The sequence below is a fragment of the Mobula birostris genome, chromosome 23, assembly GCF_030028105.1.
Source record: "Mobula birostris isolate sMobBir1 chromosome 23, sMobBir1.hap1, whole genome shotgun sequence".
Taxonomy (NCBI): domain Eukaryota; kingdom Metazoa; phylum Chordata; class Chondrichthyes; order Myliobatiformes; family Myliobatidae; genus Mobula; species Mobula birostris.
Window position 1 is genome coordinate 54,247,834 of NC_092392.1, and position 72,089 is coordinate 54,319,922.

Consider the following 72,089-nt stretch of genomic DNA (forward strand, 5'->3'; position numbering starts at 1 on the left):
TGGCCAAAAAGCTCAGTTTTAGTTTCATTAGACCTTAGAATTATCTTCCAGCTGACTTCAGAGTCTCCCACAGGCCTTCTGGCAAACTCTGCCGAGATTTCATGTGAGTTTTTTTCAACAGTGGCTTTCTCTTTGCCACTTTCCCATAAAGCTGCGGCTGGTGAGGTAGCTGGACAACAGTTGGTATATGCGTAGTCTCTCCCATCTCAGCCACTGAAGCTTGTAACTCCTCCAGAGCTGTCATAGGTCTCCTTGTGGCCTCCCTCACTCATCCCCTTCTTGCACAGTCACTCAGTTTTTGAAGACAGCCTGCTCTAGGCAGATTTACAGCTGTGTCATATTCTTTCCATTTTTTGATGATTGACTTAATTGTACTCCAAAGGATATTCAGTGACATGCAAATTTTCTGATATCCATCTCCTGACCTGTGCTTTTCAATAAACTTTTCGCGGAGTTGTTTGGAGTGTTCTTTTGTCTTCATGGTGTAGTTTTTGCCAGGATACTGACTCACCAGCAGTTGGACCTTCCAGATACAGGTGTATTTTTACCACAGTCAATTGAAACACCTTGACTGCACAGTGGACTCCAAAAACAGATCTCCACTTAACTAATGATGTGACTTCTAAAACCAATTGGGTGCACCACTGATAATTTAGTGTGTCATACTAAAGGGGGATGAATACTTACGCAATTAATTATTTTTTGTTTTACGTTTGTAATTAATTTAGATCACTTTGTAAAGATCTGTTTTCACTTTGACACAAAAGAGTATTTTTCTGTTGATCAGTGTCAACAAAATCCAAATTAAATCCACTGTGATTCAATGTTGTAAAACAATAAAACATGAAAATTCCCAAGGGGGGATGAATACTCTTTATAGACACTGTAAGATGCAACCACAGCATAATACACTTAAAATTGTCCCATTCAGGCCTAAAGAATTATTCCTGTGGGATAACATCTTTCCTGACGAGGGTGGTTACTCTGCTTGGAAGGTAAGAATTTTGGTTGGGAAACTACCTCAGGCACTGGTGGTTGTTGAAGTTGACTCTGGGACTGCAGGAAATGGTTCTGACAGTACTGGACACCTTTCTTCTCTAACAATGGACTCTGCTCTGGTCAGTGTTGTCGCTAGATGACATAGATAGGTACTTTATTGATCTGAAAAGAAATTACAGAGTCATAGTAGCATTATAAGTGCACAGATATAAATATTAAAAGAGAAGTAGAAAGAATAAAAAATAAGTTACTACAAAAGGTCTATCAGGAGGTGGGGAGGGGGCCTTATCTCTTCCCCAGGTATAGGTTGACTCATTATAGACCCTAATGGCTCAGGGTAAGAATGACCTCATATAGCGCTCTTTGGAGCAGCACAGTTGTCTTAGTCTATTACTAAAAGTGTTCCTCTGTTCAGCCAAGGTGGCATGCAGAAGGTGAGAAACACTGTCCAGAATTGCCAAGATTTTCCATTGGCTCCTTGGTTCTGTCACAGACTCCAGTGTGTCCAGTTTGACTCCTATAATAGAGCCAGCCTTTCTAATCAGACTGGTAGAATGTGTGAAGGAGAGGCCTGCATACTCCAAAGGACCTCAGTCTCCTCAGGAAGTAGAGGTGTCTCTGGCCCATCTTGTACACAGCCTCTGTGTTGGTGCTCCACTCAAGCTCTACATCAGACTCAATCTCCACTGTGTAGGAGATTGGTCCAGTTCTGTCCTTGATCTTTCCAAGTGCCCACGTTTGACCACCTCTGTAGTCGGTCCCTCACCAGGTCCGTTTGTTCAGGAATGAAATATTGAACCTCCTTATTTGAGGAGCCCTCAATTTGTCTCACCTGTTTGTCCTACGTACTTCTTCTGAGATTGGGATTGAGGAGCAACCCAGGAACAACATAGCTGCTTTGTTGAGTTGTAGTTGTGGAGTGTGCTGCACTGTGATGTGCAAAGAGGAAATGGGTGGCCTGATGATTCAGAATCAGTGTAGTGTGTTCTGCTGACATTACTTGCAGTGCATTCTTTGGATACTGGACATACCTTTTCGCCAAATAATTTGTAGCTTGGTAGTACCATGCAGACGTAATATGTTTTATTCCATTCATTTTCAGGAAAGACTGAAGCTGTTCCACAACAACTGTGGTCCACTGTCACTGACTAAGTGTTCTGCAACACCAGTTCAGAAAAGAGGTTTCTCAACATATTAATGGTGTGCGAGGACATGGTGGAGGCTATTTGGAAACCTTCTGGCTACTTTGTAGCTGCATCCACTACTACCAAGCAATTTGTGCCCATGAAAGGTAAGGCAACATCCTCATGAATCCTTAGCTAGGCAATGCAGGTCATTCCCAAGGATGGGGAGGTGCTGCTTTTGGCATCTTCTTGATATGTTGGCATCCAAAACAGTGCACAGAAAACTGTTCAATCTGCTGCTCTATCCCAGGACACCAGATAAAGCCTCAAATCAATGATGTCATTTTGACCACAGCTAGCTGACCAACACTTTACCTCGCAGCTTGGATGGTACAACCACTCTCAAGCCCCAGATTAGACAACGCCCGACAAGGGCAAGTTCATCCTGGCGCTGAAAAAAATGGGGGAATTGGAATTCCTACTGAAAATTCCAACCATTTTAGGTGACTATTTAGACCTGAGACAGTGTGGAGTCTTTCCTAGATTCCCTTTACATCATCTTCGCTGTAATAGGGAGACTTTTGATTTGCATCAGGGAGAATACATCAAGAGGAGTGTTCTCTTTTGTAAATTTTTCAAATATTTCCTTTTTCAAGGGTAAATGGGGCAATCCCTCATAATTTTCATGATTTGTTGCCTTCTTCAATTTGCTCTCGTAATTGTGTGCTCCAAGAATTTTCTCAACGCATTTGTGTAATGCTTGAATGACAATGGTATGAGCACAGTAAGTAATGCTTGTTTTAAAGAATTTACACTTGTTGCTTCGTGCTTTGTGCCCATAATATTCTAACTGTTTTCACACTGTTTTGACATTTTGGAGAAGTTCCTCGTCATCGTCACTGGTAACAACGATGTTATCCAGATAACATAGAGGGCTTGGACAGCTGCACAGCACCTGGTTCGTAGCTTTCGGCCAGAGTGTAGGAGGAAGTGCCACTTCAAAATAAGTATATTATAGCAATAAAGCTGTTTGTGATTAGCTGAGAAACACTTTGGACTCTTCTTCCATTTCCATCTGTAGATAGGTCTCAGCTAAGTCCACTTTGCTGAAATGTTTCTCTCCAGAAAGGTTTGCAAAGATATCCTTTAGGCTGGGCAGAGGGTACTGATCTACTTTCAGTACTGGGTTGATGGTGATCTTAAAATCACCCACAAACCCTGACAGACCCATTCTTCTTGGCTACTGGGACCACTGCGGTTGCCCAGGGGCTCCACTCAACTTTGGAAAGAATTCCTTCAGCCTCCATGTGATCTAACTCACTGGCTAGTTTATCACAGGTGATAAAAGAAACTTATTGCACTTTGTAAAACTTGGGTGTGGTGTTTTCATTTCACACTATTTTACCCTTGATATGTTTGAGTTTTCCAATACAATCCTTGAACGCTGCTGTAGCACCAGCCAGTATCTTTATTAATTTGTTTTCAGTTGACTCTATTGCAGGGAATATGGCATGCAAATTGGGATGGATCTCCAGTTAAATTGTAGTTGTCTCAGCCACTCATGCCTTACAATGCTGGCCCTCCTATTTTTACAACATACAAGCCCAACATGGCTTGTTGGTTATTGCATTTCATTGCTAAAATATCATTCCCACAGGAATTATCTTTCCTCCAGTATAGGTTCTTAGTTGGGTATCTGCAGCCTTTACTTCAGTATCTTTGAAATGCCATTCAAACTCATTTTTGTGGAATGACTGAAACAGCCGAGCCAGTATCCAATTGAATGTCAATTAATTTGCCATTATCTTCTACTGGAAGTCATATTGCCTGTCTCTTGTTAGTTTTCATATTTTAAATATCAAAATATTTTCATATTTTAAATATTCAACATCATATATTAAATACCCAGTCCTGAGACACTCTCATTGTTATCAGATTTTTTATCAACAGCATGCAGAGTAGTGCTCTTTTTGAAATTGCAACTTGAATTTTTATATTTTTCTCTTCCCTGCGCAGTCCATTTATTTTTGTCTGCCTGATATGCTCTTGGACATGTCCTACTTTGTTGCATTTTCTGCAAGTTTCACCTTTAAACCTGCATTGGTCTAGTTTGTGAACCTCTGCCACAATGGAATCACCGTTTGTTTTGCCAGGCAGGTTTCCATTTTGATGTTGCAATTTTGTTCGTACTTACTTTCATTCTTGACTGCAACTCGATTGCATTTCTGGCTGTTTCCATTAACACAGCAATTTCAGCTGCTCTTTTAAATATGAGCTGTGCTTCAGTTAGGAGCCATTTTTGTATGCTTTTTTGTAAGATTCCACAACTAAATTATCCATCAATGCATCATTAAGCCCATCACTGAATTGACAATACATAGACAAGCTCTTCAGTTTAGCCATGTAAACTGAAATGGATTCCCCTTCCTTTTGATTCCATTTATAAAACTTAAAGTGTTCTGCAATCAACAATGGTCTTGATTCTAAATATTCTCGCATTGCTTTTGTGATATCAGCAAGGATCATTTTAGCTGGTTTGGTTGGAGCAATCAAACTTCTAAGCAAAAATGTATGCTCTTCCAGCAATTGCACTCAACAAAATTGGCACTCACTTTGTATTGGCTATTTCGTTTGTTTCAAAATGGTGCTCGATTCATAAAAAGTAAATAATAAATTCATAATAAATTTGATTCATAATAAATAAATAAAGCAGAAATTGGCTACATTGGAATGATAGACATGTTCAAATGCACAACGGTGCATACAATAACCAATGCACCGTCGTGCATTTCAACACGTCTATCATTCCAACGTTGCCAATTTCTGCTTTATTTATTTTTCATTATTATCCAGTACTCACTGTATATGAAGCTATGAATTTATTCCATTTCCTGCATTTTTTAACTCAAATATCTTGGGGCACTTCTGAAGAAAAAAATGTGCTACACTTTTTAAAATCTCAATTATTTCTTTCTTTTACCCTTTGCAAAGAAAAAAAGCGTGCTGCACTTCAACAGTTAAATAGTTATCTCAGATTTATTTTAAAACATACTCATTACCACAGTCAGGTTTTGTAACTCCAAAACATAAAACTAATCAAAAGGAAAACATCGAACCAGGGATAACATGCCTGCTTCGCTCTTACTTTTCGTGAGGCGTGCAGTTACGATGTGGTAATGACATATGTTATTCACATACTTTTATATATAAGCCATAATGAATTATGTAAACAATCCAAGAATGCTTAAACAAACAATATATTTACAATATTACTCAGAAATTACTGAAATATTGTATACATAACACAAATGATCCCCAAACTTTGAGCTGTCATAGTAGGTAGAAGTAAACCAATGTAGCCCCCCTGGCCACCCTCAGGGTCGCTCGGCTCGCTGTCGTCCAGGGAAACATCCTCGGCCCCACCAAACTGGGTAATAGTTTGTTTGGATGCTGTGTGAGGTACCCCACCCCGCCCAAATAACAGACAATACACCAGATGCAATTAAATGATATACAGTTTATAGATATTACTGGAACTATATAATTAAGAGAGAATAAAATATAAAAGGAAAATAAAAGGCGCCACACTTATCAAAGTTCAATCTCTTCGTGCACAAAACAGTTGGAGCTCAAGGACCTTCTTCTTCACCCTGCGACCCCCTCGGACCACCTCGACCGGCCGCCTGGGACCAACAACGGTGGTCAACCAGATGCTCCACACGAGTCCGTCTCCGTCTCCTCGCTGAACGCCCTCCTTGGGGTCCGACCTCATTAGCGGACTCACAGCACCTCGTCCATCCTCTGTCTCGCTCTCCCGCCTTCTGCCCCGAAACCCCGCGCATACAGTATCTTCAAATACACCAAAACCATAACAACTATCCCAATTGGTTAATAGTATCCTCTTATCATCCTCTAAACCAAAACAAGCTGTAATCTTTCAGTTACTCCTGATGAAGGGTCTTGGCCCGAAACGTCGACTGTACCTCTTCCAATAGATGCTACCTGGCCTGCTGCGTTCACCAGCAACTTTTATGTAAGTTGCTTGAAATTCCAGCATCTGCAGATTTCCTCGTGTGAGGTGGTTTGGAAGTTGCGTTAAGGTAAGGGAAGGTAACAGCCAGGCAAGGATAGATTGAAAATAGAATGCAGACAGCGCAGGCAAGATCTTTGGAGTGTTTGGAAAGCATAGCTTCTCTTCATGGAGCAGATTCCCAGAGGCATTTTCATTTACTGGAGATGAGATAAGAATATAACAAAAGAATGCAAAACACACCCCAACTCAGGGACAACTGCTTTACTAAATTCAAGGTATTATCAATTGGCATGAACATTGACTCTCTAACTTCCGCTAATGCCCCACCTCCCCCTCGTACCCATCCGTTATTTATTTTTATACACACATTCTTTCTCTCACTCTCCTTTTTCTCCCCCTGTCCCTCTCACTATACCCCTTGCCCATCTGCTGGGTCCCCCCCCCGTCTTTCTCTCTGGATCTCCTGTCCCATGATCCTCTCATATCCCTTTTGCCAATCACCTGTCCAGCTCTTGGCTCCATCCCTCCCCCTCCTGTCTTCTCCTATCATTTTGGATCTCCCCCTCCCCCTCCAACTTTCAAATCTCTTACTAGCTCTTCCTTCAGTTAGTCCTGACGAAGGGTCTCGGCCCGAAATGTCGACTGTACCTCTTCGTAGAGATGCTGCCTGGCCTGCTGCGTTCAGCAGCAACTTTGATGTGTTGCATCAATTGTTAGCTTGTAGTTTCTATTGACTTTTAACACCTCGATTGTGATTGATGATAAAGCAAGGAAGGAATTCAAATACAATTGTATGCAAAAGTTGGGGCACCCAGGTCAAAAGTTTGGTTACTGTGAATAGCTAAGCGAGTAAAAGATGACCTGATTTCCAAAAGGCATAAAGTTAAAGATGACACATTTCTTCTATATTTTAAGCAAGAAAACTTTTTTATGTCCATCTTTTACAGTTTCAAAATGACAAAAAAGGAAAAGGGCCCGAAACAAAAGTTTGGGCACCCTGCATGGCAGTATTCAGTAACACCCCCTTTAGCAAGTATCACAGCTTGTAAACACTTTTTGTAGCCAGCTAAGAGTCTTTCAATTCTTGTTGGGGGGATTTTCACCCATTCTTCCTTGCAAAAAGCTTCTAGTTCTGTGAGTTCTTGGACCGTCTTGCATGCACTGCTCTTCTGAGGTCTATCCACAGATTCTCGATGATGTTTAGGTCGGGGGACTGTGAGGGCCATGGCAAAACCTTCAGCTTGTGCCTCTTGAGGTAGTCCATTGTGGATTTTGAGGTGTGTTTAGGATCATTATCCTGTTGTAGAAGCCATCCTCTTTTCATCTTCAGCTTTTTTACAGACGGAGTGATGTTTACTTCCAGAATTTGCTGGTATTTAATTAAATTCATTCTTCCCTCTACCAGTGAAATGTTCCCCGTGCCACTGGCTGCAACACAAGCCCAAAGCATGATCGATCCACCCCCGTGCTTAACAGTTGGAGAGGTGTTCTTTTCATGAAATTCTGCACCCTTTTTTCTCCAAACATACCTTTGCTCATTGCGGCCAAAAAGTTCTATTTTAACTCCATCAGTCCACAGGACTTGTTTCCAAAATGCATCAGGCTTGTTTAGATTTTAACTAAGGAAATTTAAAAAAATTAAAAAGTAATCTTGCTTAAAATATTAAAGAAATGTGTCATCCTTAACCTTATGCCTTTTGGAAATCAGGTCATCTTTTACTCGCTTAGCTATTCATAGGAACAGAAATTTTGACCAGGGGTGCCCAAACTTTTGCATGCCACTGTTTAAGCAGTTTACCAAATATCTGTAACTGCGAGTGAATTCTGTATAAAAAGAGCATTTTTCTGTGCTGACTTCACAACAATGTAATAACAGAAGCCTTGCGTTTCTCCTTGTGCTCAAGTATAATGGAGTATGTGAGCTCCAGAGCCCAGTTTATCAGAGGTAACAGTTACTCAGAGCTTTCGCCAAGATGGCCAACCCTTGCCTTCATAACATGAGAGGAAGGAATTCAGCCCCACTGCTGATCAGTCCTAAATCCTGGGCAGCTCATATGTGAGCACGGAAATGGGTCTGCTGCCAGAACACAAATTTCCTTCTGGGTGGATTAATCAAGATATGGCAACAACTTAGCCGCTGACACGGGAAAGCTGCAGCAGAGTGAAGGGTGGTTGCCTGGTCCGGGTCCGATCCTACAGCGGCACAAAAAACAAAAGGTTTGCCTGTACCGCAGGAGTACAGTAAGTGTGTGGTATATATCTAAAAATAATGTAATTCCAAAGTATGTTTGTGTGTGCGAAGCGTAGTGTGAAAGTCCCCGGTTCCAGACCTCTAAAGGACCCTGGTAGAGTGCATGTTGGTACATTACGGACCAGAAAGCATAAAGTATGTTGAGAAGCATACTGTGCGGGTGGAATGGACGCAGTGAGTGTCTGCAGACGTGTTGTTAGCGAATGGAAAATGTGAAAAGACTGTAGGGTGGCCTGTGTTTGCTGAATGTTGATGTGAAACGAAAAATGGTTAGACGGATCCTGGAAAAAAAAAGCTGAGAAAGTGAACAAAAGTGAAAGGAAAAGTCACAGAAAGAACAGGCAAAAGATAATAATAAGTAAAAATTGCTGGTGAGCACAGCAGGTCAGGCATCATCTATAGGAAGAGGTACAGCCGAAGGGCTGAGTATAGTATAGGAAGTATAGGAAGGGCTGAGACCCTTCGTCAGGACAAACGGAAAGAAGGTCTCCTACTATCTCTTCTTTCAGTTAGTTCTGACGAAGGGTCTCGGCCCGAAACGTTGACTGTACCTCTTCCTATAGATGCTGCCTGGCCTGCTGCGTTCACCAGCAACTTTGATGTGTGTTGCTTGAAATTCCAGCATCTGCAGATTTCCTCATATTTGCATTGAAAAGATAATAATGTCTACTTCAGTGTTTGAAAATAAAAAATGGGCACCAGAGTCTGAAGAAGAACTAGATGATTATAACCTACTATACCCCAGCGGTCTCAATAAACGTTATTGTAAATAAGTTAGCTAGGTTAAAGGAAAACATATACTGTTGCTTGTGTAAAATGAGAATAGTTAAGTAAAATTGTGAGTGATGTACGATATTGCCAAAAAAATTAATTACAAAAACAAGGGATTAAAGCTGTTAAGGGGAATGGGGACAATCCAGTAGTTAGAATCACAGTATCTTTTTTTTTTGATACAGCACAGACTATACCCTTCCACCCTTCGAGCTACACTCTCCCAGCAACTCCACAACCCCAATTAAGCCTAACCTAATCATAGGACAATTTACAATGACCAATTAATGTATCCTGTATGTTTTTGGACTGTGAAACAAAACTGGAGCACCTGGGGAAAACACATGCATTCTGTAGGGAGGACATACAGAGACTCCTTACAGAACGGTGCCAGGATTGAATTCCAAACTCCAGGGTGCCCTGAGCTGTAATAGTGTTGCGCTAACCGCTACGCTACACTATAGCACAGAAACAGGCCCTTCATCCCATCTAGTCTGTGCTGAACTATTAATCTGCCGAGTCCTATTGACTGCACCTGGACCACAGAACTCCATATCCCTCCCATCCATGCACATATTTAAATTTCTCTTAAATGTGGAAATTGGCACTGCTTACACCACTTAAGCTGGCAGCTCTTTCCACACTCCACCACCCTCTGTGAAGAAGATCCCCTCATTTTCCCCTTAAGTATTTCATCTTTCACTCTTGACATATGACCTCTACTTGAAGACTCGCCCAAGCTAGTAGAAAAATGTGTAAAAGAAAGGAGGGAGAGAGAAAACGGGCAATTATAGACCAGTTAGTCTGACATCGCGGTTGGGAAGATGCTGGAATCAATTATAAAAGATGAAATAGCGGCATATTTGGATAGCAGTGGCAGGATAGGTCTGAGTCAGCATGGATTTACAGAGGGGAAATCATGCTTGACTAATCATCTGGAATTTTTTGAGGATGTAGCTATGAAAATGGACATGGAAAAGCCAGTGGATGTAGTGTACATGGACTTTCAGAAAGCCTTTGATAAGGTCCCACATAGGAGGTTAGTGTGCAAAATTAGACCAAATGGTATTGGGGGTAGGGTACTGACATGGATAGAAAATTGGTTGGCAGACAGGAAACAAATTATAGGGATTAATGGGTCCTTTTCAGAATGGCAGGCAGTGACTAGTGGGGTACCGCAAGGCTCGGTGCTGGGACCGCAGCTATTTACAATATACATTAATGATTTAGATGAAGGCATTAAAAGATGACACAAAGCTGGGTGGCAGTGTAAGATGTGAGGAGGATATTATGAGAGTGCTGGGTGACTTGGACAGGTTGGGTGAGTGGGCAGATGCATGGCAGATGCAGTTTAATGTGGATAAATGTGAGGTTATCCACTTTGGTGGCAAGAACAGGAAGGCAGATTACTATCTGAATGGTGTCAAGATAGGAAAAGTGGAAGTACAACGAGATCTAGGTGTCCTTGTTCATCAGTCACTGAAAGTAAGCATGCAGGTACAGCAGGCAGTGAAGAAAGCTAATGGCATGTTGGCCTTCATAACAAGGGGAGTTGAGTATAGGAGCAAAGAGGTCTTTCTGCAGTTGTACAAGGCCCTGGCGAGACCACACTTGGAGTATTGTGTACAGTTTTGGTCTCCAAATTTGAGGAAGGACATTCTAGCTATTGAGGGAGTACAGCATAGGTTCACGAGGTTAATTCCCGGGATGGCGGGACTGTCATATATTGAAAGATTGGAGCGACTGGGGTTGTATACACTGGAATTTAGAAGGATGAGAGGGGATCTGATTGAAACATATAAGATTATTAAGTGATTGGACAGGCTAGAGGCAGGAAACACGTTCCCGATGTTGGGGGAGTCCAGAACCAGAGGCCACAGTTTAAGAATAAGGGGTAGACAATTTAGAATGGGTTTGAGGAAAAACTTTTTCACACAGAGGGTTGTGGTTCTGTGGAATACTCTGCCTCAGAAGGCAGTGGAGGCCAATTCTCTGGATTCTTTCAAGAAAGAGTTAGATAGAGCTCTTAAAGATACTGGAGTCAAGGGATATGGGGAGAAGGCAGGAAAAGGGTACTGATTGTGGATGATCAGCCACAATCACAGTGAATGGTGGTGCTGGCTCGAAGGGCTGAATGGCCTACTCCTGCACCTATTGTCTATTGTCTAAAAAGCCTGCTTGCATTTTGTTCATTTTGTGCCGTGTCATAAGATGTAGGTGATCATGGTCTTTCCATGACCATGATTGTTCTAGGCAAGTTTTTCTACAGCAGTGGTTTGCCATTGCCTTCTTCTGAGCATTGTCTTTACAAGGTGGATGACCCCAGCCTTTATCAATACTCTTCAGAGTCTGTCTGCCTGGCATCAGTGGTCACCTAATCAGGACTCTATCTATATTTCTCACCGCCTCAGTCAATCACCCATCATAATCTAAGTCCCTCCCACTCTGGACATTCAGTCTTCTCCCCTCTCCATTGGCAAAAGATAGAAATGCCCAGAAGTACATACCACAAGGCTCAAAGACAATTTCTACCCCATTGTTATAAGACTATTAAATGGTTCCCTAGTGTGATAAAATGGACTCTACCTCATTATGAAATACAGGGCTGGAGAAGGGGGAATCTGACAAAAGAGTACATAAGGCCAAGAAAGAAAGAAAAGGGGGAGGAGCAGCAGATAGGGTTGATGGGCAGGCAAGGAGATAAGCTGAGAGAGGGAAATGAGAATGGGGAATGGTGAAGGAGAGGTGGAGGGCATTACTGTAATTTTCAGAAATCGATGCTCCTGCCATCATGTCAGAGGCTACCCAGATGGAATATAAAATGTTGCTCCAACTTGAGCATGGCCTCATCATGACAGTAGTCATGGAGTGACATGTCGAAATGGGGAAGGAAAGTGTAATTAAAATAGATGGCCACTGGGAGATTCCCACTTTTTCCGGTGGACAGAGTGCAGGTGCTCGGCACAGCCATCTCCCAATCTATGTGGGGTCTCACCGATTTACAGGAGGCTACATCAGAAGTACCGAATACCGTAGATGACACCAACAGATTCCCAGGTGAAGTGTCCCCTCACCTGGAAGGCCTGTTTGGGGTCCTGAATGGTAGTGAAGGAGGAGGTGTAGGGGCAGGTGTAGCACTTGTTCCGCTTGCAAGGTAAGTACCAGGAGGGAGATCGGTAGGAGGGATGAATGGACAAGGGAGTCATGTAGGGAGTGATCCCTGCAAAAAGCAGAAAGTGAGGAAAGGGAATTATGTGCTGGGATCCTGTTGGAGATGGTTGAAGTTACGGAGAATTATGTGCTGGACGTGGAGGCTGGTGAGGCAGAGGGTGAAGACAAGAGGAACTCTGTCTCTGGTGGGGGTGCGGGAGGATGGGTGAGGGCAGGCAAAATGGAAGAGATACGGTTGAGGGCAGCATTGATGGTGGAGAAAGAGAAGCCTCTTTCTTTGAAGAAGGAGTACATCTCCTTAGTTCTGGAATGAAAAACCTCATCCTGAGAGCAGACACTGGGGAGACAGAGGAATTGAGAGAAGGGGATGGCATTTGTACAAGTAAGAGGGTGGGAGGAAGTATAGACCAGGTAACTGTGGGAGTCAGTGGGTTTTTTAATAGACATCAGTAGATAAGCTGTCTCCAAAGAAAGAGGCAGAGAGATCAAGGTGATTTCTGCCTGTCATCATTTTGCATCTTCCATCTTATACAACCACACTCAAACACTTGCTTGAACATTCAGCTTTACACGATTGCTTTTATACTTATATTTATTGTGTTTTTATTATTTGTTAACTGTATTCTTCCGTTATTGCATTTTTATGCTACATCGGGTCAAAGTAACAATTATCTCATTCTCCTTTACGGTACACTGAAGAAAGACAGTAAACTATCTTGAATCTTGAGTGTTGTAGAGTCTGATCTGTTGGGCATCTTGCATAACCTTGCTATGAACAACTGAGCAAACAAACATAATCAGATCCCATCTACTGCTCTAATTCTCCATTTAATATCACTCGACTAGAGAGATTCCCCTTATTCCCTCCATCCTTGCAACTGAAACTAATCTGTTTTCTCTCTTTCCCAGTTCTGACCCAGTCCTGAAATGTTAACTGTTTCTCTATCCACAGATGTTTAACATATCGAGTGTTTCCCATGTTTTCTGGTATTATTAGATTATGGTTTTAATTTACCTTTCCCTTCTGGAAGCATTGTCTCACAAGGTATGGTAATGTGAATATGTTGTTAGACTTGCTTTTCACATTGAGCTAATGTTACAAGCTATGAATCATTTTGTAAATACCAGAAATGTCACTGAATTCACAGTTACCTACACTAATGATATTAAATTGCATCATATAGCCAAGTAGTAAGCTGAAAATTATACCATCATTGACTAAATACAAAGACAGCGCTTCAGTCACCTAATGGAAAAAATCCAGCAAAAGAAGAGAGTGCAGTGACACAGCAAGTCATTAAGCCAAGTTTAAATAGTCACAACTTTTCAGAAGTAAGGTACAGTGCATCTGGAATATTAAAGAAAATTCTGTTAAAATAAAATGAATGGATGAAAATGGATGGAAAGAAATAATGGAAGAGGAAGAATAGGGAACGGAGAAAGATGAAGGGTAGGTTAGCACTGAGAAAGAAAGAGAGGAAAGAGTAGGGAGATTGAGGGAAATAAGGTAAAAAATAAAATATAAACTAGGATGGATAGAGAATGAAAAGGGAGGAATGAGGGAAGATAAATTAGGAAAGGAACTGGTGAATGATTGACCATTTGACCATAAGGCTAGAAGACCAAAGAGCAGAATTAGGCTATTTTGCCCATCAAGTCTGCTGTACCATTTCTTCATGGCTGATATTATTACCTCCATCAACCCATTCTCCTGCCTTCTTCCCTTAACCTTTGACTCCCTTGCTAATCAGGAACCCATCAACCTCCACTTTAAATATACTCAATGACCTGGCCTCCACAGCTATCTGTAGCAATGAATTCCTCAGGTTCACCACCCTCCAGCTAAGTAAATTTCTCCTCATTTCTGCTTTAAAGCGGCGTCCTTCTACTCTGAGGCTGTGCCCTCTGGTCCTAAATTCCCCCACTATAGGAAACATCCTCTCACGTTCACTCTATCCGGGTTGAGCAAGTTGGCTGTACGTTCGCTGGAGTTGTGAAGAATGAGAGAAGATCTCTTTAACCAGCTAATTACAGCCTGTTGAGCCTGACATCAGTAGTAGGTAAATTATTGGAAGGTGTTCTGAGAGATCGGATATACAAGTACTTGGACAGCCAAGGGCTGATTAAGGATAGTCAGCATGGCTTTGTGTGTGTTAGATCGTGTTTAACAAATCTTGTAGAGTTTTTCGAGGAAATTACCAAGAAAGTAGATGAAGGAAAAGCTGTGAATGTTGTCTACATGGACTTTAGTAAGGCCTTTGACAAGGTCCCACGTGGGAGGTTAGTTCAGAAGGTTCAGACACTAGGTATCCATGGAGAGGTTGTAAACTGGATTTGAAATTGGCTGTGTGGGAGAAGACGGAGAGTGGTAGTGGATGATTGCTTCTCAGACTGGAGCCTGTGACTAGTGGTGTACCTCAGGGATCTGTGCTGGGACCATTGTTGTTTGTTGTCTATGTCAATGATCTAGATGATAATGTGGTAAATTGGATCAGCAAGTTTGCTGATGAAACTTAGATTGGAGGTGTTGTGGACAGCGAGGAAGGCTTTCAAAGCTTGCAGAGGGATCTGGACCAATTGGAAAAATGGGCAGAAAATGGCAGATGGAATTTAATGCAGACAAGTGTGAGGTGTTGCATTTTGGAAGGACATATCAAGGTAGGACATACACAGTAAATGGTAGGGCACTGAGGAGTGCAGGGGAACAAAGGGATCTGGGAGTTCAGATACATAATTCCCTGAAAGTGGCATCACAGGCAGACAGGGTTGTAAAGAAGGCTTTTGGCATCCTGGCATTCATAAATCAAAGTATTAAGTATAAGAGTTGGGATGTTATGGGGAGGTTGTATAAGACATTGGTGCGGCTTTGGAGTATTGTGTGCAGTTCTGGTCACCTAATTATATATAGGGAGGATATCAGTAAGATTGAAAGAGTGCAGAGAAGATTTACTAGGATGTTGCCGGGTCTTCAGGAGTTGAGGTACAGGGAAAGATTCAACAGATTAGGACTTTATTCCTTGGAGTGTAGAAGAATGAGGGGAGATTTGATAGAGGTTTACAAAATTATGAGGGATATAGACAGGGTAAATATGAATAGGCTCTTTCCACTTAGATTAGGAGAGATAAATATGAGAGGACATGGCTTTAGGGTGAAAGGGGGAAGTTTTAGGGGGAACATTAGGGGGAACTTCTTCACTCAGAGAGCAGTGGGAGTGTGGAACGAGCTGCCATCTGATGTGGTAAATGTGGGCTCACTCTTTAGTTTTAAGAATAAATTGGATAGATACCTGGATGGGAGAGGACTGGAGGGTTATGGACTGGGCACAGGTCAATGGGACTAGTGGAATAACGTTTTGGCACAGACTAGAAGGGCCGAATGGCCTGTTTCCTGTGCTTTAGTGTTCTTTGGTTCTAAATAGGAAGACTGGCAAGGTGGATGAAGCAAGGAGGTTTCCCCAGAGAAGCAAAAAATAAACTGCTGGGGAAACAACAGCATCTGCGGGAGAGATGTTGGGGTGGGTGGGGGAAGAGAGGAATTATTGATGCTTGGGGTTGAGACCCCTGCTTCAGATCTTCAAGCAGTTTGTTTTTTTTTTGTGCCGGAATCTGGAGTCTCTTGTGTCTCCAATTCCCCCAAAGAAGGTTCACAGGACCAGGAGGACTAAATTCTGCCAAAAAGGTAATCCATTTTGGAGGAAGATAAGGAGGAGTTTCTTTTCTGGGAGGCTCAGTGATTCTGTGGGGGAGCTATGGAGAGGGAGTCATCGAAAATGTTCAAGGCAGAAGCTGGTGATATTTTGTGCAGGATGTTGGTGCTTTAGGGAGGCAATGGTGTTGTAAATATTAGACCAGATGTATCAGAACAGAAGCTGATTGACCAATATAAACAGAAATTCTGTTGAAACTCAGTCAGGCAGCATCTGCAAAGAGGAAGCAGATAATTTTGGAGCCAAAGACACCACTTCACAACATTGATGGTCCAACCTTTAATGAACCAGGGTTGTTTGGAGGTTTAATGCAGCAACACACATCTTTTCTTCCTGCTATGTTCTTCTGACGGCGCCCCAGTGGGGAAAGCAGGTGAACAGGGACACTGCAGCCCATGGACCTCTGGCCTTCTTAGGCTCACAACTACCGCTGGATCTGGAGCAGCAGCTTGTGACTGAGGACAGCTAGGTCCCAGAGAGCACTGGCGGCTCCTGGGCGGTTTGGTTGGTAAGAGAGGCTGAAAGAGAAGTTTTGAGGGTGGGTGACTATAGCTCGGGTGGGGGAGGGGTGACGTGAGAGCCAGTAGTCTCATTTCTTAAAACATAACCCTCAAGTCTTCTTAAGCAGTCCCTGTGGATCAATGGTGATGTGCTCCCATTGAAGTTTAGTAGGTTCTGAAGAGGCCAACGTAAGGACTCCAGACTCTTCCATAGATGGGACAGGTGGTGACTGATGGATAGAATAGAGCTGTAGTCTGGGAGTTGGTGCACACCTCCAGCTGTTTGCAGAGTGTTTCCGTGTGTTCTTGATACATCATTTCAGAGTTATAAATAACATCCTGAAAGCTTCTTGTCCACTGTGGTCATGTGCCACCTCATTACATCAACATATCGAGGTAATACAATGAGAAAGCAATAACAGAATGAAGAATGAAGTTAACAGTTAGAGAGTGCAGTGCAGGCTGACAATAAGGTTCAGGGCCATGACAAGGTAGATTGTGAGGTCAAGAGCCCAACTTATTGTACAAGAGATCCATTCAATCATCTTATAACAATGGAATAGAAGCTGCCCTGGAGCCTGGTGGTACAAGCTTTTAGGCTTTTCTATCTTTTGCCTGATGGAAGAGGAAGAAGAGAGAATATCCGAGGTAGGAAGGATCTTCGATTGTTGGCTGTTTCATCGAGGCAGCAAGAAGTGTAGACCACAATCTGTGGAGTGAAGGTTGGCTTTGATGATGTGCTGAGCTGCGCCTACAACTCTGCCGTTTCTTATGGTTGCCATACTGAGCTGTGAAGACTTGAATACTTGCCTGAGTCTCTTCTAGCAGCAGAACTGGGAAAGAGTATGTTTCAGGGGCTCCTGATAACCCATCTAATGACAAGACTTAGATCTGAAAGATTAACTGTTTTTCTTTCCACAAACATCATTTGACCTTCAGACCTCTTGGGCATCTTCTATTTTTATTTCAATTTCTGGAGCTTAGTGTTTGATGTGTAACTGATAAAGCCTGCCTAATCCCTAATGTAGCTATCTAAGTATAGTTGGACCTCAACACTGTGGACATTGATCTGGAAGAAGAAACTTGTTGGGCTACATATCCATCCTTTGAATTTGGTGGAGTTTACTTAGCTGGAATTCATTGTATTTTTCTCCGAGCCTTGTGTTGCCTGTTGTAGTGCTCAGAAGGATATGATATTTTTACGGCAAACCTGAGGTCTTGATTTTCAAATGCTCTTTTCCTCAATTGGCCAATGACTATACCAGGACACTTAAGATGATGCAATTTTCATCATTGGTATCTGGCCTCACTGAGGATCTTGGTGATGATTTCCCCTGTGAAACCCCTACACAGCTGAATTTGGTTCCATTCTTGAAGCTGATCACAACCGTAACAAGGTTTGATGTCCCCATGTATATCTTCCTCTTCTTTGATGTGGTGTTGAGGTTCTGAGACCATGATAGAAGCTTTTTGTGTATGAGTTTTCCAGTTTTACTAGGGAGATTATATGGTAAAATTGCTTAGTTGGGATGTGGCCGACTTCCTGTCATTCATCCAGAGAAAGCTTCAGTGACAGGAAAGGAAGGGATGTAACCCTTTGTCAAAATGGGATTGGTATGGAAGGAATAGAAAAACTAACTCCTCTTTTGACAGAATGCTTAGTGCATGGCCTCATCATAATGAAGGTGTCATATCAACATCCAAGGCTTAAGCACTTGCGCTGTCAGATTTATAGCAAAAGGATACAAGATGTCCATGTCTATCATGCCATGACATACACGAATGACTGCTAGGCTGGTCACCTCCTAATTCAACCAGTCTCAAACAAACCTGTCAACAGCTGTAATTCGGAAAGGCCAATGTTGAAATTCTCAACGGCCCTTTGAAGGTGGCACTTCTTGACAACTGCCTCACATGCCACCTGTCAACTCCTTAAACCACATTTTATGGGCTGCCTTGAAGTCCATCATAATTCGGTCAGTGGAGAGTTATCAGTACAAAATTTCCCATTATTAACCTGAAAAAGATACGATTCAGCTTATTGTGGTATAACACAATTATATTAGAATAAGCTGAAAATCATCTTTCTTTTTAGACAACAAAGAGACTGCTATAGTCATTTGTCTGATTACTGCATCAACAACTGCACATTCTTGCAATTCCATGAATTGCTTTTAGCCTTCACCTGGGACCAAGTGTATGAAGTGGAGGTGAAGGAAAGCCTCAAAACTATTAACTGATTTCCTTTATCCGCCCTGTTTTTAACCTCATCAGAAAAACTCCACCGCATTTGCCTAACATAACTTACCCCACCTAGAAGTATGTAGGAAAATTGTAGGGTTAGAGTGAGATCTCATTATAAGTGAATATAGTCTGTGGAAAAAAGAATTATAAACCATTCATAAAATATTAAGACACTCAAGTAGAGTAAACGTACTTCTAGGTGGGGTAAGTTATGTTAGGCAAATGCCGTGGAGTTTTTCTGATGAGGTAAAAAAACAGGGCGGATAAAGGAAATCAGTTAATTGTTCTGACGCTTTGAATAAGGTGCCACGTAATAGGCAAATAATCTAGAGTAATGGGGATAATATATTGGGATAGAGAGGTGAGTGGCTTACTAACAACAGAATCATGATCAATAGGGATATTTTCTCCACTGGAAATCAATAGTTTAGCACAAAGCTTTACCTGGGTTCAATTCCCGCTGCTGCCTGTAAGGAGTTTGTACGTTCTCCCAGTGACTGCATGGGTTTCCTCCGGGTGCTCTGGTTTCCCCCCACAGTCCAAAGACGTACAGGTTGGTCATCGTAAGTTGTCTCATGAATAGGCTAGGGTTGCTGGGCAGCATAGCTTGAAAGGTCAGAAGGGCCTATTCCACACTGTATCTCAATAAACTAGTGGAGTGTCACAGAAATTGTGCCTCTGCCTCAAGTATTTAATATCTACATTAATGATTTGAATAAAGTGACTGAGTGCACAAAGGCCGGATTAGCTGATGATATAGACAGATAGCTGAGTAAGTTTTGACAAGGATACAGAGAGCCTGCAAAGAGAAATGGATATGTGTTTACACCACAGACGACAGGTTGTGTTTACACCACAGACGACAGGTTGCTGCAGCTACTGTGTTATACAAAATGCACACCAGCCACAGCCCTGCAGACCTTCGCGCCATGCTGCCTTCATCTTATGAGAGATGGCGCACCACACAATCAAGTTTACCTATGCCTGCTCATGCTGTTTCTATGCCTGATGCGAGAACCTACACATTGGATAGAAGCTTCCTTCACTGTGCTATCAGAATTTGGAACGGCCTTCCAGATGCTGTGGTTGAAAGCATCTGCGACGATGGGGTCCAAGCCTTCAAGAGTCGAGTGCACAAACACCTATCGTCTCTGGGAGGGAAGTCACATGCTTCCTCATAAGCTATCATGAAAGGGACCAGGATGGCAATGCTTGGTTGTTGGTAGGTTAATACCTGACTTTCAAGAGCACTTGTGAGTTATGTTCCGGCTGGACTTAGTCCTTAAACTGCTGGAGAACAGTGTGGAAAGAACAGGTGCTGTTTTCTCCCGGTAGGGATTAGCTTTTAGTTCCAAGTGTTCCTGCCACGTGTTGTCACCCTGCAACCTTATCCTTCAACCTCTTTGAATCATGGAGGACAGCATGTGTATAAATGTCTCTCTCCAGCAGACTTCATCAAGATCATCATGACTCCAGTATTTCTACTATTGTTTAATATTTCTTAATTGTACACATGATTTCTTTTATGTTCTATGGCTGAGCAGCAGTGAACCATCTGATTGGCCTATCAGAGTTCTCTTTGAGAACTCGTTGACTTGATCAGCATTTCTGATCTGGCTATTGTTCACGAGTGCACTTAATAAAAAAATGTGAACTTATTTATTTAGGGGTACAGCACAGTCCCATTACAGCCACGTGACCAAGTAAGCTGCTAACCCAAATGTCTTTGGACTGTGGGAGGAAACTGGAGCACTCGCAGGAGACCCATGCAGTCACAAGGAGAATGTACAAACAGCTTATAGACAATGGTGAGAATTGAACCCAGGGTGCTGGCATGGTAATAGTGTTATGCTAACAGTTGAAATATTAAAGGGAAGAAATGTGGAAGAAAGAAGGAAATAGAAAATTATTATTTGAACTGAACGATTCAACAAAAATCTGTAAATAAAGCTAAGCTATTGTATGTTAAGCAACGCCTTAAAACTTGGGTGTGGCATATCACCAGAAAGATAAATAAAATTGGCCTATGTTGCAAGAGAAATTTTTTTCAAAGTTCAAAGCTCAAATGAATTTTATTATCAAGTCCCTATATGTCATCATATACTACACTGAGCTTCATTCTCTTGTGGGCATCAGAGTAAATACAAAGGGACACAATAAAATCAATGAAAAACTGCACACAAAGACGGAGAAAGAACCAATGTGCAAAAGACAACAAACTGTATAAATAAAAAAATAATTATTATGATTCTAATAATAAATAAGTAATAAATACTGAGAATATGAGTTGTAAAGTCCTTGAAAGTGAGTCCACAGGTTCCCTTTGGTTTCCTCTTCTTGTAGTCAATGATCAGTTCTTTGGTTTTGTTGATGTTGCATCACTCAATCTCCCTCCTATATGCTGATTCCTCACTACCTTTTATTCAGCCAGCAACACCGGCAAACTTAAATATTGCATTGGCACAGTCATAAATATCAAGTGAGTAGAGAATATGGCTAAGCACACAGCCTTGCGGTTTACCTGTGCTCATGGTGACTGTGGAGGAGATGTTGCCAATCCGCACTGACTAGGATCCGCAGGTGAGGAAATCGATTATCCTATTCAACATGGAGGAATTGAAGCCTAGTTCTTGAAGCTCTTTGATTAGCCTTAAGGGGAAGTTAATGTTGAATGCAGAGCTATTGACGATGAAGATCATCCTGATGTATGGATCTTTGCAGTCCAGGGTTGAATGAAGATTCAATGAAATGGCATCTGTAGTTGGTCTGTTGTGCCAGCAGGCAAATTGGAGTGGATCCAAGTCACTTCTCAGGCAGGAGTTAATATGTTTCAGCACCAACCTCACAAAGCACTCTACCACAGTGGGTGTAATAGTCATTGAAACAGGTTAACACCTTCTTCTCGGGCATCAGTTTGATTGAAGTGTGTAAGAGAGCAGTAGAATCCTGGAGAAGTTGGAGGAGTGTTAGAACCTCAGAGGAGTTGAGGGGCTTGTGAAGAATAAGAAACAATGGCATTAATGCAGACAGATATCCATGTAAAAAACAGAATACTGGAGGAACTCAAGGAGCTGAGCAACAGCTGTTGTGGAAAGGAATTAGAACCTAAGACATAAGAGCAGAAATAGGCCAATTGGCCCATCGAGTCTGCTCCTCCAATTGTTGACTACATGGATCAAGATCCTGCATCAGGTCCGAGCGTGGAGGGGGAATATTTCACAGGTATAAATAGGGGCCATTGAAGGGTGAGGTGGGGGAGGGGTCAGTAGGTTGAAGGTGGAGTGAGGAAAGGTGAAGGATTATGGCAGAAGGAGCCAGGTTGTGTACAGGGAGGGGTAGAGCTGGGAGACAGGCAGGTAGGCGATTGCAGGAAACAGACAAGGGGGGAAATGCAGATGGAATCGGGTGAGAGTGGAGAGAGGATGGGGACGGTGGAGACAGAGGCTGAAGGTTGATACGTGACTACAGGTGCTGATAGGTAAGGAAGGCAATAATGAGAACCTTCAGGAGAGAAATGAAAGGCAGATGAAAGAAAGTGGTGGGAATGATTTGGTTGGTGAAATGTGGGGGTAATAGGTGGAAGGCACCAGGAGAGGAAGAGAAACAAAAATTTATGGTGGGGGGGGAGCTATCAGAAAGGAAACAAAAGTGGAAGGACCAGAGGCAAAGGGTCCTACCCTCACAAGGTACCATGGTATAAGAACAAGGAATGATTGGCAGGATAACAGCTTCTTCCCCCATGCTTTGAGACTACTGAACACCTGCTGACCTCTACCTTGCCGAGGCACAGCGACAACTCGCGGATACCTCCTCTTATTTACCCCTCGATCGTGACCCCACTAAGGAGCACCAGGCCATTGTCTTCCACACCATCACCGACTTTATCCGCTCAGGGGATCTCTCATCCACTGCTACCAACCTTATAGTTCCTACACCCCGCACTTCCTGTTTCTACCTCCTACCCAAGATCTACAAACCTGCCTGTCCTGGCCGACCTATTCTTTCAGCTTGCTCCTGCCCCACTGAACTCGTTTCTGCATACCTTGACACGATTTTATCCCCACTTGTTCAATCCCTTCCTATGTTCATGACACTTCTCACGCTTTTAAGCTTTTCGATGATTTTAAGTTCCCTGGCCCCCGCCGCTTTATTTTCATCATGGATGTCCAGTCCCTATATACTTCCATCCCCCACAGGAAGGTCTCAAAGCTCTCCGCTTCTTTTTGGATTCCAGACCGAATCAGTTCCCCTCTACCACCACTCTGCTCCATTTAGCGGAATTAGTCCTTACTCTTAATAATTTCTCGTTTGGCTCCTCCCACATCCTCCAAACTAAAGGTGTAGCTATGGGCACCCGTATGGGTCCTAGCTATTCCTGCTTTTTTGTTGGCTTTGTGGAACAATCTATGTTCCATGCCTATTCTGGTATCTATTCCCCACTTTTTCTTCACTACATCGACGACTGCATTGGCGCTGCTTCCTACACGCATGCTGAGCTCGTTGGCTTTATTAACTTTGCCTCCAACTTTCACCCTGCCCTCAAGTTTACCTGGTCCATTTCTGTCGCCTCCCTCCCCTTTCTATATCTTTCTGTCTCTGTCTCTGGAGACAGCTTATCCACTGATGTCTACTATAAGCCTACTGACTCTCACAGCTATCTGGACTATTCCTCTTCTCACCCTGTCTCTTGCAAAAATGCCATCCCCTTCTCGCAATTCCTCCATTTCCGCCGCATCTGCTCTCAGGATGAGGCTTTTCATTCCAGGACGAGGGAGATGTCCTCCTTTTTTAAAGAAAGGGGCTTCCCTTCCTCCACTATCAACTCTGCTCTCAAACGCATCTCCCCCATTTTACACACATCTGCTCTCACTCCATCCTCCCGCCACCCCACTAGGAATAGGGTTCCCCTGGTCCTCACCTACCACCCCACCAGCCTCCGGGTCCAACATATTATTCTCCGTGACCTCTGCCACCTCCAACAGGATCCCACCACTAAGCACATCTTTCACTCCTGCCCTCTCTGTGCTTTCCGCAGGGATCGCTCCCTACGCGACTCCCTTGTCCATTCGTCCCCCCCATCCCTCCCCACTGATCTCCCTCCTGGCACTTATCCTTGTAAGCGGAACAAGTGCTACACATGCCCTTACACTTCCTCCCTTACCACCATTCAGGGCCCCAGACAGTCCTTCCAGGTGAGGCGACACTTCACCTGTGAGTCGGCTGGGGTGATATACTGCGTCCAGTGCTCCCGATTTGGCCTTCTATATATTGGCTAGACCCGACGCAGACTGGGAGACCGCTTTGCTGAACACCTACGCTCTGTCCGCCAGAGAAAGCAGGATCTCCCAGTGGCCCCACATTTTAATTCCACGTCCCATTCCCATTCTGATATGTCTATCCACGGCCTCCTCTACTGTAAAGGTGAAGCCACACTCAGGTTGGAGGAACAACACCTTATATTCCGACTGGGTAGTCTCCAACCTGATGGCATGAACATCGACTTCTCTAACTTCCGCTAATGCCCCACCTCCCCCTCGTACCCCATCCGTTATTTATTTATATACACACATTCTTTCTCTCACTCTCCTTTTTCTCCCTCTGTCCCTCTGACTATACGCATTGCCCATCCTCTGGGTCCCCCCCACCTTGTCTTTCTCCCAGGACCTCCTGTCCCATGATCCTCTCATATCCCTTTTGCCAATCACCTGTCCAGCTCTTGGCTCCATCCCTCCCCCTCCTGTCTTCTCCTATCATTTTGGATCTCCCCCTCCCCCTCCCACTTTTAAATCTCTTACTAGCTCTTCCTCCAGTTAGTCCTGACGAAGGGTCTCGGCCTGAAACGTCGACTGTACCTCTTCCTAGAGATGCTGCCTGGCCTGCCTGCGTTCACCAGCAACTTTGATGTGTGTTGCTACCAGCCAGTACGTGGCAGCATCAGTAGCAATAAAACAGTCGAAAATTTAACTGTCATACTGTGCAAAGATCTTACGCACACATAACTGGGGTGCCGAAGATTTTTGTCCACTACTGTATTTGTCAACGTGGAGCAGCGAGCGAGTTTGTAAATCTGGCGGTAGCAAAGAATGTTGGAATGGCGAGGGTGGAACGCCGCGTGAGGTGTGTGGGACAGGTTGCAGAGGAGGAGTGCCGGGGGCGGGACACATCCTCCCCTCACACACCAGGCAAAGTTATTTGACGCCAAACAATTGTTTCCCTGGTGCTTCTCTCTCCTATCCCAACCACGATTCCCCTCTCCCACTGCCAGTACACAATAGAGACCCAGATCAGAATCAGGTTTATCACCACTCACATATGTCACGAAATTTGTTTTTTCTCGCGGCTCCAATACATAATAACTTAAGGACTTGATATACCTAAGACACTTACACAATATTGCACATGTTGAATATGCATTTTATGTAAACTTGTACATCAACAAAATATTTTATCTGTTAAGATAATTGCGTTAATATTGTATTTATTATTGGTTAATATTATTTTATATGCTGTATGTGATATATGTAGTGTTTTGCACCGTGGTCCCAGGGGAAGTTAGTTTCGTTTAGTTGTAAGTACGTGTACAATTGAATGACAATAAACTATGAAGGTGACGGAGAGATAGGGTTACACATGGTAAAAGGCAGCTGAAAATGGAAAACAGAACATTTATTACCAACAGGACACACGCAACTAACAATCTGCCGGAAGAAGTCATGCAGAGTCCTGATGGACGGTTTCCAGCCGAAACATTTATTTCCTCCCTCCAGAGCTGTTCGACTCGCTGAGTTCCTTGGGCGGCTGGTGGTGGTTGTCGCTGCGTGTTCGTACCCTCGGGCTGGTGGTTTACCGGGTCGGATGTCAGTCGGTGTTCCGCAAGTTTACACCTAACCTCACCCCCGCAGTGCAGGAGGAAAGGGAGGGGGAGCTGGAGCTGCAGCGGCGAGTCCGGGCGGTGTGGAGAAACTCTGTGACTCGGCTCCGGGACGGGGACGGGGACGGGGACCGCGACGGCGACCAATAGCAGAGTGCTTGCACCACGTGTCGGCGTCTCGGCTGTGGCGCGGCCGGCGCCGGTCGCGGATTTAAAGGCGGCCGAAAACGAAACCCGACCTGTTTGCCGGTCTCCCGTTTGACACCCGCCGAGCAGTCGCTACCCGCCGATCTCCGGCCTTCGCCGCCGCCCCCCTCCCCTCACGTCCACGGCCTGCAGATGAGCTTGGGAAAGCAGCCACGGAGGTCGGATCCGTCGCACCGGCCGCTGAGCCAGTCGCCGCCCCGCAAGAAGCCGCTGAGCGAGCCGGCGCCGGCCGTGGCCTCCCCGGCTGGGAAGCGACACTTCGCCGCCCTGGTGCTGGCCCGGGGAGGCAGCAAGGGGATCCGGCTGAAGAACATCAGGCTGCTGGCCGGCCGGCCGCTCCTGGCTTGGGTGCTGATGGCAGCCCAGCACTCAAGGCAGTTCGACAGGTGAGCGAGACTGGGAGAACGGCGGGGGTGGGTGCGTAAACCGCAGGGGAGGGAAGGATGCTGAAGGGGGGCGGCTTGCTTTTTAATTCCAGGGGTGTTCAGACCTTTACTTATTGGTGTTTGAGAGACTATCAGTGGAGCTGTGTATAAAAGATTGTATTAACTGAACATGAGCTGTTATTGTGGTTTGTCAGGGTGCATTCGAGAGATGTTTCCTTTAGTTGGAATATCCGGAACTGTGGAGTCGGGGTGTGGAGTTTCAGTATAAGGAATTGTCCACTTCCAGCATGAGAACATATTTATTTGAAGGTGGTTAATTTTTTAGGAGAGCTACATAACAATTTTGCAGTTTCAAGAAGCCCCACTTCCTCTTTTGTTCCTGTCCCACAAGCCTCTCAACGCTCCCGTTTCCCTCTCCCTTTCTTTCTCTAGCAGCACTCCATTCCCAGTCCATATACCCTCCATATTTCTGCTCATCTGGTTTCAGCTGCACCTATCGGTTTCTATCACACCCCCCTCCCCTCCTCATTTCTATCTACTCGATACCTTCCCACTCCATTCTGTCCAGTTGCAGGGTCCCAGCCCAAAACATTGACAATTCCTTTGCCTCTGCAAATGCTGTTTGACCCACAGTTCTTTCAGTGGATTATGTTGTTTTTGCTTGGGGCAGTTGTATTATGCTGAGAAGGAAACCCCATTGGGAGTGTTTTCACTGTTCGACAGTCTGTACTCTATGATAGATTTACACACCTGTGCCCATGTACAGGATTGAAACTTGGTGTGGACCTGTGCTACTTCGAGGTTCGATGTGTTGTGGGATGCCCTTCTGCACACGACTGTTGTAATAGTGGATATTTGATTTGCTATCATGGCCTCTCATTAACAAAATGCTTTTGCCCCCAGAGCTGCTGCTCACTGGGTGTTTTTTTTTAAGTTTTGCAGCATTCTCTGTAAGCTCCTGACTATTGTGTGTGTGTGTTTTTTTAAAAAAATAAATGCCAGACAATCGGCTGTTTCTGAGATACTCAAACCAACTTGTCTGGTCTGGTCTGGCACTAACAATCATGGTTAAGATCATTTAGATCACATTTCTTCCCCATTCTGATAATGGGTCTGAACAACAGCTGAACCTCTTGACCATGTCTGCATGCTTTTATGCATTGAGTTGTTGCCAGTTGATTGACTGATTAGATATTTGCATTAACAAGCAGTTGTACATAATAAAGTAGCTGCTGAGTCTACATGAGCAAAAAACAGCTATGATTTTTACTGCACTAATCAGTACTGAATATTTCCTCCCTGCTTGGCTCCCTCTTCCTGATTTCTTTAATGTCTAGATTGGAATTGGTTTATTATTATTACATACTGAGATAGAGTGAAAAGCTTGTCTTGCATACCATTCACACAGATCAGATCATTGCACAGTTAATTGAGGTAGGTCAAGGTAAAACAGCAATGCAGAATGGAGTTTAACAGCTACAGAGAAGGTGTAGTTCGATAATAAAGTGCAAGATCATAACAGGTAGATTGAAGTCAAGAGTCCTTTGACCCAGGGAAGTATTTAATAGCTGGATAGGTTTCTTGAATGTTCACCCAGGACCGAGTTGGAAAGTTGCACCACCCTATGTACAAAGAAATCCTTTGTTTTCTCAGTTTTAAAAGGCTCCGGATCGGGTTCATTATCACTGACATGTTGTGAAATTTGATGTCTTGCAACAGCAGTGCAATGTCAGACATAAAAAAAATCATAAATTACAGTAAGTCATTTATATAGACAGAATTAAGTGAGTTGTGCAAAAAATGGTGAGGTAGTGTTCATGGTTGATTAGGAAATCTGATAGTAGAGGTGAAGACAATACTTCTAAAACATTGAGGGCCGGACTCTGATCTGACATAACTTCTGTAAGAATTTCAGAGGTTCCAATTCCCTCTTCATTGCTCTAAACTCCAGAAAACACAGGCTCAAATTGCTCAGTCTCATCCGATAGCAAGCTTGAATAAATATTTGCCCTTCATTTGTGGCATGTACATCTTGTTAATTACTTTTCTTATTACTGACATCAGAGAGGTGCAGAAGGCACTTGGTTTTCAATGATTTATGTAAGCTCATTTGAGTTCCTGCGGGCATTACCAGTGCAGTCTCTCACAGCAAATTGACGTGGCATTTGAGTAGTTTTTTTAAAAATTTGATTGCTGCTACCAGGAAGAAGGGAAATGTTGCTGTCTTCATCGGATTAAACTTTAGAAGGTGTGTCAATTTTTCAGTAATAGAAGACGTCACATAATTTTAGATGGCGAATGGACTCGCTTAAAGAGAAAACTTCAACTGCTGGTCTGTTCAGTTGTGTGCTTGTAACCAACGGCTGAAAATATATACATGCATGAAAGCAGACTTGTCACTTGGGAGTGAGGCCAGTGATTTGGCTTCCCTACCCAGAATCCAGATGTATGAAATAATTGTGTATACATAGATTCAACTTTATAGTCTAGAGTAGATAAATCCATTTTTAATGTTAGAGCTCTTTGCATTTAATTATGAATCCTCTTATCTTGCCTTACTGCATTAGAAGTGGTGACAAATTAGTGTTTCTTGTAATTCGATACCCTTTATTGGTGAGTTTGCAGAGTGCCGGCAAGTGAACTTCTGGTGAGATAGATAGTGTGTGTGTACGTGAGATACATGCATGCGTATGCCCACATAATGTTGGCTGTTTGTTATTCCTGCAGTTAGGCACTGTTTTGGGCGTGGATGGGAGATTAATTTAGCATATGGTAAGAGAACCACATGCTGCAATTGAGAGGAGAGAAGATGTTCTTTCATAATAAAAAAAAAAGAAATGGATATGCAGAAAGTCAAAGATTTGTTAAATTGGTGGCTTTGAATTGGCATCGTAGAACTTCAGATTTGTCACAAGCATTAACAAAAACATTGTCACATTGCTTTCCAAAGCACTTAATTTGGCAATCTATTGCCAGTATTAGCAATTATTTACAATGTGGAACTTCCAGTTAAGCAGAATTTGATTTTCTGCCTTGGGCTTCTATTTTCTTGTGGTACTAGTCTTTCTCATTGTACCTGTATAATATAAGAAAGTTTATTTACTGTGTATGAAAGAAAAGTGTGAAGTGTATATTTCAAAAAATTAAATATCAACCAAGATACGGCTATGATATTGTAGATTACAAAGCGTGCTAAGAAAACTCATTTTTGTCAAATAGCATATGGGTTTCAACTGACCATGATGAGATTGAAAAAGTGGCAAGAAAGTATGGAGCTCGAGTGCACCGTAGAAGTGCAGAAGTATCAACTGATACTGCAAGTTCTTTAGACACTATCTGCGAATTCCTTAGAAACCACAAAGGTACAGTAATTGTTATTATCACCTAATGATTATGAAAGTCAAAAGGATGGCTCTGAAGGTACAATCAGTTGCCTAATATGTAACTTCAAGGCAGGCTGAGGTGTGGTGTGACGTGTCTGTCTGTTGCAGATCTGAAGCCAGAGAGATGAGTTGCAAGAAATGAACAGCGCAGAATGGGCTCTTTACTCCGGATTCATCCCTATCTTCATCACTCCTCATCGCAACCTACCTTCGGTCTCCTGTCAGCTGAACCTTACAGAATAGCAAATAACAAACCTTGCAAATAATATTTGTTCACCACGGGTTTACCTCCCATTTTCTTTGAAGCCTACTATACTGTTTCGGTGCATCACATATAAAGCTGGAGGAAATCTAGTCAGGCAGTGTCTCTGGAGGGAAATGAACAGGATCATGACCCTACATCTGAGTTCTGCGTTCTCCCTTGCATTGTAAAGGCGCTTCTACTGAATTTCCTATTATACTGGCCTAGATTTGGTTTGCCTGCTACTGGAAATCTCTTTAGACATGCCTCTCGTTTTGTATACTGAGGAGAAAAGAAGTATCCTAGGAAGGATTGCACTAACTGATCTGTAATTAGCTTAAAAATAAACAAGGAAGCTATTAATGTACTCTCCATGTAGCTTGCTGATTATTTAAAGCATGAGTGTGATAGGGATATATTGGTCTCATTCATTTTGCTTTCAGTTCTAATGAAGGCGACCACTCTGACATGTCATATCGTTATTATTACTTTAAAGATCTTGAACAGATCAAAGGTCTCAAAACTAATGTATTGGCTATCAACAAAGTAATCTGACAGCCCCTGTAGCAAACATGTTCAGTAAATATTAGGCACATTAGATAACAAAAGCAAAAGATCCTTATTTAGTTTCTTCCCCCCCACCAACCCCCATCCACTGCCCCCTCCCCGAGATATCATAAGGATATCAATAGTATAGTTTTCTTGTACTTTGTGTGCTGATGTTTTAACGCTCAGTTATATTGGCTCCTATATGTCTAGGGGAAATCTCACCCAGCACCTGCCTCAACGCTTCCCACAGAGTCGGTTGCCACCGGAATCAATCCCAAACATCAATCATCAGCCAGCACACCCAGTACGTTTTACCAAGTACACTTTATAAATATTACTAAGTCTATGACATTAATATAAATTCGATACTGAAAAGGAAGTAATGAAAAAAAAGGCGCCAAGACTTATCAAAGACCAAGTTCTTCGTGCACAACCGTTGGAGCTCAATCAATTCCAGACGACCACCTGAATCCTGTCGACTCACAGCTCGGGACCACCCGAAGTGATCGACCGGAGCCTCTCCACACGTCCGCCGTCCTCCCCGTCTCTCCTCCGACTCCCCGTCTCTCCTCCATCCTTCCCGTCTCTCCGCCATCCTCCTCGTCTCTCCTCTGACTCCCCGCCAAAAACCCCGTCCACCGTCCTCCCCGTCTCTCCTCCGACTCCCCGCCAAAAACCCCGTCCACAGTCCTCCCCGTCTCTCCTCCGACTCCCCACCAAAACCCCGTCCGCCGTCCTCCTCGTTTCTCCTCCGACTCCCTGCCAAGAACCCTGTCCGCCGTCCTCCTTGTCTCTCCTCTGACTCCCCCCCAGAAACCCCGTCCACAGTCATATGGTACAGCATTATCATCCGAAAACAAAACGATACATGGACACCCATTGGCTAATAGCACCCTACTGTCTGTATTAACCCAAGCAACTGTCTAGCTAGAGACTTTCTCAGCATTTAACATAACAAAGAAGCATTCCCCAGTATAACATATCAAAGAAGCCGTTTAAAATTTAACATAAGAAAAAGAAAGACCTGGTACTCTCTCCCCCCACCAATAAAAGTCATGCCCTCATGACTTTAACAGGGTTCACCAGTGCTCCTTGTAAAACACAAAACCCAACCCAGGTGCATAAAGCAGTGACATAACTTCCCAGGGCAGTAGAGATCGCACCCTGTTCTCCCAGCACTGTATAAGTCAATCTCTCTGGGGGGTGCCTACTCCTCTGAGACCTCTGTACTTCCTCTGCTGACTGTTCCTGTTCAGACACCCCAGGTGAACCCCCCGGGCCTATCTGTCGGACCCTCCCCCTCACGGGGACCCCTTGGCACCTGTGAGCCCTCTGCTTCAGGTTCTGGCTCCACCCTGTCCTCCCCCTAATCCCGGCTGTAATACAGGCGGCTCTGCAACACCCTCCCTCAGTTCCCCTAACTCAGTGAGGGAAGGGCCAGGAGCCTCTTCTCCTTGCACTGGGGAATCAGCGAACGGAAACAGGTACCACATGTCCGAATCATCGTCTTCCGATGACGTATCCCTTTTCGAGGTGGGGACCGGCCCCATCTCCTTCGCAGGGGGCTCTTTCCTCGTCCCGCGCCCTCGCAGAGTCCTCATACTAGCCGTAAACTCCCATTCAGGCTCTGGGTCTACCTTCACCTCTCGACCCGGAGGCAACAGGTGGTTCCGATGGAGTACCTTGACAGACCCCTTCCCATCCTCGGGTCTCACCTGGTAAACAGGGAGATTCGGCATCTGACTCTCCAGCACATAGGGGGTGGCTGCCCAACGATCCACCAACTTTTGCTTACCAGGCAGTCCTAAATTCCGGATAAGGACTCGGTCTCCGGGCAATAGCTGGACGAACTTTAATTTCTGATCATACCTCTTCTTATTTCGCTGATTCTGCTTGGTGGCTACCGCCTCAGTCAACTCGTATGCCCTTTTCAACTCTCTCCACATATTGGACACGTACTTCAGACATGGCTTCGAAGGTATTTCACCCGCTTCAGTCCCAAAACACAGATCAATGGGCAACCTCGCTTCCTGTCTGAACATCAGATAGTAGGGCGAGTACCCCGTAGCATCATTGCGAGTACAATTGTAACAGTGAACCAAATGGGTGATGTGCTGACTCCTTTACTCTTCTGTCCGATATCCAAAGTGCCGAGCATGTCCAGCAGGGTCCGGTTAAACCTCTCGGGCTGAGGATCACCCTGTGGGTGATAGGGGGTGGTTCTGGACTTTTCAACCCCAAGCATATCCAGCAATTCATGTATAAGCCTGCTCTCGAAGTCCCGTCTCTGATCACTGTGGATCCGCCGGGGAAGGCCATAATGAACAAAGTACTTCTCCCATAACACCTTCGCCACTGTAGTCGCTTTCTGATCCTTAGTAGGAAAAGCCTGTGCATATCTAGTGTAGTGATCCGTGATGACCAAGACATTGGTGGTGTTGCTGGTGTCTGGCTCAATAGACAGGAAATCCATACACACCAGGTCCATAGGTCCCGCACTCTGCAAGTGGGATAACGGGGCCGCCTGCGCAGGCAAGGTCTTCCTCCTGACGCAACGGCTACTGGTCTTACAGTATTCTTCCACCTCCCTCCTCATCTGGGGCCAGTAAAACCAGTCCTTGAGTAATCCATAGGTCTTCTCCACCCCTAAGTGCCCAGAGTCATCATGTAGTGCCTGGAGCACAGTCTTCCGATACTTCTCAGGCATGACCAGCTGCCAGCGCGGGGGTGGTCTGGGGGCAAAGTGACCCGGTACAAGACGTGGTTCTTCAGCTTCAACCGAGGCCATTCCTTCAGTAGTAGGGGAACGGAGGTATGCTTCGCCTTCTCCACCTGGCCCATGTCTAACTGCGTACCAGATAGTGCCAATGCTCGGGTCATCACGCTGAGCCGCCCCCACTTCCTGGGGGCTCAACTCCAGCAGCTGCCTGTTCCTCAGAGCAGTCACATTACAGTAAACAGTGGGTAGCGCGTCATCGTCAGCTCCCAATTGATCTACTGCCCAATCCGTTCCCATCTGTGCTCCTACTTCCCCGTCGCTCCCAACCTGACACATGGCCTTTACTCCCGGGGCAGGGACACTCTTCCACTCCTCAGCCGTGACCGACTCGTCGTGCGCCCAACAAGATAGAGCATCTGCATCAATGTTCCGACTCCCCGGCCGGTACTTCAGGCTGAACTCATAGGCAAACAAGGCCGCTAACCACCGGTGCCCAGTAGCATCCAGCTTTGCCAAGGTCAGGATATGTGAGGGGGTTGTTGTCAGTTCTCACCTCAAACTGGGCCCTGTATAGGTAGTCACTCAACTTGTCCAACTCTGCCCATTTCAACGCCAAGAACTCCAGCTTGTGAGTGGGATAGTTTCTCTCAGATGGCGACAAGCTCCGGCTGACAAACGCCACCAGCCTCAATCCATTGCCCTGTTCCTGGTACAGGACAGCTCCTGGACCCTCGTGACTGGCATCAGTGTGTAGCACATACAGCTTCCGGGGATCAGCAAAAGACAACACTGGGGCCTGTGTCAGCGCCCTTTTTAGAGATTGGAACGCCTCCTCACATTGAGCATCCCACCTCGATCCAAAGGGCTCCGACCGGTTCAAGTATCCTCCTGCCTCCTGCCCACAGTCTCCCTTCATTTTCTTCCCCACAGGTGGATAACCACACAACAGCTGGTTCAATGGGTGGCTCATTTTCGCATGTCCTTTCACAAATCGCTGGTAATATCCACAAAACCCCAAAAATGAGCGTAAGGCACTCACCTTCTGAGGTCTCGGCCAGGTGGTCACCGCGGCTATCTTACCTGTGGATCAGTGGCCACTCCATTTCGCGAGATTATGTGCCCGACATAGCTGACCGACATCTTACAGAACTGACATTTATCCAGGGAAAGTTTTAATCCTTCCTCCTTCAGCCGACTCAGCACCTTCAGCAGCCGCTCCTCATGTTCCTCCAACGTAGATCCAAACACTATCAGGTCGTCCAGGTACACCAATACCTCCAGCAGCCGCTGGAAGGTGGCTGGGGCCCCCGAGATGCCTTGGGGCATTCGTTCAAACTGGAAAAATCCCGGGGGCAGATAAAGACCGTCTTCTCTTTATCATCGGAATCTGGTAATACCCACTCCGCAAATCCAATATGCTAAACCACTGCGCCCCACTCAAACAGGCCAATGCGTCTTCCACCCTCGGGACTGTATACTGGTCGGAGACCGTGTGCCGGCTCAGGGTCCTGTAGTCTACGCACATGCATACCTTCCCATTTTTCTTCCTTGCCACCACTATGGGGGACACATAGGGGCTTAGGGACTCCGCGATAATCCCTGCATCCTTCAACTGCCGCACATCTTCCACATCTGCTGGGGCCAACTGCCGCGACTTTTCTCTAAACAGGGTGTCTTTTGTCACCCGGATAGTGTGCCGAGAGCTCTTGGAACATCCCACATCAAACTCGCCCTGAGAAAAGACATCCCCTAGCTTCAGCATCTTCTCCACCAGCCTGCTCTTATACTCCAGCGGTACCGGGGAGGCTTAAAAATTAAAGGACTCCTTGGTCAACCCCACCGTTCTCCAATAGTTTTCCTCCAGTGGGCCTCACGGGGGCGCTAGACATTACTGTCACCGGGAACAAGTGCGCAAGGGGCATACCGCACTTAAAGGTGATCTCCCGCTCCATTAGATTCCTTCCCATCACACCCCATCCGGCATACCTGTACAGCTGAGGGCCTCTGCAATTCAGGTCTCACCAGCACCCCAGCCGGGAGCCGGGACTCCCCTTCCAGGTCGTCTGGGGCGTTAACTAGCAGGGCCTCGCCCACCGGTACTCCGGGGAATCTGGGGGTCCCCATCACTAATGCCGTATCACCTTAGGCCTCGCCTGAGTGCACCACATCGTCCCTCGTTTGCACTCAGGATCCAGCCCCTGGGGGTCACCCACTCCTCTGTAAACCGCTCGAAACACTGGGTGTACTGAGAGGGTCTCCAGAAAGTTCTCTCCCGCTGCCTTTTTACAGGCTCCCAAGAGCTGTCGCACCAGAGGAGAGTTTCCACCGGGTCCGGACAGACCAACACCAGCGTTTCAAGGGCTTCCAACACTCCCACATCGCCCTCCAATCTCACTGACAGGTACCCATCGTATGGGTAATCACCGTCACTTATGCCCCAAATCTTCAGTGCATTAAACAGGGTTACTGGCAAATGCTTCAGATATTTGTTGTAGAATGACCAGTACAGTAAGGTAACCTGCAATCTGGTGTCAAGGATGGCTTTTGCAAAGATTCCTTCTATCCGTAGGGACACGCTGGAACGGGGTCCCACCAGTCCATCTGGAATAAGGGCTTGTACTTTCGGGGGTTCCATGGCTGCATTCTGGGAGCGTGTTCCTCCTGAGACTCCAGTCCGTTCCCTCACTGAGCCTCTCCTAAGTTTCCTGACACCTCTCCCTTCTTAGTGGCCCCCGCGGGGGCCCTCCCTCTAGGACCCCTTGGATTTCTCTGATCTCAACCCGGCTACCCTCTCCTGAACCGCTGAAGACCGTCCCCAGGGGTCCGAGCCCCCTGTTCGGCCCGAAGCACTCTCCTCCGCCCGCACCTCTCTAATCAGCTGCCGAAATGATGAAGGGGGGCTCCTCTTAAATGACTGCCGGATACTCCAAGCCACCCTGTCATCCTCCCAGGAACCTCTACATATCTGGCTCATTCTCAACTTCACCACTTCGTCTGCCTTCACTACCCCTCGGCGCTGCAGACCCGTAAGCTTCCCTCCCAGCCGGAGAATGTATTCTGAGAGCTTTTCCCCTCTTCCCTGCCCCATTTGTTGAATCTCCGCTAAATGTTGCCAGGGATCTCCTGACAGTCCAAACACTTCCTCCAAAGCATCCAAACACTCCGACAGGGAAGCCGAAGGGCGTTCCGCTCTCAACTCACGGACTACACTGGCCGCTCTGCCCCTTAAGCTTTCCACCAATCGCTGTCTCTTTTCCTCATTCGAAACTGACGGTGCCTCTAACAACCGGGACGTATTCTCAATCCATGCCTCATAGTCGTCCTCCCCTTCCGGGGTGGGCCTGGCTCCTGAGAAAATTCTCAGCTTCGGGCGGGGCCCCTCAACCCTTCTCACCAGGGAGGTAATGGCAGCCGCTAACTCGGAGGTCTCATCCCTAACTGGGGGACGGGGCCTGGCCAAGCCTTCCCACTCCACGCCTCCACCCCTGGCTACTGGCACCTCCCCTGGGGCCTCATCTAGCTCCTCCTCCAGTAGCTCCTCACTTTCGTCCTCCAGGAGGGTGTGGAGACCCCATGGCCCCGCCTCCCCCTGGACGTGGACTGTCGCTGGTAGTTCCAACGTCATGACGTCAGCACTCGTCCGCACCAACATCCAGGTGGACTCCAGTTCTTTCCCACACCTTCTAGCTACAAGTTCTACCTGCCCAATACCTTTACTCAAAGTCAACCCTCGCACTAATACGTCTGCCGAAATGCAGAAATCGACCCCACTTAGCACGCAGCATGATTCACCGGTACATCCTCAAATTCACACCAACTTACAATCTTACCTCGATCCATCTTCGCACTACTTAACACGACGACTATACAGCTTTACCGAAAATCCAGATCCGGACGGTAGCCCCCACTTGCAACACTCAGTTATATTGGCTCGTATATGTCGAGGGGAAATCCCACCCAGCACCTGCCTCAACACTCCCCACAGGGTTGGTTGTCGCCCAAATCAAGCCCAAACCTCAATCATCAGCCAGCACACCCAGTACGTTTTACCAAGTACACTTTGTAGATATTACTAATTCTATGACATTAATATAAATTCCATACAGGAAAGGAAGTAATGAAAAAAAAAGGCACCAAGACTTATCAGAGTCCAAGTTCTTCGCGCGCAACCGTTGGAGCTCAGTCGATTCCTGTCGACTCACGGCTCGGGACCACCCGGAGTGATCGACTGGAGCTTTTCCGCACGTCTGCTGTCCTCCCCGTCTCTCCCCCGACTCCCCGTCCCCCCACTGCCCTCCCCATCCCCCCACTGCCCTCCCCGTCCCCCCTCCGACTCCCCGTCCCTCCTCCGACTCCCTGTCAAAAACCCGTCCACCGTCCTCCTCGTCTCTCCTCTGACTCCCCCCCAAAAACCCCCACACGTCCACTGTCCTCCCCGTCTCTCCTCCGACTCCCCGTCAAAAACCCGTCCACCGTCCTCCTCGTCTCTCCTCCGACTCCCCCCCCAAAACCCCCGCACGTCCGCCGTCCTCCCCGTCTCTCCTCCGACTCTCCGCCAAAACCCCGTCCCCAGTCATATGAGACAGCATTATCATCCGAAAACAAAACAATACATGAACACCCATTGGCTAATAGCACCCTGCTGTCTGTATTAACCCAAGCAAATGACTAGCTACAGACTTCCTCAGCATTTAACATAACAAAGAAGCATTCCCCAGTATAACATAACAAAGAAGCCATTTTAAATTTAACATACAAAAAAGAAAGACCCCGTACATGTATATCAAGGTTACTTTCATTTTGTTTGGCTGAAATATTTCTGTGTTATAATATAGGTGCAATTGTTGGCTACTGGACAACATTTTGAAAAGACAAACTGTTTCCAATGCAAACAATGCATGTTCTTCTTATAAATAAGTTAGTTGGAACCTGAGCTTCATAACCTCATTTTGGGAAGATGCCTATTGGTTAATTATGGTCATCATTTGTCCTGCTTAGATGTGTTAATCTTACAGTAACAATGCTCACCCAGAGATTAAATGGCTAGCAAATTGCGTGTGCTTAATTGAATGATAGTTTGCAATCTCCATTCCTACTTGCATTTATAAATAATGAACTATTCTTGTATTAGATCCCGAGATGCACATTGACGTGATTGGTAATATACAGTGCACTTCGCCTTGTCTCCTCCCGTGTCATTTGACTGAAGTGGTAAAGATGATGAAGGAAAAGGAGTACGATTCAGTGTTTTCTGTCGTAAGACGTCATCAATTTCGGTGGTTGGAGGTACAAGCAGGTATACCATATCTGCAGTTTATTATTATTTTTAAAATGCTTGCTCTTATAATGTTTTGTTTTTTTTAATCTACTTGATTCCTGGTTGAAAAATTCTTAAAGGGATTTTTTTTGAAAAGCAAAGGCTGAAATTATTAGCTTGTTGGTTAAAACTGATGAGTTTCTTAATAATGTATGAAGTTTATTTGTAAGGTTCTAAGACTTTGTCCAAGTTCTCTTGAAGTGTACATTTTGTGAAACCTCTGTTTTGACTACCCTCTGTTATTACCAGTTGTTATTACCATTGTTGGGCCCTAATCAGTAAAGTACTTTTGACATTCCCAGTACTAGCCCATATCTCTGTCCCTGTTTCTTCAGTACCTTTTGCATATTCCCTTTGTGGCCCAGGTTTGTTAAGGAAACATTCACCAATTCCTTTCCGTAATGCTGACCCACCCCAAACATCCTAAGTCCTGGCAGAGCCTAATTTTCTGTATTCTTCATTATATTCCTGCCTCTGCTTCAAATTCTTGGCCGTAGTACCATTTTTTCAATGTTACCAGGTAGTTTCTTACTGCACTGTTTCAGAAAGTTGTAATGTGAGGCACAGTGGTGCAGATGGAAGTCGTCTCGGTTTTAGAGTGACAGCACTCTGGGTTTGACTTTGGCCTGGAATGTTGTCTGTGTGGTGTTTACACATGCGTCTTGTGACCCGATGGCTTTTACCAAGGTTCTGTGACATGCAAGGTGGTGTGATGGGTGAGTGATTAGATTTTGTCTGTGTGAAGGAAGGGAAAGCTATTGAGGGTGTGGAGGAAATGGGTTACGGGGAAAGTGAGTGGAAGAGTGCAAATTCTTTTAAGAGCTGACGTGGATTTGATAGGCCTAATGGCTGATATCATAAGGAATTCGAAAAATATGGTATTACAAGAAGCACACATCAAAGTTGCTGGTGAACGCAGCAGGCCAGGCAGCATCTCTAGGAAGAGGTGCAGTCGACATTTCAGGCCGAGACCCTTCGTCAGGACTAACTGAAGGAAGAGTGAGTAAGGGGTTTGAAAGTTGGAGGGGGAGGGGGAGATATTTAATTCCTCATCCCATTCCCATTCTGACATGTCTATCCACGGCCTCCTCTGCTGTAAAGATGAAGCCACACTCAGGTTGGAGGAACAACACCTTTTAATCCGCCTGGGTAGCCTCCAACCTGATGGCATGAACATCGACTTCCCTAACTTCCGCTAATGCCCCACCTCCCCCTCGTACCCTATCTGGTACTTATTTTTATACACACATTCTTTCTCTCACTCTCCTTTTTCTCCCTCTGTCCCTCTGAATATACCCCTTGCCCATCTTCTGGGTCCCCCCCCCCGTCTTTCTTCCCGGACCTCCTGTCCCATGATCCTCTCGTATCCCTTTTGCCTATCACCTGTCCAGCTCTTGGCTTTATCCCTCCCCCTCCCGTCTTCTCCTATCATTTTGGCCTCTTCCTAGAGATGCTGCCTGGCCTGCTGCGTTCACCAGCAACTTTTATGTGTGTTGCTTGAATTTCCAGCACCTGCAGAATTCCTGTTGTTTGCGTGGTATTACAAGATGCATTTTGCAGAGGAATTTTAAATAGGTGTGACTAAGCTAGAGAAGGTGCAGAAAAGATTCAGAAGGATGTTGCCAGGACTGGAGGGTTTGAGTTGTAAGGAGAGACCGGTTATGTGGTACATTTGTCCCTGGAGGGAAGGAGACTGTGAGTTGGCCTTAACTACCTAACTGGAAAATCATGGGGGCATTGATAAAGATTGATGGTCACATTTTTTTTCCAAGAATAGGTGAGTCTAAAACTGAAGAGTATATGTTTAAGATGAGAGCGGAAAGACTATCTGTGGCACTGATGGCTGTCATCTCTGCAAGTGTCGTGGTGACTTTGCCCTGCTGATATGATGAACTGAGGTTGAGGCTTGAGTCTACCCTGGCTACTCCAGGGAGCAATTCTAAGGACTTCATCTGATTCGGATTGTGGAAGTTTGCTTCTATAGTCTGCATAATGTGTGCTTTTTTTCCCCCCTTTCTCTGTGCAGCGATTACAGTCTTTTAAATGAGGTTCTTCAGGGTTCAGATTTCTTGTTTTGTGGCTGCCTTTAAGCAAATAAATCTCAAGGTGTTTAATTTAAATGTTCTTTGATAATAAATGTACTTTGAATCTTTAAGAAGGTCTGAGAGGCACATTTTTCACACAGAGGGGGCTGGATAATGTGGAGCAAGCAGCCATGAGAAATGGTTAATGCTTAAAGGATACTTGTTCCTGGATAGGAATGGTTAAAGCATGGGTTCTCAACCTGGGGTCCATGGACCCCTTGCTTAATGGTATTGGTCCATGGCATGAAAAAAAGGATGGGAACCCCTGGGTTAGAGGGATATCAGCCAAATGCAATCAAATAGGATGCAGGAAGGCACTGGGCTGATCCTGAGACTTAGAAATTAAACCTGCCTGCAAATGTGATCTTTGTATCTGAGCCCACTTTGAGCTTCAGGTTGTTTATCTATTCCAAGGCAAACAGTGATTATCTTTCCATCATTACATTTCTGGAACTATGCTGCCCTCCACATTTAACATTTTCTGTTGCTGATACACTTCCTTGTTCTGATTCCTCCATGTACTATTGTTGGCTTGTCTGTGTCCTTAATTCCACACCCATAATCCTAAAGTTAGCTCTGTTGCTCCAATCGCCCATTTTCTCCCACTGAGTAAAAATGGTATAAAATGTGAAGTCTTCCTACTTGTGTCTAGTTTGTATGGAGGAGGATGCATTCTGAAGACTATAACCTACAGTATATTAAAGGAAATAAAAATAAATCCCTTTCACTTGGAACAACTGTTGGGAGTTGGAGACAATAGAAAGAATGGCTCCAAAAATCACATGTTTTGTCTCCTGATTATGTGAAGGGGTTGATTTGCTGGAGACGATTTAAGAATGGATTAAGTTACTATAGGGGTTTGGAAGTCTATAGAGCTGCAAGGTGCAGACTTTCATTGATTCTATTACGAACTCATTGAATATTCCACAAGAAAATGAATCTTGGGGTTGTATGTGGTGACGTGTAACTTATTTTGAACTTGGAGATTAGGCGGGAGTACACTTTTTTGTAGATTGCAAATGGTAGAAGATTCTTGAACGTGAAGACAGGTGGGTGGAATGTGAGGTTAGGAAAATTCTTTTGCAATTTTGGAACAAAAGGGGAATAAATCAGTGAGCAAATGTGAATAAAATGGGATGCTCCAACCAACCAGGGTAGATCTTACACCATGTGGTAGAACAATGGGATCTGAGAGTACAGGTCCATAATTCGTTGACAATGGTGCCACGGGTAAATAGGATCATTAAGAAAGGATGTGGCACATTGGCCTTCATAAATCAAAAGTACTGAGTACAGGAGATGGGATGTTATGTTGAAATTGTGTAGGACTTTGGTATGGGCTGATTTGGAGTATTGAGTGCAGTTTTGGTCACCTACAAGAAAGATGTAAACAAAGTTGAAAGAGCAGAGAAAATTTACAAGGATGTTGCTGGGGCTGGAAGAATTGATTATAAGGAAAGATTGAATAGGGTAAAACTGTAAAATGCAGAAGATTGAGAGGATATTTGAGAGAAGTATACAAAATTGAGGGGTATAGTGAGAGGTTTAAGGGTACCATGAGGAGAAACTACTTCACTCAGAAGGTCGTGAGAGCGTGGAACAAACTAGCAGCACAAGGGGTCCATGCGAGCTCAATTTCAATGTTTAGGAGAAGTTTGGATAGGTACATGGATAGTAAGGATATGGAGGGCTATGGTCCTGGTGTAGGTTGTTGGGAGGAGGCAGATTAAATGGTTTTGGCATGGACTAGATGAGCCAAAGGGCCTGTTTCTGTGCTGTACTTTGACTCTATAACTATAAAAGCCCATTCAGCTTCAGGGGTAGGGAATCCTCAGTGGAGAGTAAAGGAAAACACTGCAGCTGAAATAAATGATGTCCATGGATCTTATTAACAAGTAGATGGAGAAGAAATCGTGGGTGCTGCTGTGATTTTTTTTTGAACTTTGAAGGTGGAAGAAATTAATTAATTTTTACCTGTCTGCAGATAAAGTGACAGAGCCATTGAATTTAAATCCAGCTAAGAGACCAAGGAGACAAGATTGGCGAGGAGAGCTCTGTGAAAATGGATCATTCTATTTTGCTACTACAGAATTGCTTGAGAATGGATATGTCCAGGTAATGTCATGTACAATGTTTTTGTTAAGTAATCCATAATAGGATGGAACTTGTACTTCTATTACATGGCAAATTTTCTAGGCACAGGACAGGGAGCCTGAGAGCTTCCTCTTGGTGTGGCAGCACATGTCCCTAGAATGGGTGTGAACTGCATTTTTCAATATATTTTATTTCCTCTGATAAAACAGTACTCAAACAAGTGGTCTCAAATTAAAAATGTACGCAATCAACCTGTGCTCAATCCCTGTGGTAGACAAGAATCCCAAAATTGGTTTAATAGTTTCCCAGATCTGGCAGGTCTGATTTAACAGCCTGAGATTAGGAATTTCCCTGTCCTGCTTACCTTTACCCAAATTGCTTTATGTTTGTGAGAGACAAAGTTTTGACACCTTCTGAAAATGTGTTTGTAGAGTGACAGCTTATTTTAAAAAAGGTTCAAGTACAAATACTTTTCCAAGTAGTAAATACTAAGTAATTGTTGCCGCTTGAGGGTAGATCAAACCTTTTCCAACAAGCGAGGCTACCATCTATTAGCCTTGAAGCATGACCATTGGCAAGTATTCCACAATTAACATTCTAGAAACCAGCATTGAATTGTTGCACCATCCAGGTACATAATGTGGCTGATAGATCGGGTAGGAAGCAGTGTAATTTTTATGATCTTTAATTATTTCCATTCATAGCTTTTGGACATCAAAGTTTTTATCTCTGTTCTTGTAAATGTTCCAGGCTGGAGGAATTGTTTAGCATTGGGAAGAAAAGTGTTGTACAGTCATAAATTATTAACATTTAAATAGACAGGCCTAATTTTCTTTGGTATGCAAGCTGGAAATTTATTGGTAATGCTATTTAATACCATGACTTGTTGTCATATCCCTCTCCCGAGTAACCTGAATGGTGCAATATCCAATGAAGCATGGCATTTTGTATTTAATATCTAGTTAGCCATGTAGCAAAAATGTGTTGTAAAATTAGATTACAAAATAAGTTGCAAAATTATTTTGTATCTCAGTGTATTTACATTTCACACACTTTAATTTTCTAAATTTTCCATAATTTATATAGAAAGCCTTTTGAAATGAAGTAAAAATGTCTTTCGTAAGATTCCCTTAATATGATAAGCTTTTTTTTACCTTGATGTGCCTGCTAGGTGGCAGTGATCCTTTTGAGCTGCCACCTTCAGGAGGATTGATTATCTCTTGACTTTCTTTTGATAGCCTCCTGACAAATCTTGAGCAATGAGTTAATGACTACGAGCGATATTTCAGATAAGATGATTGAGAGTGGCAGGAAATGCCAGAGTGCTACAGGACACAACTTGAGATGAAGTGTACATTATATGGGAGTTGAGGCATGGGGATATTTCAGTTGTGTTCATCAGTGTGTTGGGTGAACACGTAGCTGTTTCGCAGAACTTTCTGAAGTGTGTATGTGCTTGGCAAGACCATATGTAATTCAAATTAATTGCCCTATTCTTAATAAAGATTCATCAGTGGCTGCACATCTGTCCCTCATAAGATGCATTATAACATAAATATTTATTAAAATGGCTGTGTGAAATATTTAACATCTAGGTGATATAATGAGAAAATTTGCAGATGTGAATATTGGTATTTCTAATGGTGACGCAGGTGATCTTGAGATATTTGGAAATTTTAAGATTAACTTTATTGAGCTGTGAAGAGTGAGGCAAAGGCAGTTTCAATCTTGGGATAGAGAGATAGAGGAAAGCACAGGGCTGCAGGAAGGACAAGATTTCAGATAGAGGACTGGAGAAAGGAGATAGTGTCTAAAATGTTACTTTTCCTAATTAATTAAAATGAAACATATTCATTTCAACCTAATCAGAGGAAAACTGCATCAGTGGTTGGATTTAGCTTTAATCCAATTAAAGTAATATGCTTATGTTTGTTGTGAGGAAGGTCTTTTGGGCAAAACATCCGCTGAAATGTTTTGGGAAGTGGCAATGGCATATTGATTTTTTGAGGTTTTAACCATTTATTCTGTCTTTCTAATCAGGGTGGTAAAATAGCTTATTATGAGATGCAGCCAGAGTATAGTGTAGATATTGATGAAGAACTTGACTGGCCCATTGCTGAACAAAGAGTTAAAAGGTAAATTTCAGACAGCACAGTTGTAAGTATGGAATGTATTTTGAATAAATTGTTATGCAATGGTGTAATATTAGATTTTTGCAATGTTGAGCATGAATTTTCCAACACGAGTACTTTTGTTCTTCCACCCAGTGCATATTTGAAATGATTAAAATTTGTCTGGTTCAAGGTTTCTGACTGTTTAAAAATATTGGAATTGGATTGATAATGACTCCTGGGGTATTATTGGTTAAAGCCGACAAGAACACCTTCACTTTTCTACCCAATATGTATCCTGGAACCAACCACGTCATCAAAAATTTTGTTTGAGAGTTCACCTAAGTACAATAAAGTGTAAAGTACAATACAGCCAAAAAATACTTTCCCAAAAAAATTGTGCAATTTACTTAAATTCCTGCAACTATAAATATAGTGCATTGTGTCTGGTTTTGCACTGAAGCAGGTGTTCTCTTTGATCTTGTTGACTTTTGTTTGTTTTTCTCTCTTGTTCTGGGTTCAAAACAAAATTTTCTTTTAATTTCATTTAGTTTTACATTTCTATTAACAGTTAGCCACGTAACTCTTCTGAAATATTCTTTAATTCCATTTTTGATCTTTTATTCCTCGTCACTTTACCTTGATAAGTGCCCCACTTTCCCTTGTTCTATAACCTCCCACTTTAGCAGAAAGTAGTAAACCAGTCTGTTATCTAAAATGTCTTGCCCAATTCCTATCTTGCTGTTTACTCCTCTTTCAACTATAATTTTTAAAGCAACAGAATTGTTTAGCTACATGAGTCGTCTTTGTAACCTTTCTTCCAGTACTTGTCATTCTTCACTAGAGAATATTGACATGAAGTTGGTGCTGATATAGTTTCAATATGCACCGTAAAAGATGAGGAAACACTGTGCTCTCTAGTAACTTTTTATTTCCAGATTTGATGTTGCCTACATAGAAACTTAATAAAAATAGTATCATGCTGGGAATACAGTGTGTCAAGCATATGTAAAGCAACTCCTAGCAAAGGTCAAGGACTGAAAACTACTTTGGTTTATTTTTAGTATTAGCATTTTTTTTGGTACTTACTTAAAATTGGGCAGATATTTTCTCAGCTTCATTGCTGTACAACACCTTCTTGCATTTGTTTCCTTTTGCACATTGGTTACTTGTCTGCCTTGTTGGGTGCCATCTTTCATTGATTATATCATGGATTTACTGAGTATGCCCACCGGAAAACTAATCGTAACATATATATCCTAACATTTACTTTGGTAATAAAGTTACTTTGTACTTTTATGTCATAAAGATGGTACATTAAATAAACGAGGAGATGAGCTAACCATGAAGCTCTTCTCCTAAAGGAGTTAAATTATTTTAACACTGAGAAAATAACAGGCCTGAAGTGAGATTATCTTGGCTTTGTTATGCTGAAGAAGTAAATTTTTATGTGTGGTAGTGATTCAATCAAACAACTCTATTCTGTTGATGTGCATTAAATATTGCTGCTTTGTGCTTATTGTTAAGTTGACCACAACTTCTTTGGTTAGGTGTGGTTATTTTGGCAAAATGAACAAAGTAAACCTCGTCGTTTGTTCCCTGGACTTGCAACTCCAATGTGAATGCAAAAGTCGAGGGTATGAGTTGTCAGATATACCAAGGATTAAAAAAATGAAGGACCATAACATTCGGGTAAGTATACTTTTTGAATTATTTTAGTACAATTTTCTAAACTTGGCTTTGAAATTAAAGTTTGATATTATCTGTGGAACAGTTGCAAATTAATTGGAATTTTTGCTGAATTTGCCATGCATTCATAGTATGAGTTGAGGCTTACCAGCACTCATTCCCTCTGGTGCTGACACACATGCTGCAGTAGGTATCATCTACATGATGCGCTACAGTAACTTAGCAGGGATACGACATCTTACAAACATGACTGTGTCCTCTTCAAAGAACAAGGCACACACAGAATCATTGTAACCACAAAAACAGGCTTATGGCTTATTGTTCCCACACTAGCCAGTAATGCACCTTCTAAATCTCAATTAATTTTCTCTTTTTATCAAAAGAAGCAAGCCCAGCCAAGGCATTCGCTCCTCCTAATTCTACAGCCTGGTTAAAATCCTGTGAACCCACCCTAATGTAATCACATCCTCCTTGTGGTGTGATGACCAGATGTACACTGAACTCTACTTGTTTATTTTTGGGAAGTATCACCTGCTGTTATATTCTATTGTTTCATGTTCGAGTAATCGATAACTGCAGTAATGGAAGGTGCATTCCACAGTTCCTCTACATTTCTTGGAGCTCCAAGACTAGTCAAGCTATCTTAATACAATTACAACACCATCCTATGTAGGAATATTGGTGTGGTATGTCCAGTGCACAAGAAGGATGGCAATTCTAACCTGGTTAATTATCTTTTAATGAAGCGGCTCCCTGTCATCATCAAAAATGAATGAGAGGTTTTATCAATACACTAGCAGAATTTATTCCGCAGTAACCTGCTTATTAGTGCCTTGTTTTGCCTGGGCCACTGACTTTCTCCAAATGAGGACCAAAGACCTGAATTCTAAAGATGATGTGAGTGTTTATGTGAAGGAGCCACATGATTGAAGATGATATTAAGTCTCAAGTCAGTGGAAATCAAAGGAAAATAATTCAGTGGTTAGAATTACACATAGGAAAGTGGGTTGTGGTCATTCATGCCTGGCCTGGGACTTGACCACTAGAACTAGCTTCAGATGTTTCATTGTGATATTGTCATAAGGAGGGTTTGTAGATAAAGCAATTGTAACTAAATATTTAATGAAGAGAGGCCATAAGTAATTAATGTAGGAGTATTAGAATGGAAGGAAGGTTTGGTTTTTCTATTTGTATCTGGGACACTGAAATAGCAGTGTTGGATGCACAATCTACTTAAATTAGGACGATGAAGGAAAAGGATAAAGGGTGTGGGTAAATGTGATTGCCCTCCATTTGAACTCAAAGCTGCAATAACCACTCCCCTGTGTGTATTAATTGTATGTGTCATCTACAGGTCATTGTTGCCCACCTTCCCCATCGTGTAACACTGCTGATTCAGGGTATTGATTGTGAGGCCTAATCCCTTTTAATGTTGTGCCTGGGATTAGGAAAATGGTGAGAAAATGAAATAAAACTGACCATGATTAAATGTAGTACTAACAAAGGAGCAAATGCTTCAAGTTGTTGCGTTCAGTAAACTGTTGGCGACAAGTCATGGAGCTTGGAAACAGGCTCTTTGATCCCTGCTGACCAGCGGCATCAATTCCATTTTATTCTCCTCATACTTCCATTCACTCCCCCACAGATTCTACCATTCTTCTACACATTAGGGACGATTTACCTAGTTTAATAAAACAAATTTGTTGTTTTGTGGACTGCAGACTGAATTCATCCCTGACTCTGATAGAGAAAGGAAGAGGAGCACCATGGAAACATGGCTGAAGGAAATGGGCATTAGTTGGGAGAATGTGGCTTACTTTGGTGAGTGTCTCTACCCTAAAACATGGTGCAGCCAGTGCAATGACTAAACATTAGGAAATAGGGGCATTTGGTGCCTTGAGCTTGCTCGACCATTACATGTGATCGTACCTGATTCTCATCTCAACCGTTATACTGACTTGATTCCTTTTGTATGCTGAAATTGTTCTACCTCCTTTTGTAAATGTAGTCAGCGGGTAGGTCTTCACAATCTCCTGTGGCAGTGAATTTCACAGGCTGAACATGTGTGAAGAAATACCTGCACATCTCAGTTCTAAATGTTCTATATTTTACCATGTGGTCGAGCTTAATGTTTTTGTATCCAAACTGAGCAAACATGATAAAACTGACTAAGCCATACAACATGTTGGATTGTCCCTGGGCTTCAGCTTGTACGTGTCCTAGTGCCTGTAGGAAGTGTGTGCACAGAGAAAGTGTTGCATACTGTACTGGAATTGTGCTTGAATAAGAATTATAGGGGTAGTCAATAAATAACTCACTTCTGAAGTGTTCAAAGCCACTTTGGAATGTATCCCATGGTTGAAGTACCTCTTGGAGGAATTGTCCAGCTGGAGAATTGTATCATGAAATGGAGATCATCCAGACTATAATTGGTTTCTCTGAAGTAAAGCTGGCTGCACTATGATTAAATGTCAGTTCATATTAATCGACAGTCACTGATACAACAGCATGCAGAGTAGATGCCAACAATAACAAATCTTTGTTCTCCCACAAAAGGAAACAATGACTCTGACCTCGAGTGCCTGAAGAAAGCTCAGTTCGGAAGTGTCTGTGGTGGAGCTGCACCCCACGTTCAAGAAGTGGCAGACTACATCTGCAGCAGCAAAGCTAGAATCTGTGATGTGGAGGAATTTATTAACTACATGGTACAGCTGATGGCAAAACATAGAGCTGAGAACTCTGGGGAGAGCAGTACACCTGGAGGCACAAAGGCAAAAAAGGATCTGAAAACCAAAATGAACAAAATAAATCTTGTGGTTTGTTCCTCAGACTCTACCCTCGAAAGTCAATGCCAAAATCATGGCTACAGGTTGTTAGTGATGCCTGAAGTTGAAAAAATGAAGAAAAATAGCATTCGGGTAAGTATGTTTTACTTTTAACTTACATTTATTTGAATATGGCTTTAAGATTGAACTATTTTTGTATGAGGGACAATTGCAAAATAATCCAAGCTTTTGACTGCATTTGCCACAGTGCTGTTATATTTCTCCTTTGAGATGGGGTCCACTGTCTCCACTACTAACACTACAGCAGCGGTCCCCAACCACTGGGCCGCAAAGCATGTGCTACCGGGCTGCGAGGAAACGATATGAGTCAGCTGCACCTTTCCTCATTCCCTGTCAAGAACTGTTGAACTTGAACATAGTGTTGCCAACTGTCCCGTATATGCCGGGACATCCCGTATACAGGTATGGGGCTAAACTGGTTTGTCCCATAATGGGACCGCCCTTGTCCCTTATTTCCCCCGCTAAGGTGGAGCGTTCCTATGAAACCTTTCGTGCCAAAATGGCGTGAAGCGAAGAAGCAATTACCATTAATTTATACGGGAAAAATTTTTGAGCGTTCCCAGACACAAACAAATAACCTAACAAATCATACCAAGTAACACATAAAACCTAAAATAACACTAACATATAGTAAAAGCAGGAATGATATGATAAATACACAGCCTTTATAAAGTAGAAATAATGTATGTACAGTATAGTTGGGAAGATGAAGGCAAAACCGACATGTGGGGGGAAAAAGTTGGCACGTACGTGCATACGCACATCACATGCGCATGTTATGCATGCGCACACAGGTGCCCGAGCAAGGCTTCATGGTCATGATAGTCTTTCCTGGGGTAAAGTGTCCCGGGATTTGACTGCTACTTTTGTCTCTTATTTGGGCGTGAGAAAGTTGGCAACCCTAACTGTAAAAGATATGTTGAGGTGAGTTTAACCCTACCTGAACACTTCCCCCGTGCCCCCACCCCCCCCCGGTCAGCCGGTCCATGGTGAAAAAAAAGGTTGGGGACCCCTGCCCCACAGCATCTTGGAAACCCGATCTTGGGCCTCTTCAAGAACAAGGCACAAACGGAATGATTACAGCATTAGCGCAGGTATCAGACATTTGGGTTATCGTTTTCATACTGAGCAGTCATAGACATTGATGACAGTAGAGTGATGTCAAAGAGCCACTTGAAGAAAGGTGTTAAGTCTCAGGTCAGTGGGAATTAAAAACTGTTTAGTGGATGGGATGGTACAAGAAAGGTGGTTGGGTCATTCATACCTTGCCCAGGACTTGACCACTGCTGTTAATCAGGACAGTGTCCCAGGCACAAGCCCCTTGGGGAATAGCTAAGAAAATGCAGGAAAAATGAATCTGTTAAAATGTGCAGTAATACTAACAAAGAAATGGATGCGTTGTTACATATCTGTGCTCATTGGACTGTTATTGATATCATGGCACAAGCAGTCATCCACACTATCCCATTTTATTCTCTCCACCTTCCATTCACATGCGTACAGATGCCGTCACTCACTTACATTGGTGTAATTTATCTATGTTAATAAAATAAATTTGATTGTAGTTTGTTCTGTGGTCTGCAGGTAGAATTGATTCCTGACTCTAAACAATGGAAGAAAAACACTGTGGAAGTATGGCTGAAGGAAATGGGCATCGGTTGGGAGAATGTGGCTTACTTTGGTGAGTGTTTCTATCATAGGGCATTGTACAACCAGTGCAATGGAAAATGGGTTGGTTTGTCACGAACAAACATTAGAAACTAGGAGGAAGAAAAGCAATATGGCACCTTGATCCTCCTCAATCATTCAATGTCATTGCAGCTGATTTTTCAGTCTCCATATTCCTGTAATTCCTTGACATCTTTTGTGTCAAGAAATGTTTCTGCCTCGTAAATATATTCAGCATCTTGGTCTTCATCTTTTATGGTAGTAAATTTGAAAGTCCCAATATCCTGGGGAGGGGGGGAAATGAGGAAGTTCTGCTCCATTTTGATTTTAATTGTTCTTCTCTGTAATTTGAGACTGTAACTCCTACTAGACAGCTCTCCTTTGACCCACAGCCATGTTCCAGTTAGTGGGTTAATTGGTCATTGGAAATAGTCCTGTGATTAGGCTAGGGTTAAATAGGTGCGGTATAGCTCATTGAGTGGGAAGGGCTGTTCTATGCTTTATCTCTGAATTAAATAAAACTCCAGTGGATATAGGGTCGAGTGGATATGATCTCTCAAAGCAGTGCTGCCATTCCAAGAATCAGAGTATCTTTACTGCACTACCTCCATGACTGCCAAATCCTCTCTTGGGTAAGGAATTCAAAATTGCACAAATTTTTCTGGTGTGGTCTCTGCAACAACCTGTATAATTGCAGTCAAATATCCTTGAACCTCAGCTGAAAAATATTTGCAATGAAAGGCAACATGCCATTGCTTTCTTAACTGCTAGACCAGAACAGACATTTCTCCCTCCAGCTCCCAGAGGAGGAATGGAACCAGGGGTTGTGGTACTTGTGGCTGCAGTTTTCCAGCTGGATAACCATGGTGAGGGAGAGAAAGATGATCCAGGTTGGCATTATTTCCTTTGGAACAAAGGAGACTGCTCTATGATTACCATTTTCATGCATTAACACTCATACTTTGGACAACATGCAGAGTAGATACTAACACTTGACAAATCTTTGTTCTTCCCCAAAAGGAAACGATTTCTCCGATCTCGAGTGCCTGCAGAAAGCTCGCTTTGGAGGTGCCTCTGGTGGTGCCGCACCCCAAGTTCAGGAGGTGGCAGACTATGTCTGCAGCAGCAAAGATAGAGCCGGTGATGTGAAGGAATTTGTTAACTACATGGCTGGGCTGATTGGGCTGATGACAAAATGCAAAGCTGAGAACATGGGAGAGAGCACTGCGCCTGAAACCGCAAACACTAAAAACCATCGGACAACCAAAAAGAAAGAAGTAAACCTTGTGGTTTGTTCCCTGAGATCACAGTTTGAACAGGAAAGCAAAAATGAAGAGTACATATTGTCAATTATGTCTGAAGTTAAAAAAATGAAGAATAGCAGCATTCGGGTATGTTTTAATTTTATTGTTTTTTTTAGCTATAGCTTTGGAATTAATGAGGCTTCTTACAGACTGCACACAAACTGCTGGAAGAGCTCAGCAGGTCAGGCAGAACTTATCACCTCTCAGATTCGCACTTTATCCCTCCACTCACCCACCTTTCCCCTCAACTGGTTTCTACTATTCCTCATCCCCTCTCCACCTCTCCCCCTCCAACTTCCACCACCTTACTCTGGCTTCTTCCCCATCATTTCCAATCCTGCAGGATCTTGGCCCGTAAAGTTGATTGTTTATTCATCTCCAGAGATGCCACTTGATCTGTTGTATTCAGCAATTTTTGTGCATTGCTCTGGATTTCCAGAATGTGCAGAATCTCTTGTGTTTGAAGTTAATGTTTATTTTTGTCTGAGGGATAACAGCAAAATCAGGCTTCGACAGGATTTGCTATACAGCTGTTGCATTCATCCTTTGAGATAGCCCCACTGCCTGGGAACATTCCTTCCTTCCACTACTCGCACACACTGCAGTGGGCATCATCTCCAAGGTCTCTTACAAGCACTCGACAAAATCTTTGTCAGCCATGGCCTCGTCAAGTGGCAAGGCAGAAACTGAATCATTCCGGTACCAGTAGAGAATGCAGGCATTTCACTTACTGTTTCAATACATCCTGTTGTAGACATTATGATTCCCAATTAAATCTTTTTGGTTTTGGCTGAAATGAGCCCAGCCAAGGCGCTTGTTCTTCATAATTCTTCTGTTCCGCTTAATGCTGAAAACCTCCTTTATTGTAATTATACACTCCTTGTGGTATGCTGACCAGGTGCACACAGTACGCGAGCTGTGGCCCAACATGGAATCTGGGAATACAGCTTCATAATTCCTTGAAAGTGGCATCACAGGTAGATCGGGCTGTAAAGGGGGCTTTGGGCAAATTGGCCTTAATAAATGTTGCACACTTGGATACTAAAGGGACTTCCAGGCACGCAGAAGTTTAAAATAACGTCTTCATTTTCCTTTCTGGAAATACAGGAACACAAGCGCATCGGCTTACCATGCATGCTGTGGGGCCATCTCCGTCTACTCCATCACGTACGCACTACCGCGCCCCCAGGACCCCTCAGCTACCCCAAGTGCCTGGATAAGCTTTGCCCCTTGTAACCATCAATTAACCTCCTAAAATATTACCGTTGCTGGTGCAACTGACCATTAATCAAATTGTGAATGAATAAAATAACAAACCAAAGCAATAAAAATAATATGAACATAATATAAGAAAATTAGGGGGGTATCCAATGTCCATTAATATGCTCCTCATTACTATGGGTCCCACATAAATCAAAGTATTGAGTACTGAAGTTAGGATGTTATGTAGTAGTTGTATAAGATGTTGGTGAGGCCTTATTTGAAGTATTGAATGCAGTTCTGGTCACCTGCCTACAGGAAATGCATCAATAAGATTGAAAGAGTACAGAGAAAATTAATTTACTATTTACTGAGATGCAGCACAGGATAGGCCCTACTGGCTCTTCAAGCTGTGCCACCCAGCAACACACCTATTTAATCTTAGCTTAATCATGAGACAATTTACAATGATAACAATTGGTAAGTTGATTATGTCTTTGGACTGTGGGAGGAGACTCGTGCAGTCACGGGGAGAACGTACAAACTCCTTACTGGAATACAGTGGTAGGAATTGAACCCAGGTCACTGGTACTGTAAAGTGGTGTGCTAAGCACTACGCTACCATGCTGCCCCATATTTACCAGAATGTTGCTGGAACTTGAGGGATTTTAACGAGAAACACACGGCTACGTATTGCTTTGCTCATCGAGCTGTTAATGATGCTTGAGAACAGGATCTTTAACCATTAAACAACCACCTATGTCAATTCCATTTTATTCTCCCCATATTTCCATTCACTCTCAGATTCCACCATGCACTGGGCAATTTATCTTGTTTAATGAAGTAAATCTGTGGTTGGTTGTTTTGTGGGCTACAGGTAGAATTTATTCCTGACTTTGAACAATGGAAGAAAAAGACCATGGAAGTTTGGATGAATGAAATGGGCATCGGTTGGGAGAATGTGGCTTATTTCGGTGAGTGTTTGTATTATAAAACATTATACAGCCTGTGCAAGTGGGTTAAATGGCCTTGAGTAGGAGAATGACAATTGGCACTTTGAGTCTACTTGAACATTCCATATAACATATAACCATATAACAATTACAGCACGGAAACAGGCGATCTCTGCCCTTCTAGTCCGTGCCGAACGCTACTCTCACCTAGTCCCACCAACCTGCACTCAGCCGATAACCCTCCATTCCTTTCCTGCCTATATAGCTGTCCAATTTTTCTTTAAATGATAATACGGAACCTGCCTCTACCGATTCTACTGGAAGTTCGTTCAACACTTATTTCAAGCTCCCCTGATAATTGACTTATCGCTATGTTCATGCAAGGAAACTATGCACTCTGTGTTCAATGTTAAGTTCGTTAGATCAACCCTTTTAGAAACGAAATTAAGTGTATTAGCCACTTATCACCTATATTGCATTCGTGATTAACACCCCCCCACGAACAGAATCTCCAAAAACGATTTGTAGAAAAAAGTCGGCACGTACACAACACACGCTCGTGCAAGGCTTCATGGTCATTGTAGTCTCTCTTCCCCCCCAGTCAGCCGGTCTTCAAGAATATTGTCAACATGAAACCGGTCCGCAGTGCGAAAATGTTTGGGGACCCCTGGCTTACACAAACTGCAGTGCACGTACCCAATAATCACCGACTGGGACACAATGCATGTCTCAAGATTGTCTGTCACAGGCTGTGCTGCAAAGTAGAATCAAAAACCACACAGAGAGAAGTACAAAGCTCCAATAAAACAAGCAGTTTAAGTAAGGTCATGAAATTTAACATTCTAAGCAGACAGTTAGGAAATCCCTGCCCACTAACACTCAGTCTCCAGACGCAAACATGAGGAAATCTGCAGATGCTGGAATTTCAAGCAACACACATAAGAGGTTGCTGGTTGACTCAGTCTCCAGAAGCTGGTTTAACACTGGTGCAATCGCCACGAGAGGGCCATCACAAAACCATGCCAAGGTCTGCAGGCATTACTGGAGCAGTGCATGCTAGAGGAGCGGGAGATGTTGCTGTATCGTTTCCACTCACTACTGACTCACCAAGTAGTGTCTCTTTTCATCTGTCAAGCAGGATGTCTCACTTGAAGAAAAGGGGGAAATTTGGTAAAAATTGGAAATCAGTAAAGACATGGGAACTATTCAATAGCTCAGGCAATAGTTGTGGAGAAAGAAAAACAGTTAGTGTTTCAGGTCAATAACCTGTTTGTTAACTAGACAGTAAAAATTAGCTTGAACTTGTGGAACTGAACTTAGTAATCTAAATGTAGAAAACAGTTTATCCAATGGGCAAAAGTAATAAAAAGAAAGATGCTCTGAAACTTTCAAATTAAACTGAAAGTACATAGTGCATATTGTACTTTCTATGTGTTCTCACTTAGCAAAAAGTAATTTTTGTATCAAAGAATGGATAGAAATTATTTCAAGAAACAAAATTGAATTTACATATTACATTTTATCACATCAGGATTTCCTTAGAATATATGGGACCATTCAAACTTAACACCAGAAAAAAGAAAATATGCAGATGCCAGAAATGCAAGCAACACACACATAACACTGGAGGAACTCAGCAGGCCAGGCAGCATCCATAGAAAAAGAGTAAACAGCCGACATCCCAGGCCAAGGCCCCCCACCAGGACTGGAGGGAAAAAAAAGATTGGACTCTGACTTCTCAATCTTTTTTCTTCAGTCCTGATGAAGGGCCTCAGCCCGAAACGCTGACCGTTCAGTGGAATCATAGCTGATTCTGTCTCAATCATGATTTATTTCCTCTCCCTGTAATCCCTTGATGCCTTGTGTCTAGAAATCTTTTGCTAGAAATATTCAGCATCTTCTATAGCAGTGAATTCCACAGGTTGAGTGAAGAAATGCCTTGTATATTGAGACCATGGTCCCTTCTTCCCAACCACTGACCTGTACCCTTCACCCAGTAAAATCATCCTTGCTGTAGCTAGTTCACCTTGTCCTGTCAGAATGTTATGTTTAAGATTCTCTTAATTCTTCAGAACTCCAGTGAACAAAGTTCATGGAGGCCAGACCACTCTTAAGGATAAATTTCTGCCATTCCTAATATCAGTCTTGTGATTACTTACTGAACCCCTTCCCTGACAGGTAAATCCCCTTTGGGTAAGGAGGTGAAAACTAGACCCAGTACTTCAGGTGTGTTCTCACCAAGACCCTGTGTAACTGAAGCGAAATGTTTTGAATCTTTGTTGAAAATCATTTGCAATTAAAGCCAACATACCATTTGCTCTCTTAACTCCTTGGCACACCTGCCTGTGTGCTTTCAGTGGATGGTGGCTATAAGGGCAGCCTTGGCCCCTTTTTAAATTAGCATTTCCCAATCTCTCAACGGTGAGCAATATGCTACTTTTGTTCATCCTTCCAAATATACCTGAATTGCTTCTCCCTTGTCTGTTTTGCCAGTTGTATCATTTAAATAAAACAATAGGTTTGTCAGGAACTTTGTCCCTTTCATAAGTCTCTTCTGACTTTGCTGCATCCCATCGATATTGTTTGCTCGAAAATCACATAGTATTTATGTTAACATTTTCCTGCTATTGAAGCCTACGTAATTTAGGACAATTTATCTACAGTGCACTATGATTTTATTCTCTATGGCTGAGCTCAATGCGTCCAAAACAAGCAAGCAGTAAAACTGTAAGTTGTGTAGTGTGCTAGGTTGTTGCTAGGGCTTCAGCCTCTGTGTCACAATACGCACAGGAAGTCAGTCTGTAGACCAAATGTTTCCTCACCAGAAATCAAAGTCAAGTCAAATTTATTTATAAAGCACATTTAAAAACAACCTATGTTGACCAAAGTGCTGTACAATCCATAACAGGTAGCTAAAATCACAAATACAAGAACCACAGATATAAACAACAAGGCACACAGCTTATAGGCACAAAAGAAACAACACATGAGCCTAGGCACAAGCCAAAAATCAGCCACATCAGGAAGGTTCAAATGCCATTGAATAAAGGTCAGTTTTGAGCCTGGATTTAAGAGTCAGTGGAGGGGGCAGATCTGATAAGGAGGGGAATGCTATTCCACAGTCTAGGGGCTCCAACAGCAAAGGCGTGGTCACCCCGAGTTTAAATTTAGATCGTGGGACAGCCAGGAGCCCCAAGTCAGCCAACCTGAGGGACCTGGAAGTACACGTTTATAGAATAAGGGGTTAGAAGGTCTGCGATATAGGAGAGGGCCAGCCCATTTAGGGCTTTATAAACAAACAGGAGAACCTTAAAATCAATTCTAAACCGTACTGGTAGCCAGTGGAGAGAGGCCAGGATAGAAGTAATCTGGTCCCTCTCCTGGGCACCTGTCAGGAGCCTGGCTGCGGCGTTCTGGACCAGTTGCAGGTGGGACAGGGACGACCGACTAATCCCAGAATACAGGGAATTGGAGTAGTCCAAGCGGGAGGATATAAGGGCGTGGATGATTTTCTCGAGATCTTTGAGAGAAAGGACTTGATTTTGGCAATAGTACGAAGCTGGAAAAAACTGGCTTTTATTACTGCATTAACTTGCTTGTCAAACTTAAGGGCGGAATCAAATATCACACCAAGGTTTTTGACGTGGGGTTTGACAAGGGTGGACAGGTTACCAAGACTGTTGGTAATCACTTTGATGGAGTCAAATAGGACAACTTCAGACTTGCCTTCATTCAACTGTAGGAAGTTTTGTGCCATCCAACACTTTATGTCCTCAAGGCAGTTCATGAGGCTGACTAGTTTTGACTAGTCGTTTGGTTTCAAGTGGAGACAAAGCTGTGTGTCGTCAGCATAACCATGGAAGGAAATGTTGTGTTTTTGAAATGTGCTCAATTATAACTATTGGGTGCTGAATGAATAACCTTCATATTTGAAGGGCTCTAAAGCCACTTTGGTTGAAGTGAAGAGTACAGATATATTCAAGGGCTGGTTGGATAAATGAGGAATAATCAAGAGTCATGCTGATGAATATAGTTAGGAGTGGCTTAAGGGGAGCATAAATACCAGCTTGGATTGTCTGGGCCCATGGCCTGTGTCTTTGTCACATATTCTGTTAGTGGAAGGTATACAGATATGCCAATGTAGACATTCCTTGCTCCATCTCCCAAAGACCAAATGGATCCAGAGGTGTCTGTTTGAGGAAATCTCCAGCCAGACAACTATTTTGAGGAAGAGAGATGATCCAGGCTAGGATAATTTTCTCTGGAACAAAGACTGCTATGATTACAACGTTCATTTCATGTGCCAGCAGTCATTCATAGGACAACATGTAGAGTAGAAGCTAACACCAGCAAACTTTTTGTTCTCCCACAACAGGAAACAATGACTCTGATGTTGAGTTCCTGAAGAAAGCTTGCGTTGGATGTGCTTCTGGTGATGCACCGTCCCAAGTTCAGCAAGTGGCAGACTACATCTGCAACAACAGTGGTAAAATTAGTGATGTGGAGGAATTTCTTGACCATGTGGCACTGCTGATGGAGAAACAACGGAGCCAAGAATGCAAGCAGTAGCAAAGCAACTGAAAGCGCAATCATTCCCAATGTTAAAGTATTTTGAAATGAACAGTTGAGAGTCATGAACCTCAAAAGGGCAGGAAAAGAAGCATGGGGTGAAGGAGGGGAAGAGAGGAGGTGAAGGGTGGGAGGTAAATGGTGTAGTTTGATAAACAGTCCTACAACAGTGAAACAGATCCATTGGTGAATGTTGTCCATGTCAGCCATCAAATGTAAATTACTAATCCCACTGTGCAGTACTTTTTTTTTGCCTTCTGTGACACTTGAGCCTTAATCTCAATTGTATTTAATATTGTAGGTGATAGTCCTCTATTTCCCTTCACCTTTCTCCTCCACTCCGGTCATTTATATCACAATAGGCTAAGGTAATTAGGCACTTAGAGTTGTGGAAATCCAGTCCTCTTGGTCTAACTGTTCCACATAGTGGTGTTAGGGCCTGGGAGAGTATTGGCTGAAGTCTGCAGACAGCTGCTGCATCCAAGCAGAGTTGGGCTGTACATAGCATGAGGACCTCCTATGTCATAATGGAATTGCACAGGCCAATTTAAAGTAGCTTCGCACGCAAGCACTGCATAGAGGTGGGGTTGGTAGCAGCACTGTGAGGTTGTGGTTTTTGCTGTCTCCCAGCTGCAGGGACCTGGTTTTGATTGTGATTTCCGGTGCTGTCTGAGTTTTGACATGCTCTGTGCCCATGAAGGGTCCCCTGGGTGCTCTGGTCTCCTCGCACATCAAGTGTTTCCTCTTGCATTTCTGATGGGTCAATCAGTCACTAGTGTTGGCAAATTGCAAGAGTGCCTAGAAAGGAGAGATTGAAGGATATTTTAAATACAAGAAAGTAAGAGGGAGAATGGGATTACACTATTCAGTGTTGGCATAGAGACAATGGGTTGAATGGACTGTTCTGTGTTGTAACAGGTTAAATGACATCCTTTGACACTTCTGAAATGGCCAGAACTGTCAAAGCTGTCCAATGCTTATAAACATTTTTGTGAAGTATACAAAATAGCAAAAAGATTTAATCGGTTTGGTTTAAAATTTTAATAGATATTCATAAGTATTTCTACAGTACAAGCTTATATGACCTTGTTAATTGGCCTGATGTAATGCTAAGTGGTAGAATCTAGGGGAGTTGATGGAAATGTAGGAAGAATTAGTTTGTCACTGTTTGATGGCTTTACAGCTATGGATCAAAGGGCCTTTTTCTGTGCTCTGACTCTTAACCATCACAGCTCATCTCTTCTGGGTTTTTCATTTGTGTGATCTTAAGAATCTTCAAGTTTGTGTGTGTGGAACTATTGGGGTATACATAGTATATGCACAGACTGGTTCAGCACAGTTGCTCAACGATGTAGCAATATATTTTCAATATTTGAGAATGAAATACTTGAATCCCCTACACTGCCTCCTTCCCTTTTCCTGGTACTTCCACTCCCGGTCGTCTATTTATTAAAAATAATTTACTGTATAAATCAACGATCTTTGATTAGCAATGTAAATATTGGAATCTTCAGATGAATGTAGTTTGCTTTGAAATGTTTGAAATAAATAAATAAATAAATCTTAATTTACTGTCTGTTCTCTCCAAATTGTGTATTGATTTTGTCAGTTAATATTTGGGGCATGGAGACACAAGAGGCTGCAAATGCAAATCAAAATCTGGAGAAATTCACTGCGTCACAGCATCTGTGAAGGGAAATGAACAGTCAACAGTTTCAGTTGAGACCTTGCATCTGGGCCTTCAGCTCTTCATCTGGACCTCACTACCAGAGTTCCTCCAGCTTTTTTTTGTGTATGGCTCAATATTTCAGGCATGTTCCTGCAATATTCTATTCCAAATTTGAAGCATCTCTTTTTCTCACTGCCTCTGGCTCTGTGTTAGCAGGGATTTGGTTCAGGAGTTGTTTCCATGCACTAACATTGTTCACTTTGCTTCTGATATACAAGCTTCTAACATCTCTCCTGGTACCCTTACCACTCCCGTAATCAAATGTCTCAGGACTGGAGATTCTGCAAAACCTGGATGTGTCTTTGGCTATTTATTTATTCTTTCATAGCCATGCAGAGCGAAGGTGTTGCTCTCTGTACCTTGTACTGCTCAATGTTTGGGATCACTTACTTGCACGTAAGTGTCAGTCTGAAAATTGAAATGTGAGTGTTTACAGTCAAACTCTTTTGATCTACCCTGACTCTAAGCTCTTTACTATTTGGTCTCTTCAATATTTCTTCCAGTCTCCTGATCCCTTCTGTCACCCAGTTCCATACCACTTGTGTCTGTTCCATATTTGCTGCTGATTTTGTGAATGAATGTAGGCATGCTGTGTTGGCGCCAGAATGTGTGGACTGTTGTGGGCTACCCCCAGAAGATCCTTGGATGTGTTAGTTATTAATGTAAATAACAGTGTTTTGATGTGTGGTGGTGTGTTGAAGACTGGCAGATTTCTACCACTTCTCAGCCTGGTCTTAGAATCTGGTTAGTGGACAAGACTGAGGACCAAAGTATCTTCATGGTCATCCTAATGCAAGAAGCACAGGGTAGTGGAAATAGTTTCCACTGTTTCCCTAGAAATTCTCATCTCTTTTTTTAATATAAAGTTTCCAGTGATGAGAAGCCTTCAGTCTCTAGAAGGGAGTGAGTAATTTTCCAGAATTTGGTTTTCAACACAGAAGGTGTTTACCAGCCTTCTCTAGATTATCTGATTCCAACAGAAGCAGGACTGTCTTCAGACTGTCAGGATTTTCTCTGCCTTGGAAAGCCAACGCTGGTGTGAACGTGGCAGCTGTGCTCAGATACCAGAGTTCCCTCCCACTTACCAAAGTCCGGTGCCTGATTTTTGGATCATGTCTCTTGTGCTCAGGCAAGGACAGGGAACTATCACACTTACGTGATTTGCTAGCCAGTTAAGGGCCCTGCCAACATTTATCTTGCAAATTTATAGAGCCTTCCATCTGTTAACAACATCTGGACTATGGTCAAACTAATAATTTTGTGCAGCAGTTAATTTTTTATTGCCCTTGATTGCCGATCCTTAATTGCCTGTGACAAGAATCATTGCCTTGGAAGCAGATATCTACATGATGAAGGTACTTTGCATTATTATTCTTAATTTAGTTTCTCCTTCTGCATTCCTGATTACCCTTGAACTGAGTGGCCCTTGCAGACAAGCAGTTAGCACTACCACCTCAGTGAGTATGGAGTTGCATATTGACTGCACCAAGAAAACACATCTGTTTTCCTTCCCTGGAGGAAATGAGTGAACCTGTTAGATACATCCAATTGTTTTAGGTTTAACAATATATTCCAATAACTTCCCTAACATCATTACAAATGAATGTTCTCATTAAATGTTGCAACAGTCATGATGGGACTGTGGATTATTCAGATGGTAAATTAACCATACTCTGCTTGATAAAGCATTTCATTATTGAATACAATAACAGTAAAGGAGCAATAATGTATTTTCCAATTAATGTGAAACTTTGGCATGGCGCTTTCTCCATACCCTCCTGTTCATGTCTCTAACAGTGATTGTCATGGTACTCCCTGTAAGATCTCAGAGATTTTTGAGTTGTGGATTGGGCAAGGAAGCACCTCAATTATGGTAGAAGTGTATCACCTTGGGGGGGCCTCATGCGTGACAGTAGTTTTATTGGTTTTGAGGAATGTAATAGGACGCTACTTAAAGCATTGACTATAAATATAGGAATGCAAAAACATTGCATGGTTTATTCTTGTAAATATCTTTATTGTGAATAAGGTTTATTTTGATGTATATTTGATGCATGAGTCTAGGAAAGACTATCTCCAGCTCCACCAAACCTGTGAGATTGAGGTACAAGCCCATCCTGAAACCCCCTGTCTGTGTGGATTCTGCATGATTCGTTACCCTGTTACAAATCAGTACCATGAAATAACAAACGGTACACTGCATACAATTAAATGATTTAGCTTTATAATTCTTAATTCAACTAAAGGGTTAGTAAGAAAAAGCAAAAAAAAGAAGGGCCCATTTTAATGAAACAGTCTAATGTGCACAAGTTGGAGCTCACGGTTTCCCCTTCGCCCCAGGCTTCATCGAATCATGGCCCCGCTCTGGATGGAGTCCTACGACCTCTTCTCTCCAGTGTCTCTTCCCTTCATCGTCCACTGAACAAAAGCTCCACATTCCCTTCATTGGACGGCTCACATTCCAAAACACCCATTATCTCTAACCATAACACAACCACTGCTACAGAAAGACCATTACATTAGCAGTGAAACCTTTCCCAGGGTGTTACACTCTTCCCCCCCCCCCCCACCAAAATTAGTCATGTCCTCATGACATTGTGCTTTGTATGAAGGAGTGGCAAATTATCTCAAAGTCCAACGCAGGTATAAATGGCAGTGACATATCTCACCAAGGCAATAGGTGCCACACTCTTGTTTCCCTCATGCTACATAGGCCAGCCTATTTTGGTGTGTCCTGATTCTTTGAGACCACCTTACCCCATCATCTACTGCTTCAGGTTCAGACACTCCTTGGGATATTGCTGGTCTACATGGCGAGGCCTCCCCCAGTCTATCACTCGTGCCCTCCTACAACTTGGCTAAGCCCTGCATCATTCCCTTCACGGTCCTCCTGAAATTCAGTCTATCCACAAATAGCCATCCCCACCCCCGATTTCACCTGACAGCATGAGAAAGGTTGAAATCCCTTCCTCAATCAGTGGGGAGTTGGCAAAAGGCAGCATATACCACACCCCTATTTTCTCATCCTCCAATTCAAGATTCAAGATTCAAAAAACTTTATTGTCATTCTAACCGTACATCAGCTCTGCAGGGCAGAATGAGACAGTGTTTCCCAGGAGCAGTGCAATCATAACATAACAAATGCAACATTAAATAATAAACATAACAATAAATAGTAAAACACAACAGCCACATGTCAGTTAAAATCAAGTTATAAGTGTCCAGTACAAGTTAAAAGTGTCCAAAGCAGAGTCAGGTAGAGCAGCTATTTAGCAGTCTGACTGCCTGTGGGAGGAAGCTGTTTAGTAGCCTTGCGGTTTTAGTTTTGATGCTCCTGTAACGTTTGCCTGATGGCAGAAGAACAAACAGTTCATGGAGAGGGTGTGGGGGTCTTTAATGATGTACCGTGTCTTCTGGAGGCATCGACTCTGAAAGAGGTCTTGGACAGAAGGTAGAGAGACCCCAATAACCTTCTCCGCTCCCCTAACCACCCTCTGCAAGGCTTTTTTGTCGACAGCACTGCAGCTGGAGTACCAGGTTGTGATACAAAAGGTCAGCACACTCTCAGCCACGCCTCTGTAGAATGTAGTTGAGATGTTAGTGGGGAGTGATGCTTGTTTAAGCTTCCTCAGAAAGTGCAATCTCTGCTGGGCCTGTTTCACAATCCCAGTGGTGTTCCTGGACCAGGTGAGATTGTCCCATTCTGTGTCCCATTCAGGGGCAAGGGCCAATCTAATCTTACCTGCTGTTAGTCCTTCAGTCACCCTTCATCACCAGAGTCCTCTTACTAGGTGTAGGCTCAGGTCGGGCTCTGGGTCAACCTGCACCTCTTGTCCCAGAGGCAGAAGGTGGTTCCGTTGGAGAATCTTGACAGGCCCATTCCCATCCTCTGGTTTCACCCGGAAAACTGGTACGCTTGGTATCTGACTCTACACTACATAGGGCATAGCCACCCCACGGTCAGCCAACTTATGCTTTCCAGGTAGCTCCAAATTTCTAGCATGAGTTGGGAGAAACTAACCTTTTGATCATACCTCCTGTTATTTCCTTGACTGTGCTTGGCAGCCGTGACATCAGCTAATTCATAAGCCTTTTTCAGCTCCCTTCTCATATCAAACATATACTTGGATAAGTCTTTGGTGGTAGGTCTTCTTTGCCAGTCCCAAAACAAAGGTCGATGGGCAGTCTTGCCTCGTACCCAAACACCAGATAATATGGTGAGTACCAGTAGCTTCATTTCATGTACAGTTGTAGCAGTGGACCAGATGTCCAATATGTTGACTCCACTTGTTGTTCTTGCTGATTTCCAAGGTTCCGAGCATGTCTAGCAAGGTCCAATTATACCTCTCAGGCTGGGAATCACCATGCAGGTGATAAGACGTGGTCTTTGACTTCTCGACTCCAAGCATGCTCAGTAACTCATGTATGAGCCTACTCTTGAAATCCCATCCCTGAACACTAGGTATCCCCCTGGGGAGGCCATAATAAATGAAATACTTCTCCCAGAACACTTTGACCACCATGGATGCCCTCTGGTCCTTGGTAGGGGAAGCTTGTGCATATCCAGTGCAGTTATCCATGATGACTAAGACATTTGCCATGTTGCTGGCATCTGGCCCTATTGACAGAAAATCCATACACACCAGGTCAAGGGGCCCTGCACTCTGCAAGTGGAACAACAGAGTGACCCTTGTAGGCAGCGTCTTCCTCCGTATGCATCGCATGCACAACTTGCAATACTGTTCAACCTCCAGCTTCTTTCGGGGCCAGTAGAACCGATCTCTGAGCAATCCCTTTTTAGGAGTCTTTTGCGAGTCTTTTCAACCCCCAAATGTCCAGAATCATCATGAAGTGACTCTAACACAGTGCTCTGATACTTCTCAGGCAGAATCAGCTGGGAACACCGAGGCCAGTCTGGGGGCAACGTGACCTGGTATAGAATCTGGCTGCTCAACTCCAATCTGGGCCATTCTCTTAGTACTGGAGGCACCACAGTGTGCTTAGTCTTCTCCACTTGGGCCACGTCTCTCTTTTCAACCACTGACTAAATGGTACCGATGCCTAAGTCATCTCACTGAGCAGCTACCACCTCCCCAGAACTAAATTCCGGCAACCGATTCGTCTTCAGAGCAGTCAGGTTACAGTAAACTGGTGAAATGGTGTCATCAGAAGCTCCCACTTGATCTACTGCTTGATTCTGCCCCTGTTTTCTCTCTGTCTGCCTTCCCTGTGATGGCAAACTGACACATGGTTTTCACCCCCGAGGCAGGAGCGCTCTTCCACTCGTCGTCCCCGTCCAGCCCCTCATGCACATGTCAGGAGAAAGCATCAGCATCAATGTTCCTGCTTCCCGGCCAGTACTTCAGGCTGAAATCATGGGCAGAATACGCCGCCAACCACCGATGGCCTGTGGCATCCAATTTCGCCAAGGTCAGGATGTAAGCTCGGGGATTGTTGTCCGTCCTCACATCAAACTTGGCACCATAGAGGTAGTCACTCAACTTATCCATCACAGCCCGTTTCAATGCCAGGAACTCCAAATTGTGCATTCCATAGTTTTTCCTCAGAGAGCGGCAGACTCTGGCTGACAAATACAACAGGTCTCAACCCAGTGCCCTGATCCCGATACAGGACATCCCCTAAGCCTCCTCGGCTGGCATCCATATGCAGTACATATGGCAATCGGGGGTCTGCAAAAGCCAGCATGGGCACCTGTGCCAGCAGCTCCTTCAGCGACTGAAAGGCCTCTTCACATTTCGCATCCCACCTTGCTCCAAAAGGCTCTGACGGGCTAAGATACTCCACCCTCATGTCCTTTTCTCCCCCTCCCTTTCTTCCCCAAGAGAGGGTAACCACATAGAAGCTGATTCAATAGGTGACTCACCTTTACGTAGCCCTTCAGCCCTCCGATAGTACCCACAGAACCCAAGGAATGAGTGCAAAGCTCTCACTGTCTGGGGCCTTGGTCATGTGATCACTGCCTCTATCTTAGATGGATCTGTAGCTACTCCATGCTGTGCGACTATGTGACCAACGTAACTGACAAACTTCTTGCAGAACTGGCACTTGTCCAGGGAAAGTTTTAAACCTTCAGCTTTCAGGTGATCCAATACCTTCAGTAGCCTTGCTTCATGTTCCTCCAAGGTGGACCCAAGAACTATGCATCCAGAAGCACCAATACCTCAAGTAAGTTCATTTCCCCCACCATTCTCTCCATGACATGCAGGAAGGTCGCAGGGGCTCCCAATATGCCCTGGGGCATCCTTTTGAACTGGAATAATCCCAGTGGACATATAAATGCCATTTTCTCTTTGTCAGCCTCACTCATGGGGAGCTGGTAATATCCACTCCTCAAGTCCAGCACACTGAATCACTTCGCACCACTCAGACAGGCCAGTGCATCTTCTGGTCAGGGATGGTATACCTGCTCAGAGTCCTATAGTCCACACACATCCATACCTTCCCATTCTTCTTTTGGGGCACTTCTACTGGGGACACATAGGGGTTTCTGGACTCAGTGATGATCCCAGCTTCCTTCAATTTACATAAATGCTGCTGAATGTCTTCCAGCTCTGCCGGAGCCAGTCACCACAACCCTTCTCTGAACAAGGTGTCCTTGGTCACCGGTATAGTGTGGTGATTGCCCTTTGAACAACCCACATCAAACTCGTCAGTAGAAAAGACACTGTCCAGTTTCAACATCTTCTCTATCAACCTCCTCTTCCAACCTGCAGGTACTAGGGAGTCCCCAAAGTTGAATGACTCAGCAGTCAACTTTCCCCCTTTCGCAGATAGCTTCTCCTTGGCTTGTCTCACAGGTTCACTAGACATTACCGTCACCGGGAAGAGATGCACCAGGGGCATCCCCTGCTTGAAGATGACCTCCCTCTTTGCAGTGTTCCTGACAATCACTGCCATCCTGTTCATCTGAATGACCGAGGGCTTCTGCATTTTGGGCCACTTCCCCAGTAGGGAACCCCGACTCCTCTTCATGGTCTTCCGGAGCATCCACCAGGAGGGCCTCGGCCTCGGGCATTCTGGGAAACTTGGGGTTTTCCATCACTCTGGCTACTTACCCCAGCCATAACATGATTGGCTTTGACTGGGTGAACCACACATTCCCCTGTCTAAGCTTGTTATCTGGCACAGTTCGGCCATGCACTTCCCCAAAAGCAGCTCGAAACACCAGGTTAACGGACAATGTCTTCAGAAAGTTCCCTCCAGCTCTCTTCTTGCAGGCTCCCAATAGCCTCCTCACAGTAGGAGTAATTGTCCCCACAAGAATTGAAACTCTATCCCCCTCAACCTCAGGTGCTCCAACAACTCCCTCCGAAAACTCCAGCCTCACTGACAAATAACCATCGTACAGATAATCACCCACACTAAGACCCCAGATCTCTAGTGCACTGAGCAGCGTCAATGGTAAATGCGTCAAATATTGGTTGTAAAACGTAGGGTACAGCAGAGTGACCTGTGACCCTGTGTCAAGAACGGCTCTAGTATAAATACTCTCTATCGGTAGCGATACACTGGAGCTTGGCCCCACTAAGCCTTCAGGAATATGATTCTTTGCTTCAGGGTGTTCCTTGATATATTGCTGGGAATGTGTTCCCCTTGAGACGCCAGGCCATCCCCTCACTGGGTCTTTTTTTAAGTTTTCCCAACGTCTCTCTCTGCACAGCTACCCGGGGGCTCACTCTCTGAGGAGTTTCCTGTCATTCACACACCTGCCTGAAGTGTCGCTCTTCACCACAGTTATAACAGACTATACCGGCCGCTCCCCTTCTCGCTGGACCCCGGCTGCTAGCGGCCCTCTGCAGAGTCCGCCCCCTTAGATGATCAGCTCCATCATACGGGGGGTGGGGGCAAACCCCCTGTTAACAACCAGGACATCTCAGTTCTCAACTCTGCCACGATCTCCCCTGCCACTCCCTGGGGTGCGCTATCTGCAATCACTGTAATGCAGGGGACCACTACCAAGGAATGTACCCTGCTGACAGAGGCCTCCCACGTCTCCGATGCATTCTCCTCCGCTTGTACTTCTCTGATCAGTTCAACAAACAAGGGAGGGGGGTGAATCTTATGAGACAGTCGGAGACCCCAAGCGATCAGGTTCTGGGACTGGGTGCCATTCCCCATTTGGTCCATACATAACTGAGCGACCTCAGCCATCTGAATGGCCCCTCTACACCACAAGCAATTTAGCTGCCTCTCCAGCCGAAAAATGTAGGCTTCTCCCCCTCCTCCTGACAAATGTTCTGACACCTCATCATGGGCTCCATTGAGCGTCCCGTTGCGCCAAACATCTTTTCCAGTGCTTGCATGTAAGCTACAGAATTGGCAGGGGGGTTCTGTGTCTTTACAGCTCTCACTACGTCAGCAGCCCGCCCTCTCAAACTTTCAACCGATCGCTGTCATCTCACATCATCAAAGCACTGCCACTCATCAAACTACTGAGAGGTCTGCTCCGCCCAACTCTCATACTCCTCTTCCCCTTTAGGGGTGGGCTTCATTCCTGAGAACAGGTGGAGCTACGATAGCTGGGACTTTGGAAAAATGACCAGGTTCATTTATTCGCCAGAGAGAGAAGGGCTGCTACCAACTCAGAATTCTCACTCCTCGGTGGTGGACTCATTAGAGATTCCAATTCAGACCACTCCTTCCCCTCTCTCTGCAGAAATGAGAGAACCCTGTCTTTGAAGTCTCCGCGCCCCCCCCCCCCCCACCCTGGTACAGCAGACTCAACTTACAATTTGGCCCGCTCTCCTACACTATCCTCCTCCTGGACAGTATGGACAGCCATGGCCCCACCTTTCCCAGGGCCCCAGTAGTACCAGGCAGTTCCACTGCCATTATGTCAGTGCTAGTCTGGACTAAAACAAAGTCTCTGCCTGCCATTTTATACACAGAACATAGAATAGTACAGCACAGTACAGGCCCTTCAGCCCACAATGTTGTGCTGACCCTCAAACCCTGCCTCCCATATAACCCCCCCACCTTAAATTCCTCCATATACCTGTCTAGTAGTCTCTTAAACTTCACTAGTGTATCTGCCTCCATCACTGACTCAGGCAGTGTATTCCACGCACCAACCACTCCCTGAGTAAAAAACCTTCCCCTAATATCCCCCTTGAACTTCCCACCCCTTACCTTAATGCCATGTCCTCTTGCATTGAGGAGTGGTGCCCTGGGGAAGAGGCGCTGGCTATCCACTCTATCTATTCCTCTTAATATCTTGTATACCTCTATCATGTCTCCTCTCATCCTCCTTCTCTCCAAAGAGTAAAGCCCTACCTCTCTTAATCTCTGATCATAATGCGTACTCTAAACCAGGCAGCATCCTGGTAAATCTCCTCTGTACCCTTTCCAATGCTTCCACATCCTTCCTATAGTGAGGCGACCAGACCTGGACACAGTACTCCAAGTGTGGCCTAACCAGAGTTTTATAGAGTTGCATCATTACCTCATGACTCTTAAACTCTATCCCTCGACTTACGAAAGCTAACACCCCATAAGCTTTCTTAACTACCCTATCCACCTGTGAGGCAACTTTTAGGGATCTGTGGATATGTACCCCGAGATCCCTCTGCTACTTCACACTACCAGGTATCCTGCCATTTACTTTGTACTCTGCCTTGGAGTTTGTCCTTCAAAAGCGTACCACCCCACACGTCTCCATGTTGACCTCCATCTGCCACTTCTCAGCCCACTTCTGCATCTTATCAATGTCTCTCTGCAATCTTCGACAATCCTCTACACTATCCACAACACCACCAACCTTTGTGTCATCTGCAAACTTGCCAACCCACCCATCTTCCCCCACATCGAGGTCGTTAATAAAAATCACGAAAAGTAGAGGTCACAGAACCAATCCTTGTGGGACACCACTAGTCACAACCCTCCAATCCAAATGTACTCCCTCCACCACCACCCTCTGCCTTCTGCAGGCAAGTCAATTCTGAATCCACCTGGCAAACTTCCTTGGATCCCATGCCTTCTGACTTTCTGAATAAGCCTACCGTGTGGAACCTTGCCAAGTGCCTTACTAAGATCCATGTAGATCACATCCACTGCACTACCCTCATCTATATGCCTGATCACCTCCTCAAAGAACTCTATCAGGCTTGTTAGACACGATCTGCCCTTCACAAAGCCATGCTGACTGTTCCTGATGAGACCATGATTCTCTAAATGCCCATAGATCCTATCTGTAAGAATCTTTTCCAACAGCTTTCCCACCACAGATGTAAGGCTCACTGGTCTATAATTACCCGGACTATCCATACTACCTTTTTTGAACAAGGGGATAACATTCGCCTCCCTCCAATCCTCCAGTACCGTTTCTGTGGACAACGAGGACATAAAGATCCTAGCCAGAGGCTCAGCAATCTCTTCCCTCGACTCGTGGAGCAGCCTGGGGAATATTACATCAGGCCCCGGGGACTTATTCATCCTAATGTATTTTAACAACTCCAACATCACCTCTCCCTTAATATTAACATGCTCCAGAACATCAACCTCACTCATATTGTCCTCACCATCATCAAGTTCCCTCTCATTGGTGAATACCGAAGAGAAGTATTCATTGAGGACCTTGCTCACTTCCACAGCCTCTAGTCACATCTTCTCACCTTTATCTCTAATCGGTCCTACCTTCACTCCTGTCATCCTTTTGTTCTTCACATAATTGAAGAATGCTTTGGGGTTTTCCTTTACCCTACTCGCCAAGGCCTTCTCATGCCCTCTTCTTGCTCTTCTCAGCCCCTTCTTAAGCTCCTTTCTTGCTACCCTATATTCCTCAATAGACCCTTGCTTCCTAAACCTCATGTATGCTGTCTTCTTCTACCTGACTTGTCACCCATGGTTCCTTCACCCTCCCATTCTTTATCTTCCTCACCGGGACAATTTATCCCTAACATCCTGCAAGAGATCTCTAAACATCGACCACATGTCCATAGTACATTTCCCTGCAAAAACATCATCCCAATTCACACCCGCAAGTTCTAGCCTTATAGTCTCATAATTTGCCTTTCCTCAATTAAAAATTTTCCTGTCCTCTCTGATTCTATCCTTTTCCATGATGATGCTAAAGGCCAGGGAGCAGTGGTCACTGTCCCCCAGATGCTCACCAACTGAGAGATCTGTGACCTGACCTGGTTTGTTACCTAATACTAGATCTAGTATTGCATTCTCCCTTGTTGGCCTGTCAACATACTGTGACAGGAATACGTCCTGGACACACTTAAACTCTGCCCCATCTAAGCCATTGGAACTAATCAGGTGCTAATCAATATACACCCCGCCTCCCCTTTTTCCGCCCTCTCTATCCCTTTTAAAGCACTGAATTCCAGGAATATTAAGAATCCATT

The 72,089-nt window shown here is 44.1% G+C and overlaps 1 protein-coding gene across 4 annotated transcripts; it reads left to right on the forward strand.

The window, feature by feature from the left end:
* Positions 1-25,502: 25,502 nt before the first annotated feature.
* On the forward strand, positions 25,503-60,561 carry LOC140186885 (N-acylneuraminate cytidylyltransferase A-like). Of its 4 annotated transcripts, none has more exons than XM_072241599.1 (13): positions 26,176-26,264; positions 29,756-30,075; positions 30,648-30,741; positions 38,288-38,452; positions 42,542-42,672; positions 44,692-44,786; positions 46,313-46,454; positions 48,173-48,272; positions 49,008-49,369; positions 50,882-50,978; positions 51,986-52,356; positions 54,347-54,443; positions 58,798-60,561. In XM_072241599.1, exons 4-13 carry the CDS (start codon positions 38,296-38,298, stop codon positions 58,989-58,991), a joined length of 1,746 nt encoding a protein of 581 aa, XP_072097700.1. In that variant the 5' UTR covers positions 26,176-26,264; positions 29,756-30,075; positions 30,648-30,741; positions 38,288-38,295; the 3' UTR covers positions 58,992-60,561. The 4 variants fall into 4 exon arrangements, with proteins under 4 accessions (XP_072097698.1, XP_072097700.1, XP_072097701.1 ...); XM_072241598.1 differs by lacking the exon at positions 26,176-26,264 and adding an exon at positions 29,537-29,626; XM_072241597.1 differs by lacking the exons at positions 29,756-30,075; positions 30,648-30,741 and adding an exon at positions 29,484-29,626 and having other exon boundaries at positions 25,503-26,264.
* The last annotated feature ends 11,528 nt before the right edge of the window (positions 60,562-72,089 follow it).

Excerpts from the sequence above, each read along its gene's own strand:
- LOC140186885 (XM_072241597.1), top strand. The coding sequence starts at position 26,011 with ATGAGCTTGGGAAAGCAGCCACGGAGGTCGGATCCGTCGCACCGGCCG. Across the intron at positions 26,265-29,483 it reads CACTCAAGGCAGTTCGACAG|CATATGGGTTTCAACTGACC; the intron begins GTGAGCGAGACT and ends TTTGTCAAATAG. Across the intron at positions 54,444-58,797 it reads GGAGAATGTGGCTTATTTCG|GAAACAATGACTCTGATGTT; the intron begins GTGAGTGTTTGT and ends CTCCCACAACAG.